This window comes from Malurus melanocephalus, unplaced genomic scaffold (genome assembly GCF_030028575.1).
Source record: "Malurus melanocephalus ecotype Western Australia unplaced genomic scaffold, MMel_1.1 scaffold_4, whole genome shotgun sequence".
NCBI lineage: Eukaryota > Metazoa > Chordata > Aves > Passeriformes > Maluridae > Malurus > Malurus melanocephalus.
Window position 1 is genome coordinate 6714032 of NW_026623236.1, and position 66797 is coordinate 6780828.

The 66797-nt window shown below is 37.3% G+C and overlaps 2 protein-coding genes across 4 annotated transcripts in view; one reads left to right on the forward strand and one right to left on the reverse strand.

The window, feature by feature from the left end:
* The window catches only part of MRAP2 (melanocortin 2 receptor accessory protein 2), a 13576-nt gene extending 2827 nt beyond the window's left edge, over positions 1–10749 (forward strand). The window contains exons 2-5 of the mRNA XM_057369696.1: positions 38–142; positions 562–711; positions 5577–5676; positions 10087–10749. Coding sequence (XP_057225679.1) covers positions 585–711; positions 5577–5676; positions 10087–10480 — 621 coding nt within the window. The 5' untranslated portion in view covers positions 38–142; positions 562–584 and the 3' untranslated portion in view covers positions 10481–10749. The remainder of the gene's footprint in view (positions 1–37; positions 143–561; positions 712–5576; positions 5677–10086) is intronic.
* Positions 10750–15358: 4609 nt separating this feature from the next.
* Positions 15359–59680, reverse strand: CEP162 (centrosomal protein 162). 3 transcript variants are annotated; one of them, XM_057369718.1, is made up of 28 exons: positions 59574–59680; positions 58383–58468; positions 57442–57545; positions 52654–52792; positions 44158–44310; positions 43710–43896; positions 42766–42812; positions 40965–41080; positions 40396–40426; positions 39896–40018; positions 38971–39162; positions 38732–38813; positions 37637–37892; positions 36189–36456; positions 34360–34502; positions 33329–33556; positions 32584–32721; positions 31576–31688; positions 30697–30802; positions 28975–29101; positions 27907–28070; positions 26441–26545; positions 25164–25388; positions 24350–25020; positions 23425–23566; positions 22333–22431; positions 19425–19559; positions 15360–17731 (listed from the first exon to the last, which is right to left on the reverse strand). In XM_057369718.1, the coding sequence occupies exons 3-28, from the start codon at positions 57499–57501 to the stop codon at positions 17513–17515; spliced, it is 4269 nt and encodes a 1422-aa protein (XP_057225701.1). In that variant the 5' UTR covers positions 57502–57545; positions 58383–58468; positions 59574–59680; the 3' UTR covers positions 15360–17512. The 3 variants fall into 3 exon arrangements, with proteins under 3 accessions (XP_057225710.1, XP_057225701.1, XP_057225694.1); XM_057369711.1 differs by lacking the exon at positions 59574–59680 and adding an exon at positions 58941–59277; XM_057369727.1 differs by lacking the exons at positions 52654–52792; positions 57442–57545; positions 58383–58468; positions 59574–59680 and adding an exon at positions 46980–47164 and having other exon boundaries at positions 15359–17731.
* Positions 59681–66797: the final 7117 nt, after the last annotated feature.

Below are 66797 nucleotides of genomic sequence, written 5' to 3' on the forward strand. Positions count from 1 at the left end.
TGAGGGGAATCACTCGTGTTTTATTTTCCTTCTGTAGAGGCATATTGAACCCGTTTTTCGGCAGAGAGAAATTCAGGTTGGAAGGGACCCCTGGTGGTCATCCGGTCCAACCTCCTACTCGAAGCATGTTCGACTAGATCAGGTAAATTTTCCCTCATATCTCATTTGAATTTCCTGCTTCCTAATTTTTCTCCATTGCTTGTTGTCCCCTTACCGTGCACCTCTGAGAAGAGCCTGGCAGCATCATCTCTGCACCCTCCAAGTGCAGACAGAGCTGAGGTGTCCCTGGAGCTGTCCCTTCTCCAGGCTGCGCAAACCCTTAGGCTCTCGTGTTTCCTGTGCTCCCTAAACATCTTCCTTGCCTTTTATGGCACAATTATGTGTCCATAATTAGGGGAAGGAATGGGAAGGGATGTGATTGATAACCTTGATAACCTTGTCTGATGAAGCACTGGCTGCTCTTGGGAGGAGCGATGAAGAGGTGATCTGAGAGAAAAGAAAGAATAAAACCCCCAAAGCTGTGCTAGATGTAGTGTCCATCAAGGCATTTAATATCCACAGGTCTGTGTTTGCTGAGGTGCAAGATGTCTGCCCTGAGGCTGATCTCCAACAGAACCTCCCAGCAGGCCTTGTCTAACTCGGATTACACCTGGGATTACGAGTACTACGAGTACGGACCGGTGTCMTTTGAGGGCCTGAAGGCTCACAAGTGTAAGTTCAATAGGCACAAACTTCATTGCAGCTGAGCTTCCTGTCTGTGTGTTCCTATTTTCATCTGTAACTGAATATTGTACARAAACATCTCTTTCCTAATTCCTAGRATTCYCTGCAATAAGCAGTATCCCTCTRTTTCTTAGGTCCTCGTTATTGTTTGTTATCCTGTATCCTTTTGCTGGCTGCTTGTTTTTTGTGCATGAGAGAACCATGGATTTATTGGCTGTGGTAGAAATTTGTCAATACTGAGGAATATCTGACTGTCAGGAAAAGTTAACAGCAGCAAATACAGACACGCTGCTGCTTCTGGTGACTGCTTGGTAAGATCAGTGTTGCTTTGTTTTTGTCTCTGTTCATGGTAAAAAGGCAGTGGTGGGGAGTCTTACAGTGTTTGGTTTTCCTGATAGAAAATAAGTTTTAGGTTTTTAAAAGGTTGGAAGTAAGAGAAGAATTTACTCCTGAACAAACTTACCATTGCTACTTTCTTCACAGGAGGAGTATTCTAAATTCAGTATTCTGTTAATACTGGAGCAATTTTGCTGTAGAAGCAACAATTTGAGGATAAGGACCAGAGAGATGAAAAATTGTATTGAAACTGGGAGAAACTTTAGCTAAGACAAGCTAGTACAGCTGGACCAACATTTTCTGAAAACTGTACAATGGGTTTGGTGATTTTTCTTTTTAGAGGAGATGATTGTGAAGGAAAAACAATAAAATAGGGGGAAAGAGTGACAGAAACCAACTCAATTACATAATGGGTCTTGCAAGCACTTTGCCAAAAAGAAAAAGACATCTTGTTTCTTTGTTTCTGAGCTAGACACAACATGAAAAGGTTTGATCCTCAGCCTTCAAAATTTTGGGGAAGAATCTCCATGCAGTGCTGCAGCAGGATTACATCCTTTCTGTCTCATTTGTCACCATGAGCATTCAGATTGGGAGAAAGTAGTGCCTTTATAGYGGCAAACAGCAGCCCAGAAAGGCTGATCTCCCTTGCCTCTACACAGTGAACAGGTTTTGGGGAGGCTCTGAAAGGGACAGAAGAAACTTGTTGAAGTTATTAACACCCCTGGAAAAAAAAAAGCAGAGTAGAATTTGCTTTTTATTTCTTCCCCCAAAAAAGTCTGCTGATTACTGTCTGCATTTTTACAAATGATGGGTACTTGAAAAACGTGGGTTAGCTTTCATCATATTTTTGATTTATCTTCCATTCTTCCACTTCATCAGAGGTCAAACCTGATTGCAAAGATTACTGGTTGCGAAGATCAACTGAAGTGTTATGTGCACGCCTTCTCTTGAGCTCAGTGTCTCAAACAGTGTGATGGGACAAAAATGAATAAATTATATAAATGAAAGTTGCCTCTGGATTGCAGAAGGCATAACTGCAAATCAGACCTTGGAYTGTGATTGCCATGCTGAGCATGGAAGCTGAGCTTTCCTGTCTGGCTGTGGTGTTTGTGGAGCAGAAGGTGCTGGACAGCTCTTAGGGAATGGGACAGAAGTAACAACTCAAGTGGAGCTTGGTGAAAGATGCCATTAGCAGTACTTGAATCAGMGATGTGGGAAGCTTTTTCTGGTTGTGGCAGATTTTATTTAGTTTTTGTTTGTTCCTTTGTTTCAACTGATAAATTAGAGCTGGCTCTGTTTACTTCAGTGTTATTGCATGCATTCCCCAGAGGGCAGAGCTTAATCCAGTAAAGGAACAGTCTGTGTTGTGTTTGGGGCGACATTTCTTGGCGTGGTTTGTTTTTGTTCCAGCTCTTGCCAGCTGAGCTGGGGCTGTTGTGCARTGTGGAGGCAGTGGGATCAGCCATGAACTTCCCTGAAACCCCAGGCTGGAGAGGGCAGGAGATCCAAGGGTTGTATGGGGAGGGAGACCTTGAATACACACAAAGAAGAGGTGTCAATGAATGCCTGTAACTCTTGTTGGAGAGCACAATAGGAAACAGACTCCAGTTTAGGTGATTTGATTTAAAAATAAAGGAATTCAGGAGCCCGTTATTGAAAGCAGAGAAAATTTACTCCAAGTGACTTGTAAGAAAAAGAATTGAGAAAATAATCTACTATAGAAAGAGATGCCACAGCGATATTTCAAATACATGACTGAAAAAAAGAAGGCAAAAAGTATGTTCTGCTGGAGGAGAAGTGAAGGCAGGAATTAGAAATCAGAAAGTCTGGAAAAGTAGGGACCAGATATTTTATACATTAAAGCTTTAGAAAATAAATAGACAAAGATAGCCAGGAGATACTTGTGACTGGCAGAGATAAGAACAAAATCACTTTTTGTTCCTTTGTAAATGCGGAAGCCTGAGTAATGTTAGTGAGAGACAAAAAAAGGAAGAATGATCAGGGGAGTTGGAATTGCTGCCAGGCTGTTATGAGTCTGTATTATGAAGAAAAGGGAGGCTGAAACTGCAACTTGAAAATGTGAAAGTATCYCATGATTATCCATTTGTAACTTTGGGCAGTATTATAAATGTCCCTCATACCGTATTTTTGAACAAAAGTTGGGTTATGTACTGTTAATTTTGGATAAGTATTTCATATTTAATAGGTTTGAATAATTTCCACTTAAGTGAGTGAGACCTAAATGAAATATTGAAGTAAACTCAGGGTACCTGCTTGAATTTTAAACAAATTCAAACAATGTAATTTAYATAGAGCAGCAGATGGTTGGAAGTGTATCAGGAGGCACAACAAAGGAAGATGTAGCTTTAGGCTCAGTAAATTTAACAATTCTGCTGGGAGCAGGAACACCAMACCACCCACAGAACACATCACACAAGGCTAGCAGGTGTGATTCTTGTGGGCAATAGTAGTTTATYAAAGCCTTGATTTTTTYTTTYYTTTTTYYCCCCTYTTAGTAAAGTTTTGCAGCTTGATTGAATAATCTATGTGCAYATTTTKTAGTAATTTTTATTACATTTTACATTCTGGTTATTAATGYAGTTACATATCATCCAAGCATATCTGACCACCTGGAAGGTGCTAATAGCTATAAATGGTTAAGTGGTACATTTTTTAAAGGGAGAATTTATTTTTAGATGAAGTTTTCATGTACTACCGAGTCCAGCAGGATGAACTATGGTGTTTTGTATATCATGAATGACTGAAGAGAGGCTGTGCTTAGAGAATGCCTCTGAAAGTAATTTAGGACATATAATACATGGAATTACAGAAATCAACTCAKAGCAGGATGCTTTAAGCAGAAAGGGGCATCAAAAACTCCTCCCCTGCCATCACAGAGACCTGTACTCAAAACATTTCTCCAGTTATTCTACACAGGGTGTTGAGAGGGAAAGACATGGTATAGGAGAGATGAAGTAAATATTGCGGTGAGAGACTTGAAATTTAACCTCCTTAGCTTACCTGCAAAAGGGATTAAGGAGGGACTTCACTGTGATAAAAGGTTTTCACAGGGAGAAAACCTCAAGTTGCAGCYGGCATCTTACCTTAGTGAGAGGGCGAATGGTTTGGGTCGATTTCCARTTTCCACATCTGCCTTTTAGCATGGAAATTATTTCACATTGGGACCATGATTAACATCTGGGGTCAAGCACCAGGCAGGAGAGCCTATTCCTCACTTTTTTGGTGTCTTTAGTCAGTCCAGTAGTAAATTGAACAGTTTGTGCTTGCCTGCAGCACTGGCTCAGACAGATCCTCTTTGCAGCCAGTGAGGATCTTGGGTTTGGCAGTGGCTGTGCAGTGGAGGCTGAGGGTAGAAAGGGTTCCTGTCCTGACCAATCCTTCCTCTTGCATGTTGTTTGTATGCTACTGCTTTTGAACTTCTACAGTGAAAGTTTTGAATATTTGCATAAGCAAAGGATAACTAACTGAAATGACAGGTGAAAAAACACCTGTGTGCTGATGGGTCCTGGACCAGGTCACATCATGTGTTGGTGCTCTGTAACTTTGGTCCGTGCTAATCAGTTGATTGTTGTCTGGAAATATGTTTGTCCCACTTGAACCTCTCTAAATCAAGTTCCTGGAAACTTKGACCTTCCCTCAGGAGCAACTGTGAATCAGCTTTTAAGCTGTAAGTGGAGATGTATTTGTTTTCAGTAGCACTGGCAAATTTTCCACAGTTCATTTGCTATAGATGAGAACAGTGGGTGCCTTTTATGCACACAGGCAAAACCCACGCTCTTCCCAATGACTGCTATATTTGGCTRCTGCATTGGTGATTTCCTATTGATTAACTGGTGGTTTGACTTTTTTGTCCAAATCTATTGGGCTCCTCTGATGTTGTGCTGCCATTTTTTGTACTCAAGTTGGAAATCCAAATTGTAAATTATTCAAAAACATCTTGTATATGTTGGTTATTGATATTTGTTGGGGTAGCAAATAGTTTTATCTGCGTTTCTGTTTATTGCAGAACCCTCTCTTTTGCCACTGAGAGCCACATGTTGTGTGAAAGAAATCCATTTAAATCCAAAAACCTGGAGCAGAAATAATTTAAAATGGCAGGAGTTCAGTTTTACAGACAGAAGATTTTGTGGAAAATCAAATGTTTCTCTCTTCCTAGTCCTAGCACTGAGGTTGTTTYCAAAACAATGCTTGGAAATGGGCCTGGCATCACATAGGGAACTCATTTTATTAACCAAGAGAATTGAGTGTCTTCCACCTTTTGTCTACTGTCTGGTTTGTCCAGATATCAGTAAAATTTGGTTTTGAAATGAGATTTTCAATGGCAACTTTCTGTTTAAAAATAGATAAAGATAAATTTGATTACCTTTTCTCTTTGCCACCCAGAGATGAGCTGCAAATTGTTTTGGGTTTGCACTCATGCTGCATGTGGAAGGCAACGTTTTGCAAGTGCAGGTAAAATATTGATCATCTTGTTTTCTCTTTTTTTTCCCTCCCAGATTCCATTGTGATTGGGTTTTGGGTTGGTCTTGCAGTTTTTGTCATCTTCATGTTTTTTGTCCTGACCCTGCTGACGAAGACAGGAGCACCACATCAAGAGTGAGTCTGAAAATGGGAATGACAAATCCAGCCTGCCAAAGTGGCACATCTGGGCTCTTGCAGCCCCAAACAAGCAGTGACAGTGCTGATATTGTACTGTCTGTTCTTATGAAACAGTGCAGTCTGTCTTCACTTCAAGTAATTTTATCATTTTCATTCTAAAAGGGTGTTTTTGGTGGGTTGCCAAACAGGTGCCTTTAGATTACTGTTTTGAAAATAGGTGGGATGGTTCCAAGTAGGCTCAAGTTTTTGTGGAGTGAAAGAGTGAATATCAATAGGGTATGTACAAATAAAATGCAGTGCAGATGTTGAATTAAGGAAGATGAAACCTGGCTGGTTTCTCTATGTTTGTGTGTTCAAGTCCAAAAAATAGAGATGAGTAGAATTTACAAAATCATCCCTTAACCCCCAAGGTCTCAGAGTGTCTTAGTTTCTTCTGAGAAATTGCAATAGATGCTGCAGTACAGATCAGCTTGACATTTCTTTAAATCCAGGGAAAGTCCTCTATTTTTTTTGTTCTTCCTGCCTTTTAAGCACATGCAGACCATGCCTTGCCTCAATGATTTATCTGCTTTTGCACAGGACACAGGCTGCCAGTGTCCCTTCCTCAGAGAAAGTTTGAACCCACATCTCCTCTCAGGCTGGCGTGYCATAAAGTGGAAATAAAAAGCCTCTCAGGAGGATGAGATTGCTTGCAGGCAGGTAGCAATGATGAGAAGCTGATTGTAAAAGGCAATTGCTGGTGCTTTATCTCTCCCTAAAGCAGCCTCTCTGTGCCTGCTGGACCTCCTTTGCTGTTTAATCACATGTAAACCATGYCTGAAACTGTGTAAAGCACATCTCCAGAGACAGGGCCACAGCACAGAGGGCAGCTCTATGTCCTGAGCCTCTTCMRTGCTCCCAGARTTTTGCTCCTGTGAGAAGGAAATARAGGCAGAAGAATTCATCTGACCAGACCTGACTCACTGGTATTTTTGCTTCCCCTACAGACTGTTATGAAGTGACCAGACATTGCTCCCAAATAGATTATAAATCTCTGTAATTGCTGGTGTGCTCCCTCTTTTTCACAAAGATCTTATTTATTAGCTGAGCATGAGTCAGTATCTCATTGGGATAATTTGAGAGGGAAAAAGTGATGAAGCCAAAAATGCATACATGGAGAGAATTTGATATGGATATTTGTCAGAAATTTTTACGCTTGTAGAAATTTACTTACAGAGGCAAGCAAGAGGTCTGCTTGATATCTCCCACTTTTTTCTGCTTTTTGAATAAATTTTCTCAGAGCAGTTGCCTAGAGAGTTTGTGAAAGGTCCACCTTTGATCAACWTCTACATCCAGATAACGTGATCTGAATTCAGACTTGCCCTTACCTTTAGCATTAGGCTTGAGATCTCCAAAAATCCCTTCGGTTCTAAACCTTAATATCATTTTTCTTCAGTTGCTGAAGCGAGACCAATTATTCCTTTCTGTAATTGTTACAAACCTCTTTGCAGCTTTGGAAACCTGTGTGCCTGGCTGTTTGCCCACTTGTTATGTATGCTGARGTGGCACCTTAAACAAATTTGAGCACTATTTTTTTGACATTTGATAATGAAACRTGCATGGTGCTGAATATGGATCCTCTAGGAATATGCTAAGTGCAGTGAGCAGAGTTGTGTCCTCTTATTTTTGATACATGGATATTAAAAATGGAGAACAGCTTCCTGTAAAACCAGAGCAGACTGGTTTCATTTTGCCTGCATCTTCCATCTTTATATCTGACTGGACTATTCATGACTTGGAGTTTCTTCAGTGGGCTGTCTTGAGCCTTTAGAAATAGATGTTAATGGGATTCCTAGGTCTTGGGAGAAAGCCAGCTTGATTGATGGATGAAATCTCTGAAGCCTCTGACTTCACTAAGGCTATTTGGTTGTTCTTTAAAGCACCATTAATGTGAGAGATTAAGAGTGACTGGGCTCAGATGGATGGAWCCAAAGTAGAATACTCTGATTTTATTTCTAGTAGTAGTATGCTTTTTTTGGCTCAATATAAAAGAGGCATGATAGGAGGTACTTTTCAAAATTACAGAAAATGTTCAGAATTAGGTACTTTCTCAGACCAGGATATGGATGGGGAGAGGCARAAATTTAATCAGTTTTGGAAATGATGCCTGTTGCATTTGTTTACTTGCATATAAGCGTGGTTAGAACAYTAGCTTGTGCAAGCAAAAAAATATTTGTTGACAGTCTCTGAATTTCTGTCTGAAAAATGCTCTCATTCATCATTCAGGAGAGGAAAGCATGCTATACTTGTTTCTGCATTTCAATATTCTTAAGAGCATATTTGTGCAACAAATGCAAGAGTTCGTGCAACATGTCTGTACAAAATATTTGCTGATGTAATCTTAAAGCAGTATACTTTAAATAGCTGATGATTTTTTTTTAAGAAATCAGTTGATTTTGGTTAAGTAAAAGTGGGATTTTTCAGGCTGCTCTTCTTGAGTRTTTTGAAAAGATATGTGCTGAGGTATTCTTACATATCGTAATGGGTTTTTAAAAAATGTAATAAAGTTCCTCTCCAGAATACAAGAATGGTGTTTGTGATTTCCAGAATCCAAAAATATCCCTGTATATTAGATYATGTGTTCCTGCTCATGAACACAGGATTATGCTTCATCATATGACCTCAGCATTCTGGGTCAYTGAAAAATTTATTTGCATCTTCTATTCTTTCAATAAGATTTGGTTGCCACTGCCACTGCCAGTCCCGTGTGCCCTCTGCATGGTCAGTGTTTGCTCTTTCGTAGCTCACTGGATTATGAAGCATTTGCCACGACTATTTTAAGTAATTTTACTCCTCCAGTGGAAGCATTTTAAGCTTTCTTGCACAGTCACTTCTTCCTGGGCTTACAGAACTTGTCCTTCTTTCTGTGCTCATTTGCCACCACTGCCTGTGCCACAACACCACCTAGAAACTCTTGGGACAGGTTTGCAAAGCTATATATGAAGCTTAAACTCAGACTGGTGCTTTTTACTGCATTATAAATACCTTTATGTTGCCAGTTCAGAATTWTTCCAGGCTGTTTGCCCCCAGCTGTGTACACAATAGATTGTTACTCACTGGTCAGTCCCAGATCAATTTAAATGTTATTATTCTGCATGGTTCACTTTGAAATGCAGAATGAGCCAATACAGTTTTGACAAACTAGAGAACTGCTTCGATTTGAAGGCTAATGGAAGTGATTTTGTTAGGACAGGATTGTCCTAYCATGTAATGGAAGTAAATCAGCATTTAAAAAGCAGGGAGCTTTAACTGTGCCTGGAAGACTAATGGTAGGTATCCYGTGAACTTGAAAGCTTTAGTGGGTAGATTTCTGAAGATATTATGTGAGCCTTTCAGGTGCTTATAGGCACTTATCTCCTTCTGCAATATCAAAATTACAAAAAGTATCAAATTACACTGAAAAACTTCGAAGTGCTGGGTGGAACTTTAGGTGTCCAGTTGTCTGACTCCAGTGTCATTTGCTGCATTTTCAGATGTAAACASTAGAATTTATTAGTTCTCAACAAAGTTCATATTCTGAGAACATGCATAAATTTTCATTGCTCATTCTCTGAATACCTCTACTGCCTTTCAGATGCAAATAACTTGCATTTTGTGATGATAGCATATAAATTCAGCCTGACAAAGAATGAATCTGCAGAACTTTCATCTAGCTTGAATGTTTCTCACTTCCAGCTGTTCATGGCTCCTGAACAAGCCCATGCAGATTGGTGCTGGTTTGAGATAAGATTTATATAGAAAACTGCCAAAAAAGATGTTAAACTGTCCTTCCTRGGCTGCCTGGATTGTTAAGACTCCCAGTCTTTAACACAATCTTTAGTTCCAATTCTCCTAATTTGGAAATCTGAACATCATTGATTGAAGTCAATGGAAAAAATAGTTTGATGTCTGGACTCAATGGCCCTAGTGAAAGCAGAGCTACCTGTGCCTCAGATTTTTATTTATCAAGGGTTTTTCTCAAACTGTTTTTATAAGCCCTTAAAAAAAATTGTTACTGCTTGATACTACTCGAAATCAAGAGTATTTCTAAACTCATTCAGTGAGGTGATTGTTACAGTATGTTGATTACCAAAGTGCCATTTAAGAGTGGTGGCATGAACTTATTCCCACAGAAAATTATCATGACAAATGAAGACTTAAAATTCCTTCAGCAGAAAATAATAAATAATGCCAACTTTAAAGTCTGTGGCAGATAAACTGTGGGGTTTCCTTTTCTCCTGATCATAATGGTTGCTGAAACCCAACTTGTTGATAAGAACTCMAACAGTTCTGTGTTTACTGCATAAGTTCAACTCAAACAGTTCTGTGTTTACTGTATAAATTCTCAAACAGTTTTGTGTTTACTGTATTTTTCTTTTTCCTCCATAGCAATGCAGAACCCTCTGAAAAAAGATTTCGCATGAACAGCTTTGTGGCGGATTTTGGAAGACCTTTGGAGTCTGAGAGGGGCTTTTCTCATCAAATGGCTGAAGAATCCCAGTCACTTTTCCATTTTTGTATTAATGAAGTGGACCATATGAACAAAGCAAAAGAGAGTAAGAAAGGTCCAATCCTGGAGACTAATACCCACTTCCAGGAGGTTCCCAGAAGCAGTGGAATGTTTGAGGAAGACCTACATTGTCTTACAAAATTTAATATTCCTAACTTTGTGAACAGTGAGCAGAACTCCTCATTAGGTGAGGATGATCTCCTCATCTCAGAGCCACCAATCATTTTAGAAAGCAAGCTGGTTATTCAATCWTCCCATCGGATCCTTGATTGAAAAAATCTTTTAATTTAAGGTAAACATTCCTGGTGTTGACAAGTTGAAGCTTTTCTTAGCCTCCTGCTCTTCTGACAGAATGTATTTCAGACTTGTGCTTTTTATTCCATGTAAGACTGGCTGTACTGATGGAACTCAGTTTAGACAAGAAGTAAGACACTGAATACTCTATCTGATGCCTTCTGTGGTCTAAAAATTTTGCCCAGCATTATTTTTGCTTTTTGATTTTTTTTGTCTTGTTTTTTGTTTGTTTTTGTTTTTGTTTTTGTTTTTTTGTTGTTTTTTTTTTTTTGTTTTTGTTCTTCATTTTTAAATGACAGCTTATGACCAGCTTCTGAAGGATAATAATTAACAAGGACTGTGAAGACTGGAGCCTGGCATTGGGAGCTTTATGGAAATTCCTTGGCCAAGAAAAGTGTAAATCTCAAACTAAGACTGAAGAAAGGAATAAACAACACCTGGGGAGGTTCTGTAGTTTCTGCTTCTCCCAATACGGATGCCTGAAGTTGAGCAGCACAATAAATAACTGCTTGGAATTAAGTTCAATTTCTTATTCCTAACTGCTTTTCTGTGCAGGTTAAACCCAATTTACAAAGCTTCCAGAAGAAATACCTTGCAAATTGTTTGGTAACAGTGTTTACAAAATGCTATCATCACCTGCTGCTGAGTAAGAACAAATTGGTTCCTGTAATTAGAATTCAGAGTGACACCCCAGCAGCTGCCCTGTGAGGACGTGGAATTTGTATTCTACACACAAACACAAACTGTGATTTGGCTCTTTATCTCTTTTTTTTTTTAAGTTGCTGATGTGAACTTCCAGTTCAGTAAACACAGGATTCAGTAGCTAAATCCCAGGAAATAAGAAAAAAACTTATTTTTCTTTTGCCAATAAAGTTACTACATGCAAATAGTGGTGGTATATTGAGCTGGTGTTGCTTATAGGCTGAACCTTTCAATGCCTTTTGGCCTTTGAAATGGTCATTTCTTTGCTTATGGGCTTAAGTGCGAGCAGGCCTTGAGTGGTTGAGAGGATCAACTCCAAAAGTGTAGCTAAGATRTGCTTGCTCCTTCATCTTTTTTACTCAGTTGGGATAGTGTTGCAACCCCAGCTGTTCTCTCAGTGAAAGATTTGATAAGGATTTGAATAGGTGTAGTTTCAACCTTTATTTTTTAGAGATGGAATAAAGTTCTGAACCTTTGAGAGTACTTAAAATTATATTCCAGCTTTCTTCAAGAGATGGTAACTAAYGACTGAATGGTTTCAGAGCAAGCACATAGGATGCAGAGGTACCAGGTTCAGATCCTTTGCTGGATTTGGAGAATGCTCWGAAGGAAGTTCTTAATTGAAATGAAAATAGTGGATTCCAGACATTGTGCCCAACTGGGTTTTCTTTAAATTAACATGTTTTGTATACAACACATCTGTATTGAAGGTTAGAGACATTCTTCAGCCACTTAAATGCTGATTAATTTATCCCTTCTTCACCTTACAAAAGGAGTGAATGGGTTGAGCACGTAAAGAACACAAATTATATAGGAAGAGTGCAGGAAACATCTTTTGTTTTTATCTCCTGTGCCCTTATTACACACTGCTTATTGCTAAATTTCCTGTTTTGGAAAGCAATTCTTGCAATGCTTGCTCATGTTCAAAGTAACAGGATTATACTTAAAGCAAAGAAGAGACTATTTAAAACTAGCAGATTATTGATGAAAATAGTTTCCAGAGAAGAATGAAATGAACCCTGTTCTACATGAACACAGCTTCGTGGGCTGTAATGGCCATCTCCAGTAAAATGTTTCAGGTGCAGAAAAGGCCTTTTCACAGGAAGTACATAATCACAAGTATGAAGGCTGTAGGTGTGGACTTTCCTTTTCCTAAATTAAGAAATTTGGGAAATCTGTCTCTGAATGCAGAGAGGCATTCCTGCTGAGGCACCTCAATAAACTTTAAAGATCAATATTGTTCTTGCTAGCACGTTGTGGGACTTGTATAAGCGGGGCTTTTATAGCCTATTTCTGSATGAGTGAGCTGCCTTTAGTAATGTTTGAGCTATTATTTTTATTTTATTTTKTCCTTTGCCATGCTTGAAAACAGAAATGCTGCTTGAAGGAAGGGAAAATCTACATGGAATCCATCTCTGCAACTGAGAAATGAAAGTGATTTTTAAAGTATTTAAGACTATTCATAGATTATTTAGATTGCAAAAAGACCTTTAAGATCATGATGWCCAACCATTAACTCAGCACTGCCAAGTTCCCCTCTAAACGATCTCCTGTGCCACATTTACATGGCTCTTTAAAACCTCTAGGGATGGTGACTCCATCGCTTCCCTGCACAGTCTGTTCCAGTGCTGAGAACACTTTTGGGGAAGAAATCTCAAAAGTTTCAGAAGTTTCAAAATAATGAAGRTGTGGTTTTAGAAAAAGAAGATGCTGCTATTCCCTGTAGGCTGGCTTATACTTTTCTTCTGCTTCCTTGAATCCTAGTGGCTTTTCTTTGGGCATATAACTGCTATTCTGAGGAGAAAAAGGATTTTGTGTATGGATTTGACAATAAAGCCTAGATGACAGGTACTTAATAAAATGACCAAGAGATAATACCATCTTAACTTACAACACATTTAAATTGCATTGTTAATGTCCTTCTGAAGCAAATATTAATCCTGTAAAGCTATTTAAGTGTTTGGTTCCTGCTTCTGTTCTTTCCTGATGATGGTTCCTTTTTCATCTTATCTCCCTTCTATATTTAAAGTCCTTCATGCTGCTTTTCCCAGAAAAATAACCTGTTCCCACTGTCGAGTTCCCACACCACTTCAGAGGCACTGTGGCAGCATTAGTCTGATTCAGATTTTTGCTCTGCCTCTGCCTTAAAGCAGAGCCAAAAGCAAATGCAAAAACATTCTGCAGTTTTCCACCGTAGCTATTTTAACAGCCTTCTTTTTCCTTTTTAAGAACAGACATATTTCCTCAGGGGAAAGGGCAATATATAATATGTTTTTAAAAACTAATCTTTTCCCAGAAAACCAACTCATTGGTTCACTATAACAAGAATAGAAAGTGTTCTGATGAGAGTCATGCTTCAAAAGGAGTCCTTGGAATTTAATGATGTTTGAAAATGGAATTTTTGTGAGTTTTATTACTGCTTAGCCTCAAAACTCTTCTCAAAGTTCAGTACAAATGCACCACCTGCAGCAGTTAACTGCAGTGAGACAACTCTAAACCATCTAGATATGTTTGCATAAACATGTCTTGTATTCTGTAGGAGCTTACTAGGTCAAGTTATATATTCCAGTTTTCAAAGGTAAACACTTGCAAAACGCTCTTCTGTGTAAACAAGTTTGCTGTCTACCTTTAAAAAAAAAAAAGGCAAACCCCCAAAGCTATAATGTAAAATCATTAAATGCCTGCTCATAAAGAAAGAGAATGGTAAAACTGTGAACAACTCTACCACAAGCCAGATCTATACAACCTCTGAGACTATAYGGTGAAGTAAATGAGGTATTTTGTCATGAAATTAAGTATTTATGCACCTTAGCCCTAGATTTGAATTCCACAATGCTGATATTTTTTTCTGTTTTTTAGCCTTGGATATTGTAAGGGAGCAAGGATGACATAGAAGAAGAATCTTCTACCACATGTTCTCCAACGAGAGCAAGAATTGGATGCCTATGCTTTCTTTTTTTGGATGAGAGGTGTGTAGTTAGCTGTATGAAAGGCCAGTTTTAATTCAGAGATCAGATTTCTGTTCAAGAGTAAGGACAGCACTTGATCCATGACCCCCCCATTTCCTGCAGAACTGGACTTGCACATACCTGCCCTTTTACTTATATTTTCCAGAATAGGTCAAGTATGTGATAGAGGGGCAGACTTCAAAATGCATCATGTGCTATCAAATAAAGTCTTCATTCAGGACAACCCTTTTAATTTATTACATGAACCATTTTGACATGCATTTCAGAGAACTTGAAATGGAACACACTGCTGCTATCTCTGCTGCAAGTGCCACAATGAAATCTGATCCTTTTCTGCACATGTTTTCCTCTCTTGAAGAAATTTAGGTCACTGAGTCACCTAGCCAGCTGTTCACTTGATTTCTTAAAAGCTTCAAACATGACAATTCAAATTAYTATACTCCAGCTGCTTTGCTGCAAACAGATGAAGTCCAACTAAGCATTAGGCAACGATTTAAAGACATTATGTTTGATTCTTTTAATCCATCCATTATGTTGCCTCCTCGAAATGCATGAGGAGATAGGATGGCACAAGAAGTGGAAAAATATGCGAGGAGTCTRTAATTATGTAACTCCTTGAAAGATCACACTGAAATCCTCAGATTTCAGAGAACTTAAAACTTGCCCTTTAGTTGTCTAGAAGGAACACCCTACCTTCCAGCCATTCAAACCCAGAGACAGTTTGTTACTCTGTGGAGCATCCACTTCATGGTAAATGCCTAAAAACTGAAGAGCACTCTTCAAAGTGAGTGTACAACTGCATAAATACATGTGAGAACACAGCAGAAAGCATATGACAGCTTAAAGTAATGGTAAAAATTACTGTCCCTGCTCAGTAAAACAGGTTCAGAGAGAGAATTTAGGTTCAAACTATGTAAGATGCCAGCATTTGCTGAGAACTGGCTGCAAGAATTGTAATGAGTGTTTGAATGAACTGCATGAAGATTAAGGCAACTCTCTCTTGATGACTTCAGCATCATACTTGTGAGAGTTTCCAGTAACMAGAAATGCTTCCTCTAGGATTCCTGTCTAGGAACCTCTGTTCAGGAGCTGACCTCTCTGGAAACACAAGGGTTGCAGTAGTTGAAAAAATATCTCTCACTTCAGGTCACACATTTTAATACAGTGTTACACATATAGCAAATTGTACAGGAAATAAGTAAGTTGAAACTATTAAATTTTTATCCTTTTTATTCGCAAAACAGACCCTAATCAATAAAAATCCATCATATTTACACATAACTGATATTTTATATACAAAGCATTTTTRTATTTACACATTTTATGAATATAGACTAATACTTTGTAGGGTAGGGACAAAATAAAAATCCTGAAAATACCTGAACATGAAACAACCAAGATTACCATATTAATGGGCAACTGACCATCCTTTTTTAATACCTATATATATATATATGTGTATGCAGTCTCATTTTATGTTTATGTATGTGCCAAAAAAAAAAAATCCTTGCACTTAAGCACTATCTATGCCTATATGGTATAATTAGTTGTACTCTTTTTGTTTTTTATGCATGCTCAGCCACATGCCTGTATGAAAGAAAATGAACATTTACTGCTGGTCCCTAAAGAACATGATACATAAACACATGCACATACCTGAACTATTTCACATCTGATTTAAGTACTAGTTTGAACCAATACTACAGGTCCTCAGAGACCTGAGGAGTACATTCTAGCTTTTATCTTCTCRTGACCCTAAATAAGTATAGTTGATTAAGACAGAACCTGAATATATGTGCTAYGGAATTCTTGAGGACTTGCAGCCACTGAAACTTCAACCTAATAATGTACTGATTTGTTGGAAAGGCATTCCTTCCAACCACCAAATAGCTGCCATCATCTATTTTGAATTTTCTTTATTTTGAGTTGCTGCTTCTTGCTTTTAGCAGCAGGTTTTCCATATATGTCAGGTGTAATAGATGTGCTCATCATCCCCCCCAGTCTCCTCTCTGGAGCAGCACAATTCCTGTGGCTTCAGAGGTTCCTAGGGCTGCATTTCCTGGTGTGATGATTCTTCTTTTCCCTCCACTGGGTCCATCTCTCTCTTGCAAGAAGAGACCAAAAGCTTAGCACCTTAAGGTTCACATTTGTGATGCAGTAGGAATTGTTCCCACGTACATGCTCGCAGCACAGGTAACTCTGGCAGGGGGGAGGAGAGGGAGAAGGCAGCCATCTCCAGTATGCAGTGTTTCCTGCCATGATGCCTGTCAGTTCAGCAGAAAGTTATTTCCACATTTGGTACTGGGTGGTGGATTATTCCTGTTTAAGCAAACTCATCTCCTTTGTCACTCCTGAGGACTTTAGTATTGGGGTTTCTTTTGTTTGGTTTTTGGTTTGTTTGGTAGTGGGTTTTTTGTTGTTGTTTTTTTTTTTCCTAGCTCTTTTCCTAACTTKCTCAATATTTTAATTCTAAATTTTCCCACCTATACATCCCTCAAGTCTGAGCTTTAGCACAATGYCTTCTCATTTGACTGGTCTCTTTGTCTGTCAAGATCATCTTGAGAGGTACTTACCATGACAGATCCTGAAGAGTCCATTGTAAAAACCTMATCAGTACAGCCTTCCCTTTTAAAAGAGACACAACTCTCACGCTGTATTTTATAGACCTTTTCTGTATCTGCCCTGTAAGAATTCAGCTAGACCCAYTCTGCCATCAGTCTTACCAGCACAGTTGGAATTATCTGAAAAGTAAACAAAGAACAGCTTGAATTTGAACATCACCAGGGAACGCTTGCTCTGCTCCAGCCCTCCAATCATTTAATAATTTGGAAGGGATCTTAAASGTAAGGGAAGGAATATTATAAGAATTGGAGGGAGCAAATGCTAGAAAAGGACAATTTTCTTGYCCAACAGAATTAAATACATTATTGCCATACACTAAACATACAAACCAAACAGCTTATTTCTCCAAACCAAACAGCTCAAATTTTTTGCCAAGAAATCACGACAAGACAAGGTAGAAACAAAGGTTAAAAATATTCAGGCATGTTCTACAGTACGTGAAAAAGGGAATTTTTCAATGGTAATTRAATTTATGGAATAAACTCAATATTCTTCTTATTAAAAAATATAAATATGTAACTTTATTACCAACAAAACAGAACACATACAATATAACTAGAGTATTGCTCAGTGCAAAACTGTCTCTGGATGTGAGAAATTCCAGAGAAGATTAGAATGCAATGCAATTTTTGAGTGTTACATTAATGATTTTCAATAACATTTTCTTTACATAACTTTGAGTATTAAAATTCTGCTTCTCTACTTAACTACTSCCTAWTCATGTCTTCCAAGAGCTGTCTGTCATTCTGTATCCACTGGAATCAGGTGCAGGAATAACAACCCCTTGTTTCTGCAGTTCACGTAGAACATCCAATATTGAATCCAATTCCATTCGAAATTTCTCCAGTTCCTGGTTCTTCTGCTGTGCCAGCCTCCKCCACTTCTCAACCTCCTGGCTCTGCCTTGCTTCAGTAATGTGCTGTGTTAGCTGGGCTGCCTGCAATTAATCAGAACAAAGTCAGCACTGAGGCTTCCTAGTCCAATACTCAGCCACTGCTGCCCTTTGCAAAAATCTGCCACATCATTTATCTGATGTTCAGTCTCAAAGCTGATTGCTCACATTAAGTGGAAACAACTTGTTCTGAATATTACAAAAATCATTCCGATAGCAATTAATTCCTTTAAAAATTTGCATTAATGACAGAAGGGTAGAATYGATTATTGACTAATGACACCCAGGRGAATTTAATTTACYGTCTCCAAAGCAGCAATTYGAATATTTAAGACAAAGCTGAGCATATAACATAAAACCCTCTATAGATCAAAATTAACTTTGTGAATTGCCACTTAATTAATTAAAATAACACTCTATAAAACAAACAAACCAAATCTGAATGACGTTGTAGCCTACTACTCTACTTCTAAAAGCCACAAGTCCYATGAATTATCAGAAAATATCCTGTAACCACAAATATCTGATGCTATTGCTGCAGATAAAGGTCTGAATAACTTTAACATGAATCCCTGACACAATCCTGTTAAATTATACAATTTAAGGAGTRCCATAAGATATCAAAATCTCCACAGCACAATTAATTGTAATAGATTCTCTTAAATGTCATAATTATCATATTTGCAGTTTGATACTAAAGATAACCTGTTAATTTCTTRCTCAGCAATTACCTTTTTTACACTRTTCATTTTGATATAATTCATTTGGRCCACTGTTCAATGCACCTGTGCTGATGGTTAAAGGTGCAGAACGAGGATAAAACAAAACCCAAAGCTTAATACATAACAAGGGCAGTAGCACCATGAAAAGATTAAATTATTTAGTACTAATTATGTATACTATTACTTATTTTTTTTTAAAAAAATATTGCAAGACATCTTAGTAAATACTATKGGTATTCAGTGAAGATAGATCACAGAGCAGGTAGCAGGAAACACTTTACAGAAATGGTAAAAAAATGTTCAYATCATACAAAAACAAATTAATAGCAAAAAAATGAACTGTATTACAGTCACCTTTAGCATGACAGAATGTGAACAAAAATAATAAAAACATCAGTGGCAATARGGTTTATCCTTAATCTAATGACATGTTTTAGGCACAGTTTTTTTAAAAAAGAAAATAATATCTGACATAGAAATGTATAATAAATCCTTCTTCACAACTGTACATAAAAGTGGATTCCTTAAGATCTGGTTTTAAAATTAAAAATAAAATGTTTCTATACTTTTAATGCAGCTTTTCTGAATAGGGCTGCTAGGACTAGATAATTACAATTCAATTGAAGAATATATCATAGCTTAAACAGTGCATTCCAATTCTGGTCAGCTTTTCAGTAGCTTGCTTTCATTCTGTAACTGATGTATGAAGTGTGTAATAAGCAAATGATACAAGGGACCTCCAGAGGTCACACAGTCCAACCCTCTGCAACAGCAAGGCCTTCTTAGACCAGGCTGCAGGAAGTTGCATGAGTAATCTGAATCACCCCAGCAAGGGTGAGCTAACCAGACCTGCACCCGCATTCCCTTGGGTTAGCAGGCAAAGACAAACCCATGCTGCATAAAAACTACTTGTCCTCCTGCAGTATGAGCTAAATAAGCCTGAATAAATACTATAAAATTACAGTTAAACCAATAAATTGCTCTTGAGAAGTAAATGCAGTTATAATCTGGTGTACCTTTTGAATTTCATGCTCTCTTTCTGCATGTCTGCTYTCTATGTGCTTGATTTTCTTTTCCAGGCATAAGAAATGTTTCATTTCAGGACTCTGGCTCTCCCTAGCCTCTCTCAGTTCTTCCAACAATTTTGTCACCTACAAAGAGAATTGATGAAAATTGTTAAGCAGTGTATAAAACAGATTCCTTTAAAAATGTATTTGTGTTGTTTAACCATTCCATTCAAAAGCTGTGGAAAGGAAGACATAAAAGAGRAATTTCCTTTGTTCAAAAGTTTTAACAAGGCCTCAGGGACTTATATTAGGACTTTTCATTTCTAAGAAATAGCCTGAGAACATTAAAGTCTCTTTGATAAATCCAGTCCTGTTAATAATGCTATGACGTGATTGTGTTCTGTCAAATTTTATCCTTCATACAACAAAAGTTRACAGAGAATATTATGATTAGATGTTCTTACACAATCCCTTCTCACACCCTGGATAAAGACCAAATATAAAAGTTACCAGTGTATTTCTAAGGACTAAATTAATTAAGRACATGCTGCTAACAGAGATGTTTAGACAAGACTCCATGTAAGTTTAATGATTACCAGGTAAAGTCAACTTGACAATAACTTAAAACTGATTTCCTAATCCTCCAGAAATTCGGGGAAGTTTTCTTATAAAGCCCTACTTTATTCTCAATTATTGTCTATTCTCAATTTTTGTCTATTTTAAGTAACTTGATATTTCTTCATTTAACATCTTAAGTATTCTTTGGTCACTCTTAAGCTCCCCTTACCGAATATATTTGAGAGCTGCTAACCCTCTTCAAGCACTCAGCCATCCTTGGCTCTCTGCTGTGAATTCAAGTAGCTGAGAAGCATTTTGTCTTTGTAACATACTGTCACTCCTACTGAGAAATTAYTCTAAGGTGGCTTACTATTATTTCCATATTTTAAGGTGTATTTCAGAAAATAACAAGGCCTATGTTAGTACATTTTTGCYTGTCCATTACTCCAGCAGCTTTGAATCTGTTCAGTCACACTTGCCAGAGGAGCAGAAATCTTAATTTCAAAAGGTCTGTGAAACTGAGTGCCTGCTGCTTGGCTGGTGAGCTGCCCCACTGAAGGGAAGGGCTGATGCGTGGTCTCAAGTATATAATTAAATACAGTAAAAAAGTTATACTGGAAAGATGTCGTGAAGGGAAAATGCCCCAGGGGAAAATGGGCTCTGTGTATTTTACCAACAACAGAACCACGTCAAATACAACGCAATGCTATGTGCAAGCTGTTAAGSAAAAGAAGTACACAGTTAATGAAAAACATCCATCAACAGCCATTCTGAAATTAATACTGAAATTACAATCTTCCAGGAAGCCTCARGAAAAGGTTTGCCTTTTTTGAGGTACCACCATTTTAGACAGAGGACTCAGTCCTATTACCAGTGAGGTGTCTTTCCCTATCATTACTGATTCTGTTTGCAGCTTTGGTTGTCTTTTTTTCCTCAGCAAAACTTATTCAACCATTTAATGCTTAAAATATATTTTATAAGCAGCACAGAAATAGTGCTACAGGGCAAAAACAAGGCTTTACATAGATATTTCTCTGGGTACAGTCTTGCAATGGTTTCTGTAACAAAGACACTCTTYTACATTTCCCTAAATGCCAGCACCTTGAAGTTGGCCTGCAACATGGGAATCAGACTGGATGATCACTCTCTTAAACCATCACTGTTAATAATCTGTAAAGCAGTCATAGAGGAAACAAATAAATAACATCTGTCTCATTGCACTGTTGCCCTGTTTTCCCAGGAAGAAGTATTACATATACTGAGATCACTGGAACGAAACAAACTTTGTACAGAAGGCCAACATCTATTGTTAAATTCAGAATATGAACCCAAAGTCTCAGCCTTTATTCTGCAAGARCAGAACTTGTTTAATAGGACTTTTTTCCTCTTCCTACAAAGTCACACTTTCAAACAAATATGTCACAATAGAGGTGGAATTTTGCTTGTGTAAAATAAATACCCAGATAATTCTGAGCTTAGCGAGATTAAGATGAATTGCTTTTAATAACCCTTGCAAGTTAGAGTATTATCAAAATTAAGTTAAAATTAATGATGTTCATACATCAAAGAGATGGTAAGTTAAGCATAGGCATGATGCTACACAGGCTACATCCTCCTCCTGACMGGAGGTGGTAAGAAAAAGATTGGCAGTACTTCAAGAACAACAAAAGCTTAGCCAATAATCCAAAAAACCTTGAGCTAAAGGATGGGCAACAATTTGATACAACATTAAAAGATCAAAACCAAAGACAAGAATAAGTGTAGTTTTTAGATTATATGCTATTAATAGAAGTAGAAGATAAAAAAAACCTATGCTTCTTTCAAAACCCACTGAATTTTGCAACTTTTACAGCTAACTTTCCTTTCTTAAGAGACCTTAAGTTTCAGAGATAGCAGAGAAGAAAACCAAGGATATAATTGCCTAAGTCAGTTTTATGGCAATGGAGRATGAATAAACAAAGGCTTTTGAAAACAATAATAAAAAATTCTCTTAATAAAGAGGAATAAAGAAAAAAATCCTGTGGTCTATTTACTACTACCCACTATAACTCTCAGAGGATATGAAAGCCTGGATTAACCTGCTGATCAAATTTCATACAGATGTCAGACAATTCTAACAAAATAAAAACAATAATAAGAAGATTCAAATCAAAAAGGTCAAAGTTCTGCCTTCTGTTCTATGTTGTTCTCCTGGTCATATTAGAAAAACCTTTCATTCTTAGGTATAATTGTTGTAGAAACAACTGACAAAGATTTTATGCCTAAGAYTTATTTTACTAAATATTATTTGAGGCTTGATATGAGTTAAAGTGAAAACTCTTATCAGACTAAGTTACCCCCAACTGAAATTTAAATGTACCTCTTTTTCTAGGAGTCGCTCTCGTATCTGTGAAACTAAAAGAGCTTCTTGATGTCTCTCTTGTTCACCAAGTTGTTCTTGAAGATGTTTGATTARTATCTACAAAAAATTTTAAAATGGTTTTTCATTAATTTATATATGCTAACATGTGAAAACCAATGCAAGAAAAGTACAGAAAACTATAAACARTACTGAGAAAGTYGGAGGTGTTCARCCTAGAGAAGAGAAGGTTGTGTGGAGACCATATAGCAAATTTCCAGTATCTGAAGGGGGCCTAMACRGAAGYCAGAGAGAGACTCTTCATCAGGAACTGTTACAATAGCACAAGGAGTAATGGGCAAAAATTGAAAGAGGGGAAATTTAAGTTAGWTATTGTGAAGAAATTCTTTACTGAGAGGYTAGTGAGGCACTGGAACAGGYTGCCCRGGGAAGCTATGGATGWCCCAAACCTGGCAGTGTTCAAAGYCWGSTTGGGTAAGRCRTTGAACAATCTGATCGAGTGGGAGGTGTTCCTGTCCATGGCAAGGGGGCWGGGATTAGATGATCTTTAAGGTCCATTCTGACCCYTTAACATYCTCTGACTCTATGACTGCAGTACTGCAGGTGTAAGTGATGTATGCATTAAAAACACTGCCTCTAACATGTGTGTGTGTGTGCATGCTAGTTCATAGTGCTCTACATGGGTTGTTAAATAGCTCACAGCTACATACGTAGTATATTAAAACAAGTCTCAGTCTTCAAAGCTACTTTCCTTATTTTAAAAAGTTCTCAAATAATCTGAATGCAATACCTCTTTCTACACTTTCTACCATGTGTAAAACAACCCAGAGAAGTTGTGGAATCACCCTCTTAGAGATACTCAAAAGTCACTTGGAYGTGATCCTGGATGAACCCCTGAGCATGGTGGTTGGACAAGATGACCTTCAGAGGTCCCTTCCAACCTCAGCCATTCTGGRGTTCTGTGAATACTGTGGCACAGGCTGATTTTTAAAGCAATAAGTCCTACTTCAAAGAAAGTAAGTTTATAGTAATGCAGAAAGAAATAACTTTAAGATATAGATATATGTAATGAATGCATGTACTGTATCTTACCTCCTGTGTTGAAATTCTGTTCTTTAGTTCAGCTACTTTAGAAGTAGAATGCTCTTTAGCATGTTGACAAACTAGCTTCTCGACTTCCATCTGGTGGGAAGCTTTCAGAGATGCAATGTATTCTGCTGTGTCTTCCTGCATCCTGAACAGAGCAAGAGGAAAGTAAGATGTAGTAAAGCAGCTACAGACAGTTCATCAAAAATGCAGCAGTTTCTCACTTGGACATACAAAATATCAAAAATGTTAAAAGTGGCATGTCTTTGATACTTCATAACAAAATCTTGCAAGACAGTACCACCATTCCTTCTACTGCTCTGGAGGGATGAAAGGTTGAGAAATCTACAATGCTGGATATGTGTATCATTTAATCAGAGGCAGTTAGGATACAGAAAATTTCAGTCAATCATCTTTGCTGGCTTCTTATTAAAAYGATGATGAGAAAACACATGCTTTTAAATCATAATACCTAATCCTTTTAGGYATCTATTTTGGAAAAGAATGTGCTGCAATCTAAATGTACCAGTGTTTTCTACTTTGACTCTGAAGGGATATAAGGGAGACAAGGTGAAATAGGTTTCCACAGTTGTCCAAGTAAAYCCCACTGAAATCATAGGTTTGAAGGAAAGTACACATTTGAAATACTAATGCTATGCAACACAAAGCATCTAAGACAGAATTATTTATACTGAGATGTTTTCTTCAAAAGCATAAGAAATTGTAGAAAGAACAAACAGTGCACTGCTTAAAAAAACCCCGAAAATAACATTTTAAAAAAACCCTAAACCCTTCTTAAAGCCAGAAAACAAACAGTACAATTGAAGGCATAAGCAACCTTCACACACGGCTGACATGTTAATGTGCCACTTCAACTCTGCATCTGCCAATACTTTAATAAGGTTTTTAAAGGAATATGTCAAGCATTTACCTTCGTATGTTATTTTCAGAATAAGCCAGTGCTGCTTGAGACTTCACCCGCTGCTGGCTCATTTCTAGAGACAATCTCTCCAGCTCCTCTTTCAGATGTGCATTTTCTTGCAGAACTTCTGAGAGATGAGAATCAGAAAAGCTAGGTGGTTGATGTATTTTGTCATCATTGAAAATGTTTAGGAAGGGTTCACTGTCGTTGGAATTCCTTTTATTTGTTGCTGAAGTATTCTTTTTCAAGACCTCTGCAGAGTTTCCATTAGTGTTTGTTTTATTTCTCAAATTATTATCAGACAACATCACCATCCTTTCTTTCTGAAGTTTTTCTACAGTTTTTGTAAGGTCTTGTATTTCTCTATTTTTGTTAACCAGTTCTTCATTTAGTTTTAATAATCTGTCTTTTGCGTTACCTTGTTTTATCTTAGAGTCCATGGACTCTAGGTCTTTATTATCATTTTTACTTCTAAGTTTTAATTGGGAATTTTGACTTTTAAGATTTTCAATTTCTGTCTGGAGGTTTCCAACAGTGATCTGATGAGTCTTCTTTAGATTCTGAAGCTCCTGTTCAAGTTCTGTAGAGCTGGCTTTATCCCCATTCAGTTTTGGTGTTTCATTCCCAAATTCATAGGCAAGTAGTTGCTCAAGCTCTAAAAGTCTTTGCTCATACTGTATCTAGGAGGGGAGTAGAAACCAGGGACAWWAAGCAGTTTCATGAGTATGCTGTTWTTATTAGCTCTTTCTATTATTMTTTAAAGTTACTGCCCATCTGAAGCAAGATTTCAGAGGATAGGATACAAAGACTACTCAGCTTTTACCTTTACTTTTTGGAATTGCTGTTCCATGGCACGGAGACTTTTCTTAGCTTCATCATCTTTACCTTCAAGTTCTGTTTCTAATTTCTTTATTCTTCTCTCCAAAAATTCAGTTGTGTTTGTTTTAGCTGAAAGATCATTAGTTTTCTCAGCAGCAGCAGCAGCATAAATCAAAGCAGGCAAAGAATTTGGATACCTTCTTTTCAGAATTCCTTCCATTTCTCTGATCTATTCATAAGAAAATTAAGTCAAAGGTCAAAAATAAATAAAGTTTGAATAAAAAGTATACAAAAGTAAGTGACAGAATGTTAACAAATTTCATTGCCTTAAGGTGGGTCAAGAATGGAAACTATAGATGCAGATATCRAGAATTATTTTACATTCTTCCCATTTATGATGTTTACAGAAAAGCAAGACTCAACATCTTTTACTAACTTACACATGATCTTAAACAAAATACTGCTCTGGTCTTCAGAYTGCCTTATGTCAATAGTCCTAAGAAAGTTAAAAAGAAGTCCTTTAAGTGGAACATGGCTCTTCATGCTGTGAACATGTTTACTCTTTTTCTGGACTTGCATTCACATTCTACTTTTCCAACTATTAGAGATATTTCATAGCAATACTGGAATTATTCTCCCAATAACAGATTATGTGCCTTTTATTTTGTAGTCTGCAATAACGTAAAACTCACATCTTTCATGTATCATTAACAACCAGCACCWTTCTTATCTATGGATAAGATATTTTTTGCATCATAATTCTGCAAAGGCTCTTGCCCATGAGTCCCACATTCCCAACTAATGCAGCTGCCATCACCTAATATTCAGGAAGGCCCACTTCCACTTGATGTTTCTTCAGTAGAAACATGGATTTTAAGGTCTCCACTCCCAAAGTTTTCATGAATCKTATAGGTATCCAATAGAATTTAAACCCCTACTGTTGAATCAACTTGGTTGAAATTTGTCATACTGTTAAGAGATTTCTGAACATGGACAGGAGTCTTAAAAGACAAACAGCAAGCTTTGGCTTTTACCCTTTTGCCCCTTTGCAAGGTCTAAGCAGTATCTTAAAGGATTTTAAAAGGGATATTAGCTTGTTAGAACATAGTAGCAAGAAGAGCTTTTTTAAGTAAATAATTGCAACCTTTTGTGTTTGAGTCTTCAATAACACAATTTATCACATAACTTCATGCAATGTTTTATCCTTATGAAAGCACTGGTGTTTTAAGAAACTTTATCTGAAACAAAGGTTAAATGAAAGACAGATCTTTTATTGCATACTTGTCGCTCAAGATCCTGAATYCTCTTAGCATCTGCTGCTCTGTCTCGCAAACGTTTCTTCTGCTGCACACACTGATCTCCTGCTTCAGCTCTGAGCTTATTGACCTGTCCAATTCATGAGAAGACAAATTGAAATTTGTATTCAGAGACATTGTCCTGGGTACAAAAGCATTTTGAACACACAGAACATAATGGAAGTATTCTGCCACTTAAAAGCTGGTAATGGTAATTTCTGTACTAAATGATTCTTCAGGTTCTTAACCTACATGACAGCTTCCTTCTCCAAAGCAGCTGAAATTAGCTATGGAAATCAAGAGAATTTCAGCTCTGGGACACTCTTGTCTTCATACCAGTAAAACTGTTTTTTTCTCTTATATTTCCAGTATGCAGGTTTAAGATATTATATAAAGTACTACAGTGCATCTGTGAATCTGTGTACAGTGAAGAAGATGACTTCAGGATGAGTTTAGGAAATAGTTTGTGATATGCAATGCTATGCTTTGTGATGAAATATAGACACAGACAAAAGGCAAGGTTATGTTGTGCCTAAATAAAAGCTGAGTCCCAGAATCAGGGGAAGGAAYTGGATAATTCAKGCTCCTGCACTCCCATGAAGTCTGGCCATGRGGACTCAACATTATAATCTAAAACTGAATTTTCTTCCTTCATCAGCCACTATGATCTCCGCACAGGGACATTACATCCTGGATATTCACAAGTTTTCCTATCTTGATTTCTCTCCCTCATTGGCAATATTAGCTTAAGTAATGSKTTTATGCCTGAGSCACCAGAGTTTCAGGCACCAGTCCAGCCCAGAGAAAATACCAATGAAAATATTTACTTTGGAAGCAATGATATCTTGATCAAGGTTTGATATGGTGGTGTTTAAGGATCTCCTTCCCTGGCTGCTCCTTCAGAAGCACTTCCTTTTATCTGCAATCTCTCTAATAAAATAYCATGAAAAATTTCCAAGATCAGTTATATTTTAGCACTGGTAAAATTCTTTATTTCTGTGAATCTTAGGTCCAATATACTGACAGGTAGTCAATGCAAATCTCAGCAGTGTTCAAGATTCGTGTATCAGTTTCGTTTTGTTTAACATTTTGAGTATTTTAGGTTTTTCCTCCCTACTATAGTCACCTGAGATTTTTTTCTAAGAAAAAATTTAGAACTGTACTTAAGAAGCAAAAATTTGCCATGTTACCATGGAGCAAAAAGGAGGAAAACAGAATGACAAGAGGGGTGTTCCTAGTTGTAAATGTAACAATCCACTTCATTCTCTTAGGTCAAGAAATCTGCAGGTTTTAGGGAAGCCAGTTTACTTTTCCCAGAAGCATAACAAAGACAGAASCAATCTAATATATGAAGAAAAGGGATTATTATGAAGAAAAGAATTACATTACATCATCACTGGAAAAAGAAACAATTTCCAGTTACAATTTCTAGATAAAGCTAGATATTATCACCTCTAGTCTTAGTTTCTCAATTTCCTCTCTTGCAYCTTTAAGACGAGCTGCATCTTTATCCAGAAGATCTTGATTTTCTGCATACCACTGAAGTCTTTTTTTTAAATTAATAATTTCCTGTTTGTATGATTCTTCCATAACTTTAAATTCATAAGACTTCTCACCTACAAGAATAAAACATTTTTAGAAATATTTTATTATGTATTATTATTATGTATTTAAAGAATAATTAGTCAACACTATCCTCCTCAGCATATTTCATACATTTACTGCTTTGAYAATCCTGTTACTGCAGTAGTTTTTAAAAAGGATCCTACTTCAGGTTTTAAAAGCAACAATATAAAAAAACCCCAACCTTATTTCTCATATACATAGCAGTACTCAGTGRCTTATGGTTCACCACAGAAAGCATTTAAAAAAGAATCTCAGGGATATCTATTGTCAATCATGCTCTAGCAAACAGATTTTCAGAATCAAGATGAATGACATCATAGAATATATGATTAGATGTGTGTTGATCATACTCCTCCCATACAGATATCAAGCATTTTGAGAAGAGACGTGGAAGTAAATATTACTGCACTTAGCATTTGTGATGCCTGATACTGAAAATGAGAAAGTCCAATTTTTAGCCTTCTCTCATTAATTCAAACTGGAAAATGCTCTGATAAGAATGCTCAAAGAAGTCTGAAGGCATAAGTTACAGGTAAAAAAATGGGCAAGATCTAAATAAGAGACTAAGATGCAACACAGTAAATCTTTTCTTATGAACAGAGTTGTAACATAAATCAAATCATCTGTTTTCCATGTCCAATGAAAGATGGGCAAGAAATCAAATAGGCAACAASAAAGAGTCTGGTTGGTACAGGAAGACACTTTTTTTATAGAGTACCAGACTGTACTGTAGCATGTCCTTCACTGTATGCTTCTGTTAGAAGTTTAGACAATATTTGGAAATGGTCTAGATGCATTTCACAAAGTAATACTTTAATAAGAAACCATTTTTTTTTACATATTTATTCAGTGAAATGCAAAGCAAAACTATTCAACAAAATGAAGGTGCCTTACTTGATGCAGATGCAATCTGGACTTTGGCTAAATCTCTCTCTTTCTTGGCTTGTACCAAGTCCACCTCAAGAGCTTGCTTATCTTGTTTGAGACGTCTTATCTCTTCTTGTAATTTTGCTTCTTCTTTCTGGGATTCAGAGAAAACAGTAAAGCATGAAAAACTAAACAAAATATCAAATAAAAAACCTGAACATGCCTTTTCATCATACAGTGATTAAATCACAAAAGTTGCATCAGCCCACAGCAACAATAAAGTCTTCTAATTTTGCTATAGCAGGGCATGGGAAAACAGAAGCTAAACATTAAAARAAACTCCAGACCCCAAATTTTTAAAGTTTTACTTAAGTCACAGAATTACAAAACCTCTGCCTTTTGAGAGGGTTAGTAAAAATTGGCTTGACTTATTTCTGAGACTTAGAMAGTAGGTTAAATGTATTGTCCATAGACATTTGATGTATTGTCCAACATTTCACTTTACCACATTCTTTTTCTTGCCATTTTCTGCATGCATTCTCTATTCTGTTTATTTATTCATATTCTGTCTATGCCTGACCATTAGCAAACTTCAAGACCAAGTAGGACAGTAGGTGCCAGAGCTACCTCTAGCGCCATTGGTCCTAGGGATTCACAGGTACAGCAAACATCAAAAGAGGGACTGAGATTTTGGGACCAGCCAGTAAACAGACCAAGTGTCTGAGCCAGTATATGCATGTATGTGTGTTACTGCTAGTGTGCCCCTATCCTGATCTGCTGAAGAGGCCACATCAGGCCTGTGTGCATAGGGCCACACATGCTCCTGGTGTTTCCAGCAGWGTTATTTGTATTTCTGTGCTGCAAGCAGAGGCACTACTCTGCTATCTGTTCCTGACCATGACAGTATTGTCTCTGTGTCTCTCTCCCACATTGTGGGATCTCCTGTTCAGGCTCATTAGAGGCCAAACCTAAGGACAGGGAAGTTTAACAGCAGAACCTCTGAAGTCAGAACTAGGGAAGCTCCTGGAGTCTTAAGAACTCAAAGTCAGCTCAGATGGAACAGGAACACCTCCACTGGCCCTGAAGCTCACAGAATCCAGAACCTCTTTTCATCTGATTAWGCACTTATTGCTTGCAACAACAACAAAACCCAATAAAAATAAGAAAGAGCAGTTTTAGTTTCTAGTTTAAATATCACAGGTAGTGTGTACTAGAACAGTCCCCCKACTTGCAGCAAGCAGAGCAACAGAAGCTACTAAAAAACTTTAATTTTACCATGAAGTTCACTCAACCTACTCCCTCAAAACCAGAAGCATCTGTAGGACTATAAAAAAGTTAAATGAGTAAATAACAAAAGATCCTTTTCATTCAGATGTTCTTTTCTGAATTTACTTGGTACAGAGCAGGGATAAGCATTCTATTCTTCTGGCTTTGTCCTTAGCATGAGTTTTAAACTTTGCACTAGTTTTTAACTTTAACTAGAGTTATCACTAGTTTCTGCAAGCCCTCACAAGATGTTCCAGAATTGCCAGTAAACATGGCAACATTGCACTTCTTTCAGTGAATTTGTATCTGAGCGGATTACTTCTGAAAGATCATTTTATATTTGTGTTATACAAATRTGGAAAACAATTAATGCTGTGGAAGAACAGCACGCTCCATTACATAATTTGTGTTATTAGTCTATTGTACGGATGGTCATGCTGTTGTAGTAAAAACACATAAAAATAAGGCTTGGTATATTCCTACCTGTGCTGCTCGAAGCTCTGAAATCAATTCTGTGAAAYTCTGATTTCTGGCTGGTTCAGAGTCCTGCATGACTCGTAACTGGTTATTAGTCTTCTCTATCTTTTCTCTAAACAGCAACAGCAAAAACCAGTTATGCAGTGTGGTGACTCAGCATACAAACAGTGGCTACTGRAAAACAAACACAACCCCCTGCCCCTCCACATGGTACCAAAAAGTCAATCTATGCAGGTTCAATACAAAGAAAGAAGCAACTATGCACAATATGCATATACAAACAAAATTCACCTGCCAGGTGAAGTCTTCTCACCTCATGTGAACTTGTTTATTTGGACTACACAAGGGAGGGAAATAAAATCTATTCTGCATCAGTGGAACTCATCTCACTCTCCAAAGCAAAGATTTGTAGACCAGGAGTACACACAACTGCTAGGCTGTTTTCCCTCATTACTAGCACAGGATGCAAACCTCACTGGACCTACAGTGCAGTGAATAGAATGGTTTCTCCACTAGCAGGATCCCTTGTGCTTCCTAACCTCCTGTGTATCTCACAACAGCATCAAAACATCTTAACACATCAGCAGAGCCATAACCAGAACAAGTGCAATATAATGCATTATGCATTCCAATATGAATAAGAACATTGAAATGTTCCCCAAGGGGAAGTCTCTAGTCTTCCCATGGGTTTGCAATGCCATCAAGAAAACAAAAAATTAAGTGCCCATAATCAACACAAATCAATTACAAGAAGAAACAAAACCAGAAACCCAAGAAACACTAGAAAACATGCACCTGATAGACTCTGCAATTGTTCTTCATAAATAAAACAAYGAACAGCAGAAAACTCCAGAGATTTTAGGTCAGATATGTAAATAAGCATACCTTAAGTCTACTAATTCAGACATTAAGCACTGATTCTCCTTAAACATTCGTTCCTCATTTTTTTTGTTTTGAGTTTGTAGCTCTTTCATTTGTTTATATAACCTCTCATTTTCCTAAATTGAGACAGACAAAGTTAAAAAATGTTCATAAATTACTGTTTTCTACAGTTATAAAACCATTTTCTATGRATTGCATAGTTTCTCTGCTGAAACGGTGGAAGAAAACACTAAATATTTCATTAGGAAGCTTCTAAAATGGATATCTACTTTCATTATCTACAATCTTGTCCAAGTGTCTGAGCACTCTGCAGGAAGGAGCTAAGCCAGATCCTCTCCAAAGCTATCCCAACTATATTCTAAAAACATGTTCAGGGATGAGTGCTGATAGAGCTCAGCCCATCTATGCTCCWGCTCTGGGGGCACAAATCATCATTGTTTGGGATGCTCACAGCCATACTGGAAAGACATTGTGTTTGTATCAAAGAATTATGATGAGCATCAGTTGGAAGCTGGTTAAGGATTTTACAGCTGCAAGTGTTCAAAAGGATTATTAAGCTTGAATTATCTATTTCTCCACTTGACTAAGTAACAAAAATCAGACATGTTAATAAGGTTACCTTGTAATCTCCTGTTCAGATCTTGAGAAAAACATTTTAAAACCCAGCATTTTTCAGCTTTCTAATGTTGTTTAAAAATACTAATTTTCAGCTACATTTGGGAAAAAAACTTGTGGTTATTCATTGACCATACAGTATTGTTCTCAGTTTTCAACTGACAAGTTACTGATTTTTACAATTTAGAACATTTATATGGAACTGGGTAAAACTTAGCCCAAATTAGACATGYGTGAAATACTTTTTAAACATGAAATATGTTTGCCCTTCCCACCCAAATTTCATCCACTTTTTAGAAAACAAGGTAAATGTTTTCAACAGAAAAGTAGTAAGTGTTAAACAATTTTGTTTCTGAAACCGGCTAGAACGCAGCTGAACGTGCTGTGTGGCGTTACCTGCTGATAACCTTGAATAATGACCTCTTGATCTTCAATTTCTTTTTGTATTTGTGCCAGTTTTTCCTCAGTTACAGGAATTGTTGCCACATGGTGGGTCCATCTTTTTTCCTGTGCCATCTCTTCCATATTTCTTAGCTTTCAGATAAAGACACACAACTAGTAAGAATATTTTCTTAGCAATATGGATTTTTTTTTACAAGACTACAATCCAATCTCTTCATTAAGGTATGAGAGCAGACCAGTGAGTGGCTCTTACTGGAGTTTTACAGAAATAGTAGGTGACAGAAACAAAATATAAAATGTTTGGGAAAAGCTAAAAGTTCTGTTCTTATAGTCTACTTTAGACTAGTAGAAGAGTAAAATAACAGGGAATATTTCATACAGACAAAATACAACAYTGAAAAATGCATCAAGAACTATACACAGTATCTCAACATATAGTACTAATCAACAAGTGGTATCTCACTCTGTGAGAGTGAATTAAATCTTAGCAAAAAACTTSCTGCAGGACTTCCAAAATAGCAAAGTAAGGGAATTCAGGATAACATAGTTTATCTCTAGGAAAAAAATCACATCTWACAGGCAATAAATGTATCAGCAGGTACACATTTATAAAGTTGCAGTGTCTGTGTAAATTTGAATTTGTTGCTCATCAAAAACTCATGTAAAGTAACATTAATTCAATTTACAGAAGCAAAGTTTCTCCTCTTCTATAGGCACAGGATACAAGATCATAAAGTACCTTACTCTGAAGAACATAGTTTTCCTGACCCAGACGAGAAAGCTCCTTTTCATGCTGTGTTTTCAGTTCTACTGCCTTTGCCTCCACCTCTTTCTCTTTTTGTGAAAGCTTGCTGGCCAGCTGCTGAATCAAATCCCGAGCTGTTGTTAGGTCTTCCTCTGCTGCTTGTACTCGCTTCAACAAATACAGCTCTCTATCACAACTTTTGGTAGGCGAAAAGGGTAAGTCCTAGAGAAGACAAGTCAGGGAAACATTACACCGAGCTGGTTGTTTACCAGAACTCTGCTCATCAGTTCTATTTAACTGGCTTGTCTGGCTCTCAGAARCAACATAATATACTTGCAAAAACAACCCAAAACATAATCCCCCCAACACTGTAATAGCAAAACATCCTGCATTTGTTTTAATGAGCTACCTTCTCATTTGAAAATTATATATCTGAGGAAAACAAGTCAAAAAACCCAACAACAAATACATCACATATGACAGCCACTATATCGCTACCAGAATTATTCTATTATGCATCTTACTTTTAGAAAAGCAGCAATGCTTTAGGTATTCAATGAATAGCTTTTTATGCAGTTKATAAGGGAGGAGGAAAAACCATTATTGTAATTCAGTCATCTTGGAGAAGTCAGAAGATACTATTAAATATTTAATGCAATGCAAATAGGAAAAACCTCTGAACAGTAGTACTGTTTAAACATTCATAGCAGAATATTTTAAGAAGTTTTATTTAACCTTCTTTTAGAATGAAATRGTGATTTTTAGAATTTAATAAGGAACTTTAATTATATAGAACCACCACAGCAACAGCATTATCCAAACAACTGAAAAGCAGTAAGATTAYACTTGCATATTTTAAAAGCAAAAACTAGTGTTTGACCAAAGGGACGTCTTTATTCAATATTTCTTTATTCAATATTTCAGTATTTGCCCATCTTGTGATAATTGTTAAAAGCCTTGACAAAATAGGCTTGCAAACCAAGTTATACATACTGTAATTAGGAGCATCACTGATTATTACTCACATGATGATATTGCCTTTTATAATCCACAGTCTGGTGTCCAAGATTACTAACAACTGATTGGCCAGACAAAACTCTGTTAATACGTCCCTCCAAGGTTGGCTCATTTGCTGCAGACCTTATTATCCTAGTAGCAAATAAAGCTTCTTCATTTAGGCAGAAAGCAAAATAAAATAAAATTAAATCCAGAATTTTATGTCCTTTAAGAAAAAGTCTATGTGATCTATATAAAGTATTTAATAACCTGAGTTTTGAATTAAATATAGAAACCTGAGAACAATGATAAGACTATGGAAAAACAGGAGGGCTTGTTTTTTATTTTTTTAACTAAGGCACTGATGACAAGATAAAACAAAACTCAAGGGAATAACTGAAACAAGTAGCTAGATAATAAATATTTCAACAAACAAGGTTAACCTTAATCTTCCACTTGAGAAGTGACCAGTTACCTAAGCATACAGAAACACAACAYATTTCAAGCTATGGGGAAAATAAGACACAGCAATTTTCAAAATGGACTTTGGAGTCCAGACAGCATRGAAAGAAATGCAACATTTATTTGTTGCATCAAATAACAACTTGACTGTAATAAAAATCAGCGAAATTCCCCCTAGAGTCACTAACATACATGGAACTGTTCACACCTCGAGTCTTCTGAAATACTGACAGTATCTACAACTGCCATTTCAACTGCTCCTGCCTAGGAATGTTATACCTGAAAAAAAAAAAAACCCCACCAGACAATGATTCTTTTCCAAATTTCATGCCTTTTTAAGTGTCACACTCAGAAAAGCTCTTAGCACTTATGACTAAGGAATTTTTTGATTCAATACTATTCTCTTCCTAGCTATAGAGGCCCCTGTAGATTGCAGCTGGGTGAGATTAACTTCTAAAATCACCCAAAATTGCTATTGTGAATGGTTATAGCTAGAGAAGGAAGAGCATGTTTGAATGAGGCCAGTGGCTTTATTTTCTCAGTACTCGTCATTCACTTCACCACCTTCCTCAGGCTGTACAACCTCCTCTTCTCCAGGGACTGACACAATGCACAATGCAATGAGGAACTRAAGTCCCTTAGTTCAACAGCTGCCACAGAAGTGTCTCCCTGAGACAGGTAACTTAATCCCAAACTGATTTCCTGACACTACCTGCAGGGTTTCTAAAAGTACTGGATGCTAGAAGTGCACTAAAAACTGGGTATCTGAAGAGTTAATTTCCCATGCCTCAGCAGTAGCAAATACTGTCTGCAAAGACACTAAGCTGAATTATCTCATGAAACTCTTCAGGCTTCACCCCAAAATAAAAAGGTTCAGTCATTTATTTGCAACCCAGTTTTCAGAGGACTACATTGGTATTCTCCTTTCAATAGGARAACATGAACAGAAAGCAGGACTTTATAGTACTTTTTTTTGTACTCTAGGAAAGCAAAGATCAAAAGAAGAAACTGAAAACAGAAATTCATCCTCAAACATACCAGTTCATGTGTCAGAGAATCTTTGGATTTACTGTAATGAAAAAGGTTAACTTGTATATATTAATTTTTGAACACCAGATTTTTTTATTCTTTTAGTTCTACTTGTGAACAATAGATAAGTCTCAAATATAGTGGTTGTGAGAGTGGAAAAGAAACAAGACTACAGTGCAAAGCTTCATTGAAAAGTCTCTCTCACAGCAATTTCATGACAATGAAGAAAAAATTCAGTACTTAACTGCATTTGAGTTTTGATTTCTTCTATGACATGTGGGACTTTTTTTTTTTTTTTTTTAATGTGAAGCATAAGGAGCAAAGCTCTCTGGCTCTTAAAAGTCAAGACTTTTTACAATAGAATTACCTTTAGATTTTGCTCTATCTGCAGGACTTTTGGTTTTCATACAGGTCTTTTTGAAAGCTTCTTTTGGTGTTTTCTTTTCACTAACTGGAAAAGACTGTTTTGAAAGTAAACTGAGTTTCCCATGGCCAGAACTTCTAGCCAGACCATGAGGACCATGTGCAGGTTTCTTTTTATGTAATGGTGCTGGACTTCTGATATTCTTGTATGACATTGGTTTGGTTGTCATTGATTCTGGTCTTTCATTCTTCAAGGAACAAGACCGAAGAGCCTGTGATAAAACACATTTGTTTAAAACAAGTTTTAGGCTCTGCTGTAAACTGAAGGTAGCTTTCACCAGTGAAAAACATAGAACTAGTTACCAAAATTACACAACTGTAGGACTCAGAGTGACAGTAAGCCTTTTTTAAACCAAAGTAGCAGTAAGTAATTTTGCAGAATTGTACTACTTCAGAACTACAAAGGGCTAGTATTTTGTACTGGATCTGTTTAATTGATCTAGGAAATTATGTTTTTATTTTAATTATATTGTGCATTACAGGACCTTTTGTTCAACAAATCAGGTAGGTCATGACTAAAGGCTAAGCACAGTGAATATAGAAACCCAGCCATGAAGAAAGGAAGGAACAGTGGCAGACAGAGGAACCCAGCTAAACATGACCATCAAAAACAAAGCATAGGACCCAAAAGAGCAGCAAGCGAAAAAGTTTAGCCTACTTGCCCTGGTGGGAAATCCACCACAAGAAATCAGCCAAACCTCTGTACCTGCAATGCCTTGCAGACACAAGAGGTGATTGCCTAAAGGAGTGTGAAGTTAATTTAGGGGATGCAAGGAGGAAAGAATTTGGAGATGCACAGAGAAGACTTAGGGTTACATGAATCTTGTTCTGGAATGTCTGAGATGATTGTRAGAATGTGCAAAATTTACAGGATCTTTAGGGAAAGAATGAAAACTAGATAAATAAAAGGTCTGGGAAATAAGAGGGAAAAATCAGATTAAAAAAAGCTGGTGACATGACCATGTTGCTGGTCAGCACACTTGTCTGATTCAGCTGGACACTGACCATTGCAGTCTCCCCTATATTCTTACTGGACTGTATTTTTAACTGTTCTTTCTGTACAAATGTTCCATGTTCTGAGCCTGTTGTGTTGTGTGTTCATATGTGAACCTCCAATGCTCACATGCTCACGCCCATCACTATCTTGAGCTGGAGACATGGCACTCCAGCAGCCTTACACATGTTGGACTGGGACAAGAAGAATCCCATTGGTCCCAATGCTCACTGGATTTAGGGATCTCTAAAAGCAGCAATGGCAACACAAGAATTTCAAGAAAAAGAACAGTCCCTCAATTCCTAAACATCAGAGCATAATCAAGTGACARGCAGTCTAAAATTATATACCTTTAAAAATTATTTCCATGTAACAAAAATCTGGTTGRTAATACTTACTTTTTTAGTTTTCCTTCCTGGTGAAAGCAGAGAGCCTTGTCCTGTTTTTTCTCTTAGCACACCAGGCTGTAACTCACAGGTCTGAATTTCTTTCTCAGTCATCCTCTGAAAGTTATCATTTGTCTGTAGAAAGAGGCTTTCTGCTCTGTTAAACTGTTCAACTAAGTTTTTCTCCCAATCTGTATTACTCTGGGGGTCTTCAAAGGGCGAGGGGCTGATGAGGTCATTTTCTGTGCTGCCTACCAGTTTAACAGGACTACAAGAAAAAATAAGTCATATTTAATAAGACTTTTGTCCTTTGCTTTTCTATCACTGTAGATACCTTTTTCTATAGGTATCAGATGTTAAGACTGCCTGAATTTCAAAGAGCTACTAAGCCTCCTTTTAAGAACCTTCTTGCAAATTTAGCCATACAGATTCACTCCCATGCTGTAGAACAAAAGCTGCTTCCCAGCAGTGACTGTTTTTGTGGAGGTATCAAAACTGGCTACAAGATAAACACCTGTAAGCCTGCAATTAACACTAATAAAAACACTGAGTGGTAATTTCTGCTGGGTGCAGCTTCATAAGCTCCCAAAAGCTCATTTGCTAAGCATAAATCTGTATTTCTGACAGTTCCAAGGCCTGTGCTGTCTGCTCTAGACACAACAGCTGCAGCAAACATGGAGGAGGTATGGAGCACAGATTAGTAAGAATCACAACACTGGTTTTGAACTTCAGAGGATTTGAATTTAAGATTATGGAGGCTGGAGAGCTAGGATGGTGTGTGGGTTGAAATCCATCAATGGAGAAAGGGAAAGAGAGAAGACTGGGAAGGCAGAAATCCTAGCTGTGAGAGTGAGTAAGTGCCCTCCAAATGATTTGAGAAACATTGCTGCTTATAATTCAAAGTAAGTATGGGAATCCCTGGTCTAAACCTATTAACACTATATTCATTCAACAGTTCACTGCAAATGCCAAAATGCCAGTGCAAGATGTAACAAATTTTCAGTATTTAATGAGGGAAAGAAACAGATGAGTTACTTAGTGGGGTGTTTTTCACAAATAGTAGGTTTTAAGTTACTACAATTTTAAAATGCATCTTGAAATAAATACCTTTCAGGGTCCACATCAAAATTTCTGATACTACATGAATGTCCTTTAATAGTTTTCATTAATTCTTCCACAGTAGGTAAATCTAAATAATGATAAACAAATATAGAAGAAATTAAAAAACAATTTCTTTCTTACAAGGACAATATTTAAAAATGTTTCATAAGTGGAGTTTTATAGCTATTACTAGCCCACTCATTCTACATGCTTGTACAATACGTGTCTTCATTTGAGCTATTTACCTGAATCAACMGTTGACATGTTTTTGGCACAGATGTCATTATTTTGTGAAATGCTTTGCCCYAAGCCTTCTGAGAGYGCCACTGCAGAATTGTGCAGTTTCKGCTCGTCAGTGTCCCCCAAAGACTGATCAACGTGATGATAGGCTTGGTGTAAYGCTTCCATGTCACTGGTGGTTTGTCCGCAGGAAGTACCTGGGAAAAACACACACTTGTAAGAGACACTGCTGGATTTTCTGTTCTGAGAAACATCACACTGGAGCCTGTCTTTCAGTTACTAGCTTGGGCTTTTATGTGGGAAAAACAGTGATTTCAGTTACATTAAAAAAAATTAAACATCTATTTTTTTATAAAAATAAACAGTTGCCAAGTTAATTAGTGCCTACCAAATAGTCTCCTGTACAGTTTGCACTCCTCTCCCCCATCCTCCCCCACCTCAATATTTTAACAGCACTAAAATTAGCAGCATATGTTATATGACTATTTTAACASGTGCCATCACAGCCATACTCTGGATACAAGTGGCCCATGCCGCTGTGCAAAATTTGGTAAGTGAGAATGTATTTAGAGAATACAGAAGACAATGTGTTTAATAATTGAGTTCKATGCTTCTTCAGCTTCTCTACATTGAAAATTTTAGATATGAGGAATAACCGAAGGAGAYGGTATTTAAATATGAAATTGCAACATCAAAAGATATTTTGCAATAAATCAAGTGTCTTAGCAGAAGCAACACTTTTCCCTTGAAATATTTCCTCCTGCTTTCAAAATTTGTTGCTAAAAGCCAAGGACTTCATATTCCCCTATAATCTAAGAACCAATGAGGACATTGGAATCACCTATTCTAATAAAGTAAAATTTTAGGTTTTGAATTCTGTTGTGTGGTGATGTTTTTTTTGTTGTTCTCCTTTTTTAAAGCATCCCTTACCTGCTTCATTCATTTCAATTGCACTGACTTCTTCAGGCTGATCATGTTCACCTGGAGCTACAGTTGATGTTTCAATGGCCTTCTGGAGTTCTATAGTAGAATCTTGTGAATCAAGTAATACAACTAAGAAGATAAATGTTAAAGAAAACACAATTTCTCTTATTTATACTTTGCCACGCTGGAATTAGAAGTACACCATAGCTAATCTTGAKGTCTTAAGCATATAAAAAATCCTATACAGATTATTTTAATGCCATTAATGGTAAATTGATGAATTCTGATTACAAATCTGAGTGGGTGTAATTAATATAAACACACATTGATGATCATCTTGAAGTGCTAACGTCTAGATTATTTTAAAATATTTCAATCCAACATATTTCTACATAAGTAGAACAGAAGAAATTCAGGTGAAAAATATCAAAATAGTAAAAATCAGGTAAGCAGGTTTCAAAAAGTCACATTTAGTCTTATTCCACTGATCAAAGTTTATATTTTACCTTTAGCCAGCATGCCAGTGTTTGCTTCTTCCTACCAAAAATGGAAAAAAAAAATTACTTTTTGAATATCACAAAAAAAATTTGGACAAACTTTAGAAGTTGGTCCAATACCTAAAAACAGTTTTTAGAACTTAGAGCTAAGCAGTTATTCATGCTCCAAGAATTTGCACTTCTCTAAAACTCTCCTTAGGATGAAAAAAAAGTTCTCAATATCTTGTACTCTATAACCTCTCTCACAAGAGAGTGAACAAGAATTAAATGCTGCTCTGCATAAAGGAGCATTTTTGCATCTTCTTGGTTATTTTTTATTGTCATTTGAAAAAAGAAAATTAAGTAGCAGTAAGTGTATTACAGTTTCATTCTAACTTTTAATTTCAAACACTTATTAGATAGACCACTCTAATAAATTTATTTGAGGGAAGTGCATACCCTTAGTAGCAAGATATAGTTCCAGGACCACTATATTATTTCAGACAGTTGGTATCATATAAAGGTTTATTATATTTACAGTTACACATTGCACAGTTTTAAAATTCCTGTAAGCAATAGAAACCTTTGGCAAGCTATACCTGTTCTTGAGGACTTAAATCAACTTCTGACATGATGTTTTGATTTGCTTGCTCTCCCTCAGTTTTAAGGGCAGGATTAGTATCTGTATCTTCTTCAAAATCTTCACTGTAGTTACCTGGAAGAGTAAAATAAACATCAAATAGAATAAATACTCAAAGAAGATAAAGCAGTAGGAGACAGTTATTTCCTTTTCCCCAATGCCTCATCTAAAAACAGCTACTGCTAATATCACTCCTTTTAAGAAGGCAATAGGAAAGGTTCCAAGACTGAGTGTGGTACTAAAACTAGAGTGAAAGCCACACACAGTATCTCTAAATTCAAAGCAAGCTTGTCTTGTGACTGCAAAGGCTTTGTCTCCTCAAGGTGTACTTGAACTGACCCCTTTCATTCAATTACTTTCCCTCACTTAGGGGTGAAATGATGCAATTCCTACCCAGTAGATAAAGTACTCTGTACATCCACTTTGACAACTCCAGCAGTTTGGAAGCCCAGAATCTGTAATTTGGCTTCTTATGACCCACTTTGCTGGGTCAAAAGCCAGTCTCAAGAGTAAGCATTATTAAAAACAAGTTTGTCAGAGAATGAACTTTACAAGCAAGCCAAAGGCTTTCCTTCAGTTACCTAGATCCTTCCACAAGTTTCAGTTCTCTTTTGCTGTATCTCTACCACTCAGCTCCTGTGGTTGCAGGCTCCAGTATCTGCATTATCTGTAACACTTAAATCTAGAAGCCTTGCAAAACACTGCTTTATAATGTTATCTTTCTATGCTTTGTCACCAATACAATTGACAGTTTAGCCAGACGTAAAAACTGCTCTATGAAAAGCGACTATTTCAGCCTTCTCTTTGGTTTTGGAGCATGAGATGTCTGATCAGCTGAAAACAGGTCTCTCATATGGACTTAAGACAAACACAGTGCTTATATTATTCCCACACACTATTATCTACTATTTTGTTTGCAATTTCATGAAATAGCAATTTGACAAAGACTAAACCCAACTGTGCAAATTGGTCATTCCAAGTATTCCATCGCAACTGTTTTCCTAAAAATCAGAAATGCCAGTTTTATAAAAGTGACCAYAACAATCAAGTAATTTCAACACCTTTTTTTTTTAGAAAAAGGGCTAAAAAATTGTGACAGCATTTCTGCTAGAACTATCATGATCTATTGCAGTCTACAGAGCAATCAGGCTTCCAAAGAGAAAAGATTTCCTATGATTATGATTTAGAAGTACATCCTCTTCATGCTTGGGAAATTCAAGCCTGAAAACAGGATGTCTCAAAAGTTCAGCTAAACGTATAAATTTGAAAATACAGTCTGTTAAATTACAGGATTACACTCCACCATATGCCAGCAATAAAGCATGAGATAAAGGGATATGACAACGAATAACAAATAAGCAAGAAATGTAGCATGGAAATTTGGGAGGAAAAATCAGGTAAGAGTAATACTGCAAATTACAAAGATTAAACTCGGGCATGAGAAGATGGCCCAAAAATACAGATGAAAGTTAAGACATTGGGGTAAATCAAATATCAAATCAAATTTCAACATCAGAGTATTTTTTCATTTATAGAAGAAATTCATTTATAGATAGAGGAGTTTTACTCCTTTTTTCCCTTTCATTTTCTCTGTCTTTTGGTTTATAAGAGTAAAAATCCACTTAAGAAAACAAAAAAAAGCACAGAAGCAAAAGTAACCCCCTAAACCCATCTCTCTGAATAACAGCTGCAGAGCCTGATGCAAAGACAACCTAAAAAGTTGATGTAAGAACTACKGGTAAGAGAAAAGATTGTATTACCAGATTTGTCTTCACATGCAGGTTCTTCTTTTTCAGCATTTTCATTTCTAAGAAATAAAATGAAAAATCTATTGTCTTTTTGGACAACAAATAAATATACTTTTTTCATAGGTAAGAGAAGTGGAAAAGTGTCAGCAATTATTAAAATAAAGCATTTCAAGTTTTACAGCTACCCAGCTAAAATTCTCAATCTAACTCTTAAACTCTTTTTGCATTCTCTTCAACATTTACATTAACTTCTCAAAAAATATTTTTACCATCAAAGTTTGCCTTTTGCTCTGACCCTGTCATTCTGGATTAACAAAATGAATTTAAAAAAACACTAACCTCTCTTTTCCCATAAAATTAAGGTTTTGTTCTTACCTAAATCTCTCCAGAATTCTGCCCTTCTGATATGGTTTCCATATCAGAGGTTGCCTTTGAACTCAGCATTTTCAGGAACAGCAGCCTGAACTTCCCCTTCATCCACCTCTCTCACAGATGTTTGAACTTACTTTCACATAATTGATTATAAATGGGTTGCCCTAGTCTATGAAGATAAAGTATCTTTCCTCTAGATTCATTTGTAATATCATATGTAAAGGGACACAGAATCTTTCCTGATCTATTTCCTTGTTATTTCCTGATCTATTTCCTTGTTATTATCAGTTGTTACCTCTTCATTAGTTACATGTTACAATTAAGAATATTAAATTGACTTCTTATTATTGAGTTATGCACCAGAGTGTGGAGCTACCTCCACTCATCACTAAATYATGCTCTCACTTTTATCAATTAAGCTCATTGCTGACCTTGTCTTCAAGAAAAAAAGCCAAACCACAATAAACAAACAAAAAACTGACTGAAATCATATACAGGATATCATCCAACAAAATCTCAGTGGCCATACCCAAGTCACATGTGCCCATTAAYACAGTCCACAACTTTTCTTCCCTCTAAATTACCGTATGAATGGTGCCAGTATGACAGAATCATTGGAATCCAGCTCTTTATTTAATCTTGCATAATCAATATTAGAGGAAGCTTCTTGTTCAAGCTTGGCAAAGAAGACCTCTTTTTCTTCTTGTTCTTCCAAGGTATCCAATCCAACTCCCACAATACTTTGATTAGGCTCAGGAGCTAAAACCGAATCTAAATTTCAAAAAAGAGAATAAACTGTGTCTGTGCTGTATGTCCACACAGAATAGCCACAATARTTAACAACAACTACAGACAGACTCATAAAATATTCATGGTATCAAATAATCACTAACTACTACTAGGAGCCTTCAGTTCACTAGATGCAGCTGACAGAAGTGAGGAATCCCAACTTGAAATAAGGTAAACTGCTTTTAATAGTAACTTATTTAGTTCTAACTAACTTCATGAAATGGGTGGACTCTCAGTTCTCACCATTTATTTCCAGGCTGTCTCTACTAAAAGAGACAGCATCTCCATCACTTTTCTGAAGCTGCATCTTTTCCATGTCCATATTTTCATGACTTTCTCCCACAGGCTGCGAAGTGTTCTGTGTCTTGACAAAGTTTCCATTGGTTCCAAGCTTTCCTAGGAAAAAAGTTGCTATATTCTTGATTACCATCTAAAAGCTAAGTATGACACTTCAGTCTTCTAGTTACCTTCTAGAACCACCAGTTTTAACCTCACGTTGTAAACTGAAATTACATGCAGTCTCATTAGGAGTCACAATCTCCTAATTTCCACTGCTGATTTCATACGTAAATATTTTTTAATTAATTAAGGTATTATATACATTGCCTTCCTATTATTCACATTTGCAAACAAACCTAAAGTTCAGCATAAGTCAAATCTAACAAYTGCAAAAATTCACTTACTGTCACATTACCCATGAAAGACAATCACAGACAGAGATGCTATACAGAAACTGACATTTCTTTCTTAAAAGCCAGTTCGTTTTATTTGATCAACTATCTCAGGTCATCACAGACTTTTTAAGCTTGCGAAGCCACTGGCTTAGCAGCTACATTTCATTTGTGGTTTAAAAGGCTTTAAGGGAAAAAAACTGTAACCAAAGTTACTTAAAAGTCACTGATGAACACCCAGTTCTTCCATTCTATACATTTATGCAACTACAASAGTTGCTCTCCTTATTGTAATTTCGCTGTTGTGAGGGTTCAACATCACCTTAACAACTTTATGCTGGCTCTCAGGCAGAACGCTGCCTTGTTGACTTCCTTAAGAAGAGCCAGATATTGCAGGACAAGCCTAGTTCAAAACCTCCCCTCTGCCTACCTGCCTGCAAAACACACATTTATACTTAGATTCTTGGTAAGTTGTTGCTGGAGAAGGGACAGGAGAAAAGCTGCTTCTGTGTTTTATCAAATGACATAGGAAATTATTTAACAGCACTCACAATAGAGAACAGAAACTAAGACAATCTTTCCCAACTGAATCTTCAGTTGGTAACGATTAGAATTTCTTCTCTGCCTGGCCACATGATGTTCAGACTGCAGTTCTGTCCTTATACTGAACACACCAGGAGGGGTAAAGACACTGACAACAGCTCATTTCCTGCTGCAGGAGACTGGAGGAGATCCATACATCAATAACACTAAACCAGTCTTCCATGTGCTCACCAAGTGCTTCGGCTCTGGGCCCCTCTTCTGTTCTCTGTACATATCCATACAGATCCCTTTTGAAAAATGCCATACTTGCTTATATGATGACAATGGAGAATCCTTTCCATTTGGTACTGAAAAGGGAGGGTGGGGAAAGCAGGAGTCCCAACACCTTTTCCTTCCTGTCTGAGCAGCCCTCAGCACAATCATTCTGATTATAAGAGCCTCCCTACTAAAAAGTATAGGTGTATTTTCTTAATTTTAATGAAAAAGTCCTCTTGCATGTATTATTGGGAGGCTAAGTGTATAAGATTCCACATCTTGGAAATCCCCCTTCCTGCATCTAACCTCAGCTTTGTCCTTAATACAGAGTTCTGAACTTGCCTTGCATGCAGCACATAAATTTGAGAGACATTATCTAAAGGTCAAGCGCCACATGTACAGAAAGTTAATGCCTAAATAAACATTTATTGCTACTACCCTGAAAAGTAGAAAATGGAAAGCTCAAAGTACTGAACTATAGTCAACTGAAGTGAAAAACTATAAATAACCCATTTCTCAGGTAGCCAAATGCAGTAATTTAAAGTAATTTACTCAGATGGCACTCTATTCTAGTTATCAAGACAGYAAATAGGAGTCTGTTTGCAGCTGGGTCACAAGTTTTTTGCAGAGTTTAAGATTAGCCATAATCTCACCAGACCTCCAACACCCTTTTTTGAATGAAAATATGTTAGCAGAATCAAATGATTCATTTTGACTGATGTCCTAGGTAGAGATTTGCAAGAAAGGAGAAAGGACTATACATCAGTAAAAAAAAAGAATGTTTAATAGAACAAAAATTTAAAGAAAAATCTCTTCCTGTGATTTTTTAAAATTTAAATTATACCCGCTGAAATTTCTCAGCAGATGTACATGGATCTTGAAGATTTCACAGGYTTTCTGTAAGCTATCTAATAATTTTAAAATATTTTGCCAATCAGGGTTTGAGTCAGACCAGAGGTTTTTTTTAACAAGCACTTTACACTATAATCTGGAGATCAAATACTGTTTCTGCAGCCATTAAACTTTGCAACTTAGCCACTCTCAACACATGCCCCATTGCTAGTGAAGGCAAGCATGTTTGCTTTTTCTCACCCTACACAATCTGAACTTTGAGAAACCTATCAAACTTGGAAAAAAATATTAACTCACATGAATTTAAACACCTTTTCATTGTGTTTTTGGCTGTTTGAACAGTCCCATTGATTTCTGTGAGGCTTGCAATAGTRATTTGTTTATGGAGGGTGGATATTTGTCAATTCTGTAAAAGCTTCTTAAAGCAGTAGTTACCTTGCAGGGCAAAGATTTTGCAGCCTRTACATTTACATGCAACATTTAGTAAGGCTAGTGATACACAGTATTCTTTTTTAAAATCCATCCACTAACCTTTAATTAAAAGAAGACCCTGAGTTTCACTTCGAAAAATATTTCAAACTACCACAGTTGCAAAGAAACATTTAAAAACATAAATACAAATGTTTCAATCCAATAATGACAAACATCTACTATAAAAAAGTAACTTTTTTCCTAATCTGACCAAGACTGTCAGAATTGAGCTGTTTTACCTTTCTAGTATATAAAACACAGTAAATTTGTTACCCTCAGAATTCTCTGGACTGTCAGAAGCAAGGGYTCCTTCTTCTTTGTTTAAGTATGAATCTTTCTTGTCCTTATGAAATTTTTCCAACATTTTGCATTTAGCCAAAGCCTTGCTGCGAGATGCACTGGRAGATTTAGAGGGAACTACTTCGAAGTGTACACAAACATTTATAGATTTTAATGCATGTTGGACAGGGAATAAAGAGAAGAATAAGATATGAGACTTCAAATTGACCCTTCTGAAAAGTAATACAGTTCAGWTTCTTGTACATTGAATTATCTCTCATTTTCTACCTATAAGTAAAAAATAAAGTTAATACTTATAACTTCTGAAAATATAACTACTCTTCTCCAATCTTTTTTTAAAGAAGGATAAATTCCTTCTTGATCCATGTATACTGTGTATACATTCCATGTATACATTCAAATACATTGTTCTAGAAGCTAAATAAATTTCCTGAAAACAAAGATACCTAGTAAAACTACTTCAACAGTTAAAAGGTTTTTACTACGATGTTTGAGAGAAAGCATCTAGACTGGTTCAAAGAAAGTGAGAAAACGTAGGTACTTAAGTATAAACCAAATTCTCTCAGCCTTTCCTCATACAAGAGGTGCTCCACCACTCTTGGTGGCCTCCTCTGGACTCTTACGTGACAGACACACCACAGCCTTTATATACTTTAGGCTGTGTTAGATGTTTYCATGTTTAAATTGTTACGGTGGAAGAAGCTTCAGAATTGAGTAATTCAGATAAAGTTCTTAGTTATGGGGCTTTTGAGTTTATCTAGACACAAGAGAGAGTAGTCTAGAGACTAAGGCCAAATACTTCTGCTATTTGGAACAGGAGTATGGGAATATGTGACTGGATGTTAACACAGCTCAAATACCCAAGATAACTAAAGGAAGCTGCAAGGAGAGAAATGGAGAGAGAGAATGAATGAAATCCATACTGATACAACACATGGGTCCTTTATTCCCTCAACTGATGTGTAACTTCACTATCAATGCATTACTCTCTGCATCTATATTCTCCCACGTTTACTGGGAATCTACAAATGCTGGCAGCATGCTTTCCATCTTAAATAATACAAACACGTGATACCTTTTAAAACAGTAATTTGAAATAACTACCAAGGTCCTTCTATTGCTCATATTTCAAACATTAATCCTAAATTGAGAAATAAATGAATTTTTAGTGTATACCTCCCAGACTGAGATGCTTTATGGCTAATCTATGCAAATGAGGCTTATGAAAACAGAGCTGCATATACAGTCTAGAAAGCTAACACAGGGAGGCTATAAACTAGATCACCAACATGATTCAAAGACCAAGTGCCAAATATTTAATTGCCATGACTCTTCAAAATATTACTGATCTGCTTGAATTTAACACCAATGCCAAGCTTAAATTAGTACAAGTAAATTGCCGTTGTGATTACACGAAAGTACTTAATGGATCAATGCTTATAATTCCTACTTATTCACTGGAGTTTCAGATAACATAAAAAGTGACTKCACATAAAAGGCTGAATCTGAAGTTACACTGACTAGAAGAATCCTGCAGATTAAATAATTTAAGTTTTTCATTTATACCAACTGCTGTTYCCATTTCAATGGCAGCATGCAAAAGCAGCACAGTGGTCAGCAAAGGGAAAAGAAYCACACCAACAGAAAACAAGCACAATGCTTATCTGACTGCTGTCTTTGAAACTGAACAAGCAAAACAATAAATATTAATATTTCTTGAGTATGAAATGCCGAAAGCATAARAGACTTTCTATTTACTAAATAGGTGCTTACTACAGGTGAGAGTTTTTTGTTCAGATTTTCAAAGTTTTTCACTCCTTTCCCCAGGCTGACATTCAATACTGTCTGTCATACTACATCAYTATATGTAGTGACATATGATGCTATGACAATTGAGCAAAAGTTCACATAGTTGTTAGTTTCTTCTGAAAATGACAAAGCAAGTATGTGGCAGCTTGGTCAAATGGACAATTTGCTAAGGATTTTCTATAGGAAACACACTAGTAACAAGGTTGACACTGAATAAATACATCAAAACATATTTAAYCAAATACCAGACTGGGAATCTGAATGGGGACTCTTTTGTTCAGTATTTTCCACTATTTCAGCATGGGTTTCTGTCACTTTCTTCTCTTTTCTCTGTTTAACAAATYTGATTTGAAAATCTTGAAAAGACAAACAGCAGGAACAGACAAGTAAGCAAGACAGGACAAGAATTCTTATTATCAATTTCCTTTCATCATTTAAATGACAAAAGCAAGTAGAAAAGACATTTCCTAGGTCTCTAACCTGTCCAATATGGAAGCTTGTGYCTTGAATCATAATTTGCACATTTCAGTTTAAAGCTGAAGAACAAAGAGTTTAAACGTGCCTAGAATAACTAGCRGAGTTGTTTTAAAATGTACTTTATACTTTTCAGTCAAATGAACAGCAGTAGTCTACACTGTTATCATTAATCTACAAAACCAAGTGAACGCAGGTTATTAGTTTAACTCTCTACCTATTTCCTGGCACTTCTGTAACAAGATACCTTGAGAAAAAAAAAAAAAAGAACAAGACAACAAGTAAGTGTAGAACCGATATTTAACCTTCTTCTCTTTGTCTTTCAAGAAAGCACGATATAGAAAATGAAGTAATCAAAACCTCAAACTGGAAACAACTTATCAGCTTGGTRTATTGCACAAGTTTACCATCCAGAATTCCTTCAGATACCATTATCTCTATACAGTGACACCCAAAGAAATCAACTTAGACATATGGAGCACATATTTGTATGAATGCAGTGCCACACTGTAGGTGAAGGTAAGACCTACGCATTTATAAAAGTTCTATTCATTATGATAAAACAAGTTAAAAAATATGAATTCTATTACCTGAAAGTCTATTGATTATGTCCTACCTGCAACCAACRTGAGGGTTCAAGCTTAGAAGGACACACAAGGATCTCTACAAAATTTTAAAGCATGCTGACATTACACTTTCCAGAAATTAAATCCAGCTTATTTTCATGTTTGTTAGCATCAGAGAAATATTATTTTCTCCCACAGGGAAATTATTTTGCTCTTTAGGGTACATTTACATACAGCCTTAGAAAGAACTRCAAGTCCAAATCATCATCTTCTCAGTCATAAGGTTCAGGAACTTACACTGTCAGGCTCCCGTGCCATCATCCACTTTTAATAGGTCTGAGGGACACACTACACAACATACACATGCTAAAGAATATTAAATATGGCAAAATGGAATTTGAGAAAGTACTTGGCAGCATGAAAAACAAACAGAGAGATGCACAGAGAAAAATATGAGCAGTTCTAGAAGCCTATCCACACTGAAATCCTAACAGTCACCTGACCAAGCACATCTACACAAACTAAAATTATAGTATATTTGTGATGTGCACACACATGTATAAATACTCCTTTATGTGTGAGATGCATAATTCTCAGTTAAAGCCACACAAACTGCAGAGAAAAATTCAGTTTACCCCAAAGGTGGTCAAGCTGGCCTCTACAAATGGCCCTCTTTTGACTCTAGGTTAATTGCCCTACAACTAGACCCAACCTAGCAGAAAGACATTAATCATAGTACACAATGTGAAACTGTTACCATTTGCAAGTGTCCAGTATGATAAACAGAGAGCCCTTTCCTCATGAGTGACACAACCAGGAGATCCACTTCATGCCATGGAGTTACCCGCTTCTTGCCAAGACAGAAAATGGAAAGCCCTCCAAGTAGGAATTACAGGCTGCTCTGCTTGGCAATATTAAAGTATTAGATGGGATATGGCTTACTGCATATGCTCCATGAGCGTGGCATTCCATGCAGAGTGGAGACAGAGGAGTAAGTGAAATAAAACAAATAATCTGCCTGGCAAAAACAATGCTCAAAGAATTATGTGCACAGATCTGGCACATTTGGCATACACTCCTGTACTCTCAGCTTTGTTATGTCCAACTGCCAAGACACTGGATCTTGGAATCAAATTGCATTACACACAGATGACTTTCAACTCCTTCCAAAAAAATCCAGCCCTCATCAACACTATGAACTATGAACAGGCTAGCTTCTTTTGGATGTAAATTGATTCTACACTGGCAAAACTGGATAGGCTCACCTTCTGAATGTTCTTCTATTAAATGAGAAGCTTTTCTTAAGGGAGACCTTATAAAATCTACCASATATACAACAATAAACTGTAGATCAAGTTTGCTTTAATTCTAATAGCTTTACCTCTAGTTAACATGCATAGCTGATAAATTATTCTTAATTTTAAAAAAGACAGCAATGAAGATTGTTTGGACAGAACAACTTGATCTAATCATATTGTTTCCTGTGATTCTGTTTTGAATTTTACTTAATCCACACAAGTTCTCCCAAACTTGTAAACACCCTGTCTTTTAAGAACCCATTCCAGTATGTGTTATAGCATGACAGGTATAAAAGTTGGATTGCCTCAAGCATCTCAGAAAAACCAAGGAAACATGGTGAACTTCTAAAATCACTAGAAAATTTTCTTTAATAGTAGGTAGAAAAATRAGATCATGCTATCCTCTTAATTCTCATACTTCCCAGCAAGAACACMCAGTCCTTACATTATTTGAAAAGCTGCAAGGAAATAATCATATCTCATAAATACCTGAATAAGAGCTTTCTCATATCCATCAGAGTTTCACAGCAACATCTTAAAAGGCCAGAGACTGACAAGAAGTCCAGCTAYCACCTATCAGAGTTAAGCCTAAATGGCACAACTGCCGAGTAGGATTTGACTCCTCAYTAGGACAACCCTGACAGGATACAGTTAGAGACTACCAGCAGTATTTTAAATGTCAGATGAAAAACTGATTTTTTGTAACTTTCTGTTAAGGTTTACTTAATTAATACACGAAAAAAAAAAAACCATGAAAAAATAATGAAAATTAAGAAGTCACCAGTAACTACAAGAAGAAGAGGCAATCACCATATGGAAACTCACTGCTATAGGCTCTACCACCCAACAAGAAGACAGTGTAGAAATTAAAAAATAGAGGTGGAAATCTTGCAAACAATAACACATTCCTCCAGAACTATGTGACCATGTCAATACTGAACCAGTAATCATGTCATCACAGCCCATTTTGCCTTGAGCCATGGTTCTTGGCAAGGGAAATGTTGAGAATACTGAAAACATACATCTTGGATTCAGCTGGTGTTGAAAAGTTTTTCTGTGCTTTTCCAGCCTATTACAAATGTTGCAGTTAGTGCAAGTTTATACAAACTGGTCTTTTTCCACTACAGTTTTGAAAACAGAAAGCTATAAAAAGTCAGGATAAAGAACAGGTTGGTTACAAAACATATCTACCAATATTTCTGCAGAATTTGTAAGTTATATTTTCTAGTTATTTTACTATTTATAATGTGCTTATTCTTTGCAAGTTTTATTAACTCAAAAGCTACAGAAAAAAACAGCAGAAAGCTTGCATACAGCTTGAATATGAGCCATTTTAAAAAATACAATTCTGTTTGATTTTTATGCTTCACTAATTTGCACTGTGAGATTCTAAAACACTTGAGTGGCATCAGCTTAATCTGAAACCAAGCCTAACAGGCAGTATGAGAAAGAACTAGTCTGACCCCCTGTGGCCAAAACATTGCAAAACTGTAAATTTACCTCCATCATCTGAATCTTCCTCAGATAACCACCACGGCATTGAATCCTTTTTCTTTTTTTCTTTTTTCCTGGGCTGTCCCAATCTCTCAAGAATGCTRGACTTTTTCTTTGAATTTCCAATTGAATCGTCTGAAAGAGACTGAAACAATTGCATACAAGATTAAAGTGAGCTTTTATATTTTTACATTGTTTGAACCACTCAATTCTGGACTTCTGAGTCCAGATGCCTCTCATTATTCCCCACTGCTTGTCTTTTTTGTATATGCATGAAAAAATTGATTAAGAAACAATAACTATATTCATGTGGCACAATACTGCATATTTTAATAACCTCACTGCCAGGATTTGGATATATTAAAAGTGGACTGCTTCAGAGAATGTATGTTCAAATGACCAGTGTAACAGCTCTTTTTCATTTAGTTACAATATACAAGAACCAAAACTCTGACTACATCCCTCAAGATAATGAAGTAGAGCAAAACCAATTTTGTTCTTGCTTTGTATGTGAACRTTACTATTAATAGTCCAAAATTAAATGTGTACTAGCAATATYTTAGCTGCCAGCAAATCAGATTTCAGAAATTAAAGTTACATTTTGTATTCATGGAATAWAAGAGAAATGCCAGAGTCATTCCTACCCAACCGAGCAGTAAACTTTCATATGTGTTCATCTTCCACACTGATTTTGACTGATGGCTTAAATCAATGGAAAAAGAAGTCTATGAGTATGGACACCATATGAATTAAAGTTAGTGAAGAGTAACAGGAAGGAAAAAGACAACTAGTCTCTGCTCTTTTCCTTTAGTAAAGCTCTTTGTGGCCTACAGCAGGCTCAGASCCACAATTAGCTATCCTGAACAGGGAAATATTCATTAAACTGGTGCAGTGCAGCCTTATGTGCTATGTATTCTTYGTGCAGCAAACCGGGGCTCAGGGGAATGGAATACTTTTTATCTAACTTTTTAGCTACAGCTGTTGAAACCAATTGTCCTGAAGTGTCTTAAAGTGTCTTTAAGAACAGTGCACAGAGTTAATAAAAGCTGTAAACAGTAAGAAACAAAGAATTCGCATGTGAAATGCATCACATGGGAAAATTTCAAAAGCTTCACTTTTATAAGAGTCACAAATAAGAAAATGTGATAGTATAAACAGAATATTAGAGGCAACAGGGTAATCCTCTAAAAGGATACTTAACATGTAAAACACAAGGGTACCTTTAATTAAAAYAAGCCTTTGCAATCACTGTCACCCATTACATTAAAAATACTATATCACTAATGCTTCAACTTCTCTGGGCTAAACAAGAACTGAAAAATCAAATGCCAATTATATAAAACTGTAATTAAAGAAAAAATAATGACAACAAAATATTCTTATTAATATCTCTGATAAGAACATCTTTAGAGGTTACAGTTTCACTTGAGAAAATGAAATGCCTGTCTTTCATSTCTGAAAGAAAGAAGTGCGCTGAGCCTTGCACTTTCATAAAACACAATTTTTATTAAAAGATTATGAAACTGCTAAACAACAGGATGTATTGTAACTTCTTTAAGTTTCCTCTGTGATATAGAACAAAACAGTTTTGAATACCTAATAAATATCCCATAAATAAAAATTTCCTTACACTAGTCACAACACAAGCACTAGCACTACTGTCCCCAAAGATCAGACTGCCTCCTGCTAGCTGGAAGTACTGACAGGTGCTTGATGCAAGCTCTGTTATCACTTGCTGTTTCTTTTACAACTAACAGTATCTTTCACAAGCACAACTTCAGTGATGCTCATASTCCTTAGTGGATTGTAACTAAAGAACCTGCAACTCCCACAGGTTGTGCTCAAGTTCTGGAAACTTTCTACGKCCAGCCATCTTGTCAACGTAGACAGTAAAGCTGCAGCAGCTGGGAAAGAAACTCTGACACAAAAATTCTGGTGCATTTTTCCCAACAYGTCAATTATCTCAATGGAAATATTTCTAGAGTATTTTTCCTGCCTTTGAAGAAAAGGTAAACCAATCAATCATTCAATCAATCATTCAATTTTTTGACCAATAATGACTTCTCGGCACCATTAAGTAGCACCAATTTCTACCTCCCCCTCCTCTATAAAACAGCCTGTCAGCTTTTCCGGAACACAGACACACAAAAAGTGTCAGTTTTTTAATCTCAACATAAATAAAAGCCAAAAGAGATAGTTTTAAGAACTGGAACAACTACATGGCACATCATCTGCTTACCACCTACTTTGCATGTGAAGGAACTTAAAAAAAGACAGGTAACACAAGACTTGATCTAAAACATTCATACTTTCACGACCAGTTGTTCTAATTAATCAATGAAACAAGTATTTTTCAACTAAATAAGTCTACTCCAAAATATGCTTTCAGTACACTTTTAGTTTCATATGTTAATATAGTTGACCTTTTAATAAAAACTTAAAATGTTTTCAAACATGATTTAATGTGTGATGTTTCTCTTCCAGATACTATTCTACAGATCTTCTAATAAAAATGGTATAGCCTTTCCTCTTGAAAGTCTTCCTTCTCAATTATCAGAGAATATCAAGTAGAACAAAAGTCAACTCAAAATACTAGAAGCAGACAATTGCTTTACTGCAACACTGTTTTGGGTCATCAAAAAAAGGCAATTAATTAAATTAATTGAGGCACTGAGTATTAGAAAGACTTCCTCACATTGCATGTCCCCAGAGAACTTCACAGCCAACASAGCAAACACTGAAAACTTGGGAGCAAAACCGGTATGACAGTGATGCTTAAGGGAAATCCAAGTGACAGCAGGTGAAGCATGCCAGACACTAATGCTGAGGAGTGGATGGACCATAGGAACACAGACAGTGGAGGAGGAAGGATTATGGGAAGAATTGTAGATGACAACATGCTGTCTTGGCAAGGGATTGGGAATAAGCATAACCAAGCAGTGGGAATCAATAAAGGATTTATCCTACATGCAGTCATTGCTTTTACACATTTGTGTTTCCTCCTGTATAATGATAATAGCCTAGACTCCATCAGTGAGGAGTCTATCCTCCTCACTGATAGCTTCTAAAATTCAGTGCATATGCAAAAAGACTTAGTTTAATCCTTACATTAGACCTGCATCATCCAGCTGTATATAGTCTTTCTTTTAACTTCATATGTTTTAATCACAATGTGATTACACACCCTCACCCCAAACACAGTTCATTAAGAGTTATTTCATAGGGAAAAATCCTGCTCCATGTCCTCTTTGAAAGATTTGCTCAAACAATATTAAATCTTCCCCAAGCTACCGAGAAATCATTTTTACTGTTCCCCACCCACTGTTAGACTCTCAACAGAAACATCACCTACAGGGAGATTTCAAGRAATGGAGCACATCAGTTTCTCATTTGCCCAATATTAAAAGGCCACATACATTTTATAAAAAAACACTAGTCACTAAGTAAGGAGAGGGACACAGCAGAAGATACATGTGTTAAAGTAACAGAGAGTAGATAATGTCATTGTTATTTGGGTCTGTATCTAGCTGGCAAAAACCTGCATATTTTTAATAACTGGATTAGCAACTTAAAAACAGTTTTAGATTGAAATGGCAAAAAATTATTAAGAWACAAAATGTTAAAAGTTACATTCTCTGGGACATTCCACATGCCACTTAGAATAATTTAATGCAGTTACTTGGGATTCTCAGTGCGGGCAATAGCTAAGGAGGAAGAAGAGCATGTCTAATGAGGAATAAAATACAAGAAGCAATCACATGAAGAGTTTTGACAGATRAGCATAACAAATAAAAGAATAAAAGTCCTTTCCCTGACCAGCTCCCTTAATAACAACAGTAAGTAAAGAAGGAAATGCATAGCCTAATTTTCTAAGTTTACTAACATTAATAATTTCAGTGAATTCAAGAGTGCTAACTTAGTTACACCATCAAAATTACTTTCCAGAAATCATTAATTGTAACACAGCCTCCACATCAAAAAATTTTCAAGCACACATTACATATAACACAGACTCCAAAAATATTCTCTGCCATCATTAGTTATGTTTATATACAGAATTAAAATCTACTAAAGGATTTATGGGGGCAGTATTTACGTTTCAGCATTACCACATTATGTGTCTGATAGACCAGATGACAAGTTCTGAAATTACAAGTCTATTTTCAGTGAAAAAAGCATATCTAGTCAGGGCATTTAGATCATGTCTCACCATTCTATCTGGAATCTCTTAGATTCCATCTAAGACAGAACCCACAGACTTGCATGATTTTGCCAGCACTCAAAATCATGAAGCACCATGAGGAATGAAAGGAGTCTAATTCAAATTTTTGAATCACTACAACATGCTTCATTTTATACAAGAATTTTTAAATACAATTCAGTSAGTGTAAATATTGCACAGAAGAATAAACACATTTTTAAAATATAGCTTGTGTTTACATACAAGAAAAGTGTTTTTACCTCATTTTTAATTATACATTAATTTGAAACTTCTGGTAATAAGTAACACACACAGTAAGACTGAAACAAAAATCAAGAACCAAGGGCTCCTTCTGAAGATACAACCTAGCAATGACAAAATATTTACCTAACCACAAAACTGTTCTCAATTTCAGTACAGCAAAACAGTATGAATTAAGCTTAGCAATTAAGACCTTGCAATGACCTGTACATAAGGCATTATGTTAGTTATGTGATAAAAGCATAGCTGAATCTTACGTTTCRTATTCTTCCATATTCAATTTTCCCCTTTTTTGATAGAGAATAGAAATGTGACCTTGCTCTCAAACATACCTCTTTCAAAAACTCTTCAAACTGCTCATCTAAATCTTGCTTTGAAAACCGATGAGCCATAGTTTGCAACTGGATATTACCTTCCAAACAACTGAATCTAAAAACTAAAATTTAAAACAAAAATAAAATTAATTAAGTGCATTCTGGAATTGATGTAACCTAATGATTTGCTTGAATAGAGATATAAGCAAAAACATCCCAGCCCAAATCTCGAGAGATGGCAAACATCATTCTCTCATCCCTTACCTAAATTATTTACTGAATGAGACAATCAATGCAAAYATACCTAAGATTACCCAAACTCCTAATAAGCAAAATACGAATTTCAAAACACCAGCTCCAGCATTTAAACTTTGAGGGATAAATAAAATATTAATCACTTCAGCCTCTTAATATTTTTCTCAAAAAAACAGCTCTGTTAGCAACCCCAAATTAAGCATTCTGTCAATAATCAAATGAGAATCTACTGCAGTAATATTTCCAATYCATTTTAAGGGCTTTTAATTCCTTTCTATGTTTTTTTCTCCAAGACATGGGACATCTGGCATTGTTAGTTTTGTTTCATCATCKCTGCTGTGCTTTGGATTTAGTAAACAATAAGTGTAAATTTTCTAAGGTTAGGGAATGGCATTTGGTTTTATCTGCCCTGGCACAGAAAGCCAATGACACTTGCCCCCCCTCCTAAGCCTGCATCAACTTCTCAGATATAAAACATGTCCCACAACCAAAAGGCTGYGAAGCTTTCGTGTATCACACTGCTCAACACACATGGCTGCCTTCACGACTGCAAATGTATGGCAGCATTAAACTGCACCAGCATCTTCCAGCCTGAGAACTTCGATGTAAACATAAAAGGGCTAAACATTTGCAAAAGTGCTTTTACCATTAAATAAAATTTCTCCCAGTATGGAGCCCACTCAGTACACAGGACTGTTACCTACCTAGTAAATTGATTTTGACAGGCGAGTTGTGACAACTGTTTCCTGCTTTCACTCCTTATCCATMCATAGACCACCCGACACTTTGGCTTTGGCAGTTAAAAAAAAGAAAAAAAAAGTTATATAGCAGACTGTCCAGGCATTGAACTGAGTAAGATATCCTTATGCAAGCATTTGGACAATATCTCTGAAACATGGTAAGGAGATTAAGAATGTTACCTCTCAGGGCACACATAATCTAGTATCCTTTTATACTTTCACATCAAAGAGCACTTGATGGAAAACGCAGGATGCTTTAGCAATTTACTAACTGTGCCAGCTACTTCAGCAAGTAGGGAATGTTTAATTCTAGCCTTGCCAGAAAAATAAAGTGATTCTTCTGACATTATCCATACTTCTACCTATATTTGAATTACAGCTTTCTTCTGTCTACCTTGTAATTACACTTTTTATAAAAACTAACAGTTATGTAACTTCAAGGAMAAAAAATTTGTTGACAATTTCCGTAACAGAAAAGCATAGGCAAACATTAACCTTAACAAATATACTTTTCAGCCATACCTTTAGACCTGGCGGTTCACAAATGACTTTGTGCACAAAACAGAGGCGGCAAATGCGGTGATATATGCTACCACACGGCGCAAAAAGCGGAAGTTTGGCGGAGGTATGGCTAAACCACGGGGATGGAGGAAAGCTTAAACAGCCTAACACATTTAATGCGACCTTTTAATCATCCCAGCCGTGACCTGATCCTCCTCCTCCTTTCCCTGGAGCACCCGCACRGCAGCGCGGGGCCTCGGGGCCGGGCTCGTTCCAAGGCCCGCCGGGCGCTCCGGGCTGCGGCGGGGGAGGGAAGAGGCCGCGGTTCGGAGCTCGGAGCTGCTCCGGGCACCCCGCACGCACCTGCACCGCACCGCACCTGCACCGCACCGGGCCGCCCTCAGCCACGGCCGCCCCGCTCGCCGGCGGCGCTGTTGCCTGGGAAACCCTCCCGGCCACCGTCCCGCCCGCCAGGACGGACCGCGCCACGTGATTCCGCCACATCCACCGGCTTCCCTCTGCCCTGCTCTGCTCTGCACTGCCGTGCCCTGCTCTGCTCTGCAGTGCCCTGCTCTGCTCTGCCCTGCCCGGCTCTGCTCCGCTCTGCCCTGCTCTGCCCTGCTCTGCCCTGCTCTGCCCGCCCGCGGCACACACCTGACGGGCGGGAGCGGACCCGGCGGCCACGCGTGACGGGAGGAAGGGAGCGGGCTGCCGCGGCCATTCCCGCCACGGGACACGCACACCGAGAGGGGACGGGCCCGGGGGCCATTGACGGGCGGAAGGCGCGGCGCCCCCTGGYGGGTGKKGGCTGCTGCTGCTGGKGCTCCGTGARCGGGCACGGCCRGGCGGAATTGAGGGCATTTCCCTGTCCCAGTCCGTGAGCGGGCASGKCYGGGCGGAATTGAGGGCATTTCCCTGTCCCAGTCCGTGAGCGGGCACGGCCRGGCGGAATTGAGGGCATTTCCCTGTCCCAGTCYGTGAGCGGKCASGKCYGGGYGGAATTRAGGGCATTTCCCTGYCCCAGTCCKTGASYGSTCACGGCCGAGCGGAATTSAGRGCMTTTCCCTRTCCCAGTCCGTGAGCGGTCAGGTCYGGGCGGARTTMAGGGCCTTTYCCTGTCCCAGCATCCAGGAGYCACCSTGGCGTSGCATTTGCRCCACCTGAGCTGGGACCGAAGCCCCGTAGCAGCTACAGCACCCCACAGTCACACGAAAAGAGCAATTTGAGCCCACGCGCTTATCCAGAAGTCGTTCAAGTGGTCTTTCCGAAAAGCGAGAAGGAAAGAGTTAAAAGTGTGTTGCAAAGGTCAAACTCAAAGCATCCCTTCTCTTTTTTTTTTTTTTTTTTTTTTTTTTTTTTTTTTTTTTTTTTTTTTTTATTTTTTTTTTTTTTTTTTTTTTTCCACAGAAATCCCCTTCTAAAGTTTTCCTAATGCTTCAGCCTTAGATGTCGGCCGTTGTGCTTTTAATACGTTTTAGCACATCTCTGGAAATGTTTAAAATACGCAGAGAAATTAATGACCCCTGTTTCCCTGACCACTGCCTCTCAAATAACCACAGAACAATTGCAGTCTGTGCTTGCATGTGCTCTCCAGCGAGGGTCTGTCAGTTGTGTTTGTTGTGAGAGTCACGTTGCTTTTGGAATTTTTATGCCAGCATTTAGTAAATGGCAAAATAAAACAAGTTCACTTAAGAATACAAATGGACATTGTTCACGCATGCACACACACACACACACACACATTTGGATTCTCTGTTCAGCAGACTTGGAACGAAAAGATTTTGAAAGGAAGTTTTCTTCAGTGAGTGTTGGATACTCATTGCAAGTGAGAAACTAGTTAAAGTCCTATTACTGTCTCTCATTTCCTGTTAGCTTGAGAGATAAAGACAGTGTTTCCAATATGGCCTTTATGTATCCCAGATTTTTTTATGCTAGTATAAATTATAGTTTAAATTCCAGGAAGCTAAGAAATATGGTCTCTGCATTTTCCACACAAGCCTATAGGAATTACTTTGCTAAAGGTGCTGCAGCATTTCTTTCAATCAGGCCTATTGTCTGCAGATGGAGTATTACATTTCCTTTTTCAAAGTTTTTTCATCTTTGTGTGCTACTTCTACTGCTGTCTATGGGAAATGTGGGAGCTGATCAAGGGCAGAATGCCCACATAAACTAATATACTAGAATAATTTGTTACACACGACAGCCTACTGATGGTGAAAACTTCAGTTTCCARCATTTGCTCTTTTCTCTCGTTGCATGAAAAGGCATGGAGTGAGGCATGRACATTTAAAGAGAAATATGGAAATTAATTAAAAGAATGTCAGTCATGTTTCCTGCCTTGATCCTGCTCTGATTTAAGCCAATGCAAATTTTCCTATTAACTTCAAAGTGATAGCTGTGACATCATTCATTGATCATGAGAATAACTTCATATATGATCAAATAATCACATCAAGGGCTCAATCCTTCAAGCTGCTAAAAAACTGTTACACATTGAAGCTTTTCTGTTTGCAGAAATATGTTCAAAGAAACTTGTACAAAGTATAGAAAATGTGCAGAGGGATCAATGCTTTTGGAAACCTCAGTGCCCATATGGAAAAGAAAAAACTGAAACCACTCCTGATGACTGTGGTGGAGAGGAGGCATTGCCTGGTGTTGAAATGTCATCCAGTGCATTCAAATAACATACACAATAGCCACTTAAAAGATTTTCATTTCCTTCTAATGCCAACCAGTTGGAGCAGTTTTCTCAAGAGCTCTTAACAGTGGAGCTCAGAGAACAGGAGAGCACGGCTAGCCACGAATTTCAGCCAGGAAAATGGCAATTTGGGCAGCAGTGCTAATAAAGCAGAAGGATGGATACAGATTCTAAAGTAGATCCTGCTGGACAGAGCCCCAGATTATAAGGTAAATTTCAGGCTCTGCTGACATGGGTGGGAAGCCTTTGTTGAGTTCTATGAAACCAGATGTTGCTGCTGTAGTCATTGACTTCTCATTTAAATGTGTGGCATGTGCACACTTAACACATACATTTTTCTTGTTAAACARCAAAAATAGGAGGCTTCATGTATTAGTGTAGTAATTTCAAAGTATTAATGGCAAAATTAAAAAGAATGACACATCCACACTTGTATTCTGTTGTCCAATTTCAGTTTTGCATTGTCCATGAAAGTCAGTGGGGAAAAAGATATCAAATAAAAACCAAAACTGTCTGCCACATTCACTTTGGCTGAAGCACTGCATCGTATAGTATTTCAGTACTGAACTTGCAAATATGTGAAATATGAGATWATGAAAATAAATATTTAACCATATTCTTGGTTAGTTTTTTTAAGGGTTAACAGTTTTCTACTGAATCAAAAGCAAACAAACAGTGRTGGACTAAGAAGTTAAAATTGCATTTTCTGTGTATGCTCACCGTGATGAGACTTCCTTAAGTGATGATGCAGTAAAATCCCTTTCCACTATGTACCTCAGAAGAAAAAAAAAGCTTCCATAACTATAAAATGCACAGAAAAGAAAAAGAATCATATGGAACTGTATTTCATGTGGGAGAAAATGGTAGTCAAGTTAGGATTAGTTATAAAATAGTTCACATAACTATCATTTCAGTTTAAAAGAGCATTTTTCATTATTTCATTTTCTTTTGGTTCACTGCAGGTCTCATTTTGTTCCATCACTGATAAGTCCTCAGATCCCAAGGGTTGGATTTTTCCTTGTCTGGGTTACAGCAGCTAGCCTGAACTCAGTGTCTCACCTGACGGGCTTTCTCCATCATGAATTTTCTCCACAGGCTGAGAACTAAATTCTGTGTCATGTTTCAAATTATTCCAGAGACTTAGACTGGTCATGAATCTATTTCTGCTTGTGTCCCTTGAAGGGAGCTGCAAAGTTTGGAGTTTGGAAGCTGGGCTGTTGCTGGCCATTTCCCGTTTCTGGGAGTTAGCRGACATGYACTGTTTCTCATGCTTCTTGAAAAYGGATCCTCCCTCTGGCTTATTTGTGTAAATGTTTAATTGCCTTAATGTTGTGCCCTGTACTGCCAAGWTTTCAGTTTCTCTGGAAGAGTGCAAAGTTGCTGTAATTACTGGCTGCAGGAATGAATCYTTCACTATCATAAAGAAAACTCTCCTATCGCCAACAACTGCAAGCAGCTTAARATTCCTTCAAGAGGGTGATTGTTTGCCATAAATAATTAAAGGTGCTTATCACTCTCTCAGATTAAAGTGCATTTGTCAACATTTAACACCACTTTTTCTTTAATTTCCTGATTCTCTATAAACTTGCTGGAAAACATTGCTCTGCTGYGTAATCTAGCTAGTGGAGCAAGATSCCTTCTGTTGCTTTTGACAAATCCTGGGAAAATTATTATGTGAAGATAGAAACATAGCTGCTTTGACCAACTGTAGCACTTTTGAACTAGTCTAGTGATGCTGCCCCTTGCCTACTGTAGGTCTTTCTTTGCCAGTGAAAATTCTCTGTTCTTGGCATCTGGCAGCATGCTTACAATTCCTACTCTGTGRGACTGGAGAAGCAACTTGGGTCACTTCCACCTCAGATCATTTGAACTGCAAACCCTCAGCTGCCTTGAATATTMTCCTTTGCATATAGAAAGGTTTGTAATAATTTTTTTCTCTTTGTGTGAAAACACGCTGCATGTGTCCYGTTCAGAAAAAGTTAAGGTAAATATTTTTATAAAAAATTCTTGGTGGCTTAGAAAAGATCAAACTCAGAAAATTCTGCAAAAAAAAAAAAAAGTAAGTGTTCTGATTTATTAAAATTTTTCAGGTCTGTAACATCTTTCGTTGATCCTGACAACATATCTGCTTAACACTGGCAGGAATATTAGCTTTGCATTTCAGATTTTCACTTGGTTATTTTTAGTTCTTCTGAAGCCTGGGAAATAAGAAATATAACCGCTTTGAACAGTCTGAAAGAGCCAACTCTAGCAGGGCCTCTGAATCTGATTAGATAAAACAACAAAGAGGTTCTGTTAGGGCAGAGGCAGGAAGAACTAAGGTGGGTGGCAATATCTGTCATAACTCAGGGGAAATGTAGCCTCAAAGCACTCAAAAGTGGGTGAAAAAATAACATAAGCAATAGACAACTTTCCCACATCTTAGGTCACTCTCCAAATGCAGTTTGAAGAACTTTCTCTGCGCTCCACTTTTCTTTTTTTTTGTATTTTTAAAGTACAATAAACAGCACATGCATGTGTGTTTATATTAAAAAGCTGATTCAGGGGAACATCGTTTCTCTGCAGACAAGTATCTAAAAAAGTACAGTGTGGCAAGTGCAATTAGATTTGTTGGTTCAGAAACAGTATAAGATCTTAAGGGACAGATTTGCAGTTTTCAACATTTTCCTCAGAAAGCTAGGTAGCTTAGGGATTGACACAGGAGATTTCTCACTGGAATATAGCTAGTGAAAGCAGCACATTTTATCCTACTATCCAGAGAAAGAATCAAACTGTTGTGTTTAGTGTGACTGGGAGGTCTTAATTTTTTTGGGGGGGCAGTTGATTTAAAAATGGTTGATTATTGAAGGGGTGGAAACCGAGAACAGCCACTTGGCCAAGGATTGTGCTTCCCTGTGTTCAATGTAGGATGCTTATTTTGGTTTGGAAGAGATTGAAATAGAGATTATTGCATTTCCTCAGGAAAATCAGTCAAAATGTTTTTGAAGTTGCTATGCATCCATGATGTTGAGCTTTGTCTGTGTCAGTCTGGGAGTGTTACCTGTTTGAAGCCCCCTGCTAAGTGTGCTCCAAACTAGTCCTGCAGCTGAGGAATGTGCTGCTTGTTCCTCATATTGGAGGCATTTGAGAAAAGTCCCTCCAAACTGCTCTTTCCCTGCGTGTAGCTGTGGCATTTCCATGAGAGCTCCAGTCTGTCTCCTGTAGGACAGACATGGTGTGGAGCAGGACATACACTGCCCCAGAGGTTCAGCACCCCCATGCCAGGCTGAGTGTGTTCATGTGTGAACTAAGTGGCTTATAAGTAGTATTTTTAATCAAGCTGAAGGTACAGTGTACATTTGGTACATTTTTCTGTTTTCTTTGAAATATCASTGTGACATTCAGTCTTACATTCCTGCACAGGGAATTGAGCACTGGATCTTAAAAGCTTGAGGGGGAAAAAAATCAGATTTTTGCCAGGAATTGTCACCTATACAAGTTATGCTGCACCAGCTGATCCGTAGACTGCCCAGGTGAACATATAGGAAGCCTTTTCCCCCTGATGAATGGAAAAAAGGTAAATAAGTGCACGTGGATAGTCCTATTGACTTCAGCCTGTGAAACAATAACCCCCTCAAAACCAGGTTCACATATAATAACAAAAACCCTGGGATGTGTTAACCAATATTGGTGGGATGGGGGGGGGATGGACAGGGTGACTATTACAAGTCTGTTCTCTGTGAGAAGCAAGTTTACATATTTTGTCAATTTAATGTAGCTGTCTCACTTGTCATCCTCACACTTGTGGAGACAGAGGGCTCAGTCTCATGCTGTTTGTACAGATGCTGTTAGTCCAGAGACAGGGGATGAAGTAGTCAGGGAAATCTGAGRTATCCTCTGCAGCCACATCCCCAGCTCTGCTTGGGGACATTTCAGGTAGGTGCAGGTCCCTCACCTTGAGAACGTTTCTGGCACCACACCTTTGTTGCCTTGTGCTGGTACAAAGAGGTTTCATTCTTCACCAGGTGAATCAACCTTTCTTGAGCCAGCACAGGTCCTGCTTTTTGGTTTAATTTTTCCTTACCTGGAAAAAAAGATAATCTAAACTGATGTTCTGTGTACAGGAAACAAGAGYCAGCCAGATAGGTACTATGGAATAGAAAACCTCATTACTATGGAATTCAAATATGGTCAGGCAGATTTATTTATTTTTTCCCTAYAGTGCTATAGGGATATGACCTGTTATTACTTAGAGATTTCCAGCAGTGGAACCTTTGGTGTCTGTCTACCACCCACCTAGTACCAAAAATGCCACCAAGAGATTGGYTTGTCAAGGGACCAAAATAGTCCTTAAAGCTTAGCCTGAAAGTACCATGACACCTGCTCTCCCRTGTCTTCTCTTTCTCTCCATATCCAGCCCACTAATCACCTATTAGCTTGTAAGGTACCAAAATAAACACCAGCAGTCCCAAGGTTCAGACAGTGTATATTAAGACCTGTGAAAACAGCCTTTTGCAAGCATTCRTCTGGAAAATAATACCTAGCTTAAGGATTTAAAACCTATTGAGGTTTCTTTGTTATTTCAGGCTTCTGGGAATGGCCATTTTCTTAATGCGATAAGAAACTGAAATGTTTTCAAAGAAAAGACACTTAGATGTGTGGCCTGCCTGGATTAGTAAGACTGGAAGCTGCTGTTCCATGAATCCCTCAATTATGACAAACCTTCCCTGGCAAGCTGCTATATATATATTTAATTCCATATTAGGCTACGACTTTTATATGTATACTAAAGGTATTTAGGTGTCACCATTGTCTCATAGTGTAATAATATTTGAATTGATTTAATTTAAAATTGGATAAGCTTGGGCATTTTGTTCATTTCCTCCAGTCTGAGGGATAAAATACCTTGGTGTGGAAGCTTTTTAAGATTCAACAATATTGTTCAAGCATAGCATCTGCAACTAATATCTATGTAACTTTGAATGAAAAAAAAAAAAAGTCTAATTATCATGGAAAAGGGAAGATGGTTGACTCATCTTCTGCAGTTTGGATTACATGTGTGGGATTGTGTTTTGGATGGAGCACTCCAGAATAGCAACACTCCATCAAAAACACAGTCATGCACCTGTACTCCAAATGGCTGAATAAGGCAAAACACATGTCATCTGAACACTGTGAATCAAATTAAAAAAAAAAAAAAA